Below are 62,374 nucleotides of genomic sequence, written 5' to 3'. Positions count from 1 at the left end.
AGACTTCCTTATTCACATTCACCACACCATTCATAACTTTATAGACCTCTATCATACCCCTAGCCCCTTAGTTATCTCTTTTTAAAGCTGAACAGTCTGTTTTTTTAATCTCTCCTCATACAGAAATTGTTCCATACCCTTAATGATGTCTTTTTGCTCTCTTGGTGACTTTTCCAATTCCAGTATCTTTTCTGAGATGGGGCAACCAGAACTGCACTCTGTTAGCTTTTTTGACTGACATTGCACATTGAGCAGATTGTGACATATTATACCTTGGGGGAGCGTCTTGTAACCCCCATATTCCTCATTTGTATATAACTGTGATATTGAATATAAAGCATGCCATGTGAGGTATCAGGGAAAAGGTTATGATTGGCTGAAAGTCACTGTTCTATCTAAATATGTATATCATTAGTGTATATGAAGTTATGAGAATGTGTGGTATGGTTGCCACGAAAATATGCTGTGGATTTGGGAAATACTCAGACACTAGCTCTCCAGAGACAATGACAAGGGAGGTAACCAACACCCAGAGGGGGTGCTGAATAGTAATCACCAGCCATTGTCCAGCAAGGGAGCTACAATGCAATGATTCACCTGCATAAGGCCACACCAGGGGAATTGCTCAGCCTTGCTTGGGGACTCAGCAATGCCCACCAGATATGCCTGGACTTGTGTTCTCAAAGCACATGGACTAAGGGTATAAAACAGAACACAGTGGCCACATGATGGGCCTTTCTCCTGTCCCCACCTATGCTGCAAGCAACAAGGACACTCAGAAGACTGAAGACTTTAACAGAGAATAAGATGGGTGAGAAACACCAATTCCCTATGCCCAGTGCAACCCCTGAACAATAACTAAAGAAAGAACTAAAGAGATAAGGTGGGTTCTGGTATTGAGAGAGACTAGCTTTCGCACTTACACAGAGCTCTTCACCGCCTGGGAGTCATATGGAAGGATAAAACCAAGTGTCCCCAACACAAGGCAAACAGAAGATACATCACAGAGCACAGATAAGAAAAGCAACTCTTTGATCAGAATAATATTCCAAATACAGTTATCAAAAAACGCCACACTTCCTCTCCCGATATACACTTCCAGGCAGGCTGGACTAGAGTCACGTTCAGAGAAACCAAAAATGATCTCATTAGCTCTTTCCTCTATCTTGTCTTTCCCTCAGTGAGGTATGAGGGTCTCTCCTTCATGAGATTTCCAAATAGTTTGTAAACTCCAGTTAGAGGGCGTGCGGAGAGCTGGGGTGGGAGAGCACCAGCTGCAGCCAAGTAGCCTATGGGCTTTTCCTTCTCTCACATAAGACCAGCCTTTTGTTCAATTTATCAAATGGATGAGTTGTGTAAATAGCCTGACTTTTTCCTTCCTTCCTTCCTCCTAGGCAGGAATTCTTAGGTTCACTGGGCCCAGTTTCATCTAAACTTAAAAGATCTCTGCTTTCGCAAGTGCGGCCAACTTTGTGAGGCCTGTTTACCCCCTTTTATTTTCTGTCACCCTCCAGATTATTTCTTTTACAATAAATTCTTAAAATAAATTCTTTTAGCTAGACAGCCCTTCCTCCAGGTTTGACATTTCTGGCAGGTTTTGCAGGGTGGAGCCACGTGCAATACCTGTCTGAAGGCCAAACCAATAAACTCTGCCTGTTCTAGCCTGGTGTGGAGTTTATACACTCTTGTGACATTTCAGAAAAATACACTTGGAGCTTTTCCCCACATTTCTTTTGTGGATTTTTCAATAAACACACATCCCCAAAACAGTGCAAGTGCTGAGCCAATATGTCATTTAATCACTCTAGTATCCTAGAATCTAGGAAGCAGAGTGGGAGGCAGGAACAACCTAGCATTCACCTGCTAGGGTTATAGACAGCAGTAAAGCATGTATTCTCTATTTAAAGATACAAGGTGGGTGAGGTAATATCTTTTACTGAATGAACTTATGTTTGTGAGAGAGACAAGCTTCCAAGATATACAGAGCTCTTCTTCGGGTCTCTGTGTAGCTCGAAAGCTTCTTTCTCTCACTAACAAATAAAAGATCCCATAAAAGATATTCCCTCACCCACCTTGTCTCTCTAATATCCTGGGACTGACACGGCTACAACTACGCTTCATATTCTCTATATAGTCATCTTCTCTCTGCTGTTAGAAGAGAAAATGTCAAAATCAATTAATCTAACAATTATTCAAGTGAACATATATAACTCAGATTCTGAAGTGTAAACAGTTTAGTGGAACTAGAATAGTCTTTGGCTTACCATGGCAAGGTGCTCTTATGAGTGCAGTTTACAGTGGGAAAGCTTTGACTCAGAGTGGAATTTCCACTACACCATAAAGCTGACGCATTGGAGAATCTAATGATTATTTTCATCCTTGATTGTTGGGATTAAGACAGAATTGTGGTCTTAATCAAACCTGTCTGGGAAAGAAAAGAGAAGCATTCTCCCCTTTAAAACATGTTCTATTAATAAAAAACAGATCTAACTGGGCATCTCAGGCATTTCTCCTCAGATCATGTGCTCAGGTTTATTTATGGATGAAGATTCACAGTAATTACAGTACCTTTTCAAAATCAAATTTCTCACCAATACACGTCTCATTCTGGAAAAAAAAAAAAAAGCAAGATTTGGAGGAATTCTAAAAATGAGAAGTAGCACAAGAATCAAATGCAATGATAAGTCAATTTTCTCGGCAGAGATCTGTGTTTGGCTAGGGTTCACCAGAAGTCAGTTATTTCTTTTAAATTATTGTCCAGTTGTTTACAAAGAGGTCAACAGTGGGAAGTCTCACCATTACATTAGCAAGGGGGAAAGGTATCAATTTTTGAATCAATGGAATAATTGCCCCCTTTCCCTGCGCATTGGATTTACTTTAATTACAGTTCAGAGACTGACTATATCTTAAATCTCAGTTCTGAAAATAGAAAAGGAGTACTTGTGGCACCTTAGAGACTAACCAATTTATTTGAGCATAAGCTTTCGTGAGCTACAGCTCGCTTCCCGATGAAGTGAGCTGTAGCTCACGAAAGCTTATGCTCAAATAAATCGGTTAGTCTCTAAGGCGCCACAAGTACTCCTTTTCTTTTTGCGAATACAGACTAACACGGCTGTTACTCTGAGTTCTAAAAATAGTTGCAATACATACCTTTAGTTTTGGCCACCAACAGATGGCAGCACTTGAGTATCAAAGTCCTCATCTGGGACCGGATCTTCAGTCCTTCCAAAACCAAAATTCTCCCTTTAGCTCAGGAACCTGATTGTGGAGTCTGCACACAGCAAAAAAACCTCCCTATTGAAGTCAAGTTTTGCCTGAATATGGATTGCAGAATTAGGTCTTTGAATTGGCTGGTTGTTGGCAATTGGTAATAACCAGACAACAATAACATTATAATACTAAGCATTTGCTGTTCTTTCATCTCAAAATACTGTACAAACATTAATTCCTCCTGAGGTAATTATTAATCAGAATATTTTACAGATGTGGAAACTGAGGCACAGAAAAGGCATAACTGGCAAGTGGTGTGTTCCAGGTGTGCCATTTTATGCAACTTACAAATATGTGGTATGGCTCATTAAGTAAATTGCACATTTACAAGTAATTTGTGTATGACCATAGCCCTGGCTTCATCTTAAAGTCAATGTACTCTCCCTCAAACAGTGGTAGGGGCAGGACGTGGAGCTGCACAAAATTTGTCAGCTGTGACAGGTGGGTGTATGCTGAAGGGAAGGTGGTGGGTGCTGTGTGGGGAGGAAGATGGGTTTGTGTGGAAGATGGGGGCGTCTGGGAACTGGCAGAGTGGAGATGGGGGGAGCAATGGGAGGAGTATCTAAGGGAAGTTGGATTTGTGGGGGTTTTCGGGGACAGCTGGATAACTTGGGGAGAAGCTTGGGCGAGCTCGTTTTCTGGGAGACGTCGAGGAGGAAAGGCTGGGGTCACGATATGCAGAAAACTGGACGTTTTGGCCAGGAAAGACTGTGGGGGAAGACGAGGCCGGCTGGGGTTGCCAGGGCTGGGAGGAAGAGCTGTGCGGGCTGACCGGATTCAAACGTTTGAGGGGCTCGCTCGCTCGCTCGCGGGGGGGGGGGGGAGAGGAGCCTAGGACCCCTTTTGCCCCTCCCCCGCCTCTGGGCTGCTTTCCCTGCGCGGGCCCAGCCGGGGGCACGATGAGACTGGCCACTTGGCTACTGGCCCCCCGCAGATGCTACAACAGGTGCTGGTAGCCGCATAGCCGGGGGGGGGGGGAGGTCGGAGGCGCCAGCAGCAAGCCCGGCCACCCAGGCGCTGACGTCCCACGAGCGCGAGGTTCCGAGAGACGCAGGCAAAGGCCGTTGGGGCGGGTCAGCCGCGGCTCCCGCGGGCCGTTGTCTAAGCGCCAACCCGGCCTCTGACCGACACCAACGACTCTGGGGCTGCAGAGAAGCCCCCGAGCGCCGCTGCTCTGCGGTGAGCAAGGTCTGGGGCCGCCTGCAGCGCAGGCGTGGAGAAGGGTCAGGGGCGACGAGCGCTGCCCGGAACTGCAGCGACCCCCTCCCGCCGCGGCCTAAACAGCGCGCAGAGCAGGCAGCGCCTGCGCAGTGTGAGTGGTGCAACGGCGCTGAGATCGCTGAGGTGGGGCTCGGCCATGCTCCCTGAGATGCGGTGTCAGTTGTGGCAGGCAGCACAAATCAATCGACGATCTCAGTCCACCGCCAGAGTGCCGCCTCGGAACCTGTTTCAGTATCGTAGCGCATGCGCCGTAGCGACGCGTCGCTCCTCTCACAGCCACTGTCACCAGGGAGGAGGGTACTGCCGCCGCGTCCTGCAGGCGTTGAGGGGCGGGCGGGCGCGCGCAGGTGTGTGTTGGGTACCGCGCGGGCGTTGAGGAGAGGGGCGCGCGCGCACGGGGTGCCTCGCAGGCCGCGGGGGGGGGAGTCAACATGTCCGGAATGGGGGCTGGTTCATGCGGCTCGGGCTCCGGGGCCTGTGGCGGGGGGGTTGCCGCCGCCGCCTCCTCCCCGGGCGGGGGGGTGTCGATGTTCCGCTGGCTGGAGGTGCTGGAGAAGGAGTTCGATAAGGCCTTCGTGGACGTGGACTTGCTGCTGGGGGAGATCGACCCCGACCAAGCGGACATCACCTACGAGGGGCGGCAGAAAATGACCAGCCTCAGCTCCTGCTTCGCCCAGCTCTGCCACAAGGCGCAGACTGTGTCCCAGATCAACCACAAGCTGGAGGTGAGGGGGGAAGGGTTAGGGACGTGAAAAGGACGGGGCATGAAGGGGATGGAGCTGCGGGGCCGGGGGTTGAGTTGTTAGGGGAGGTGAGAAGTAAAGGGGCTTGACAGACCGAGGGGGACTTTCCCCCCAGTGCTCTGATTGCTGCACTGGCCTCCCATTGGATAGACTGGGATTCAAGGTATCTGTTCTGCTGTTCAAAGTCCTCCCTGCTCTTGGGACACCTCTTGCTCGCCTCAGCTGGAGCTTGGCTTCCCATGACAGCTATGGGCTGCTAGTCTAATTAATCCATGGACTAGTACAAAAACACACGACTTCAGCGTAGTTTTCTTAGAATATTCTTTTCACAACTCAAAAACCAAAAAGCCACCTAACCAGATGAACACATTCAAGAATCTATAACCAAAAAAGCACTGTTACCTACAGAAGGAAGTGGGGAAGAGTATATTTTAAAAACTCGAGGCACTCAGATATTATGGTGATGTGCACTGTGTAAGAACCTGGATGGGTAGTTAGATTGACCACCAACTCTAGCTCTCTCATTCCTCTGAATGATTCATAAGTAACTTAAATTGCCTTTAATGTGATCACCCCCTTACGATTAAGCTACAGCGTGGCCTATTGCAGAAATAGTTGACTCTGGGAAGAAAGTACCTTGGCCTTGGTTTTAATCCCGTTTTTTCCTGGCAGCAAGACATGGGTGTGCAAAATATCCCTTGGGTATTAGTAATACAGTAGCCGAGATGGAAAATATTTCAAAGTAGAGTACAAATGAATTCAGTAGATAACTTTGCTCATTACAAACAAATGTGATGTTGTATCTCACAGGAGTGCTTTCCAGACTGATGTTTATGGTATTATTTATGTGTGTGTTGCTGTACATTCGATATGACAAGGTTCCTGCTTGACAAATTTAATGTATATAGTCATAATATGGTGGTTTACTGAGTAGTTACAATAGACTAAAATCAACATGGATAGCATGTTATGGAAGTACTATTCCATTTTATTGTACCCTGTGAAACAGGTGGGTTTTATGAGCTATTTGAAAGGGAAGGAAGATGCATGGCAAATATTGATTTGGAAAGTTGTTCCATGTATAATTACTGGGGAAAACAAGCATTAAATCTTGAATGAGGGAGAGAAAAAGGGAACATTTTGAGAGAGATGCTTCAATGGAGTATGTGGAGTGGGACTGAGACAGGCTATAAGAAGCAATGAAGACTGAAGGTGATATTGGAATTGTGGAGTGAGCAGAGACAATGCTCTTGATAGTGGGGGCACAATTTAAAGCAATGGTTTTCAAACTTCTTGAGCTGAGCCCCCCTCCCCCCAAACCAGACAAAAGGTGAGTCAAAGGGTGGAGGTAGTGCTCCCTCCTGAACGTGTGAGGCTGAGCTGCCAGGCAATGCTGCTTATCCTCCGCCTCCCACTCCCCCTGAATGTTCCTCCACGGCCCTCAGTTTGAAAACCTCTGATTTAATGGTTCTGGTGGTATATAGTGGGGTTCGTGGCGGGACATATAAACCCTGACAGAAATCTGGGTGTACACCGTGACCCTGAATGCCCGCCCCCCACATACACGCACCTCATCTCTGGGAGTGAGTGCTTGAAAAGTGAGGATAAGCTTTTTCATGTTAGTGAAATAATTTTCCATTGAGCAATTACTTTTAATACATATTTGATATATACAGGGGTTTTTTTGGTCTTTTAAAAATATCCATTTAAATGATTAACTTGTGCATTGTAGTTTTCATGATATCCGTTTTGAGAAACCTTAAGTTTTAGAGGCATATATTTGAAATGGAAACTGCTTATTTGAAGGCGCTTATGATACAGTTACAAGCTATGATGAGAATAAGTTCTTTGTCTTTATTACAGACCTTTAATCAAAAGAACTGGTGCTCAACATGAAAGATACAGTTACAAATTTTGAAACAACTCACCTGGGTCAATATTGGTACTTGGAACATGATCAGTAGACTCACTGCAGTTTAAAATTCATGTTCATAGAATCATAAAATATCAGGGTTGGAAGGGACCTCAGGAGGTCATCTAATCCAACCCCCTGCTCAAAGCAGGACCAATCCCCAATTAAATCATCCCAGCCAGGGCTTTGTCAAGCCTAACCTTAAAAACTTCTAAGGAAGGAGATTCTACCACCTCCTTAGGTAACGCATTCCAGTGTTTCACCACCCTCCTAGTGAAAAAGTTTTTCCTAATATCCAACCTAAACCTCCCCCACTGCAACTTGAGACCATTACTCCTTGTCCTGTCCTCTTCTACCACTGAGAATAGTCTAGAACCATCCTCTCTGGAACCACCTCTCAGGTAGTTGAAAGCAGCTATCAAATCCCCCCTCATTCTTCTCTTCTGCAGACTAAACAATCCCAGTTCCCTCAGCCTCTCCTCATAAGTCATGTGTTCCAGACCCCCAATCATTTTTGTTGCCCTTGGCTGGACTTTCTCCAATTTATCCACATCCTTCTTGTAGTGTGGGGCCCAAAACTGGACACAGTACTCCAGATGAGGCCTCACCAATGTCGAATAGAGGGGGACGATCACGTCCCTCGATCTGCTCGCTATGCCCCTACTTATACATCCCAAAATGCCATTGGCCTTCTTGGCAACAAGGGCACACTGCTGACTCATATCCAGCTTCTCGTCCACTGTCACCCCTAGGTCCTTTTCTGCAGAACTGCTGCCTAGCCATTCGGTCCCTCTCTTTTATATAGTAATTAAAATGACAACCATTACCTAGTAGCTGGCTACAAGGATTTAAAAGCACCTGCATATTTTAGTTTGAAGCCTTCATTAGGGTCATGAAACTGCAGCGAAACTCTGGTCAGGGTACCAACATTTACTCAGAGGGACAAGGTGGGTGAGATAATATCTTTTATTGGACCAACTTCTGTTGGTGAGAGAGACAAGCTTTTGAGCTTGTAGGCAGAGTTGTTTTGAAAGCTTGTCTCTCTCACCAACAGAAGTTGGTCCAATAAAAGATATTATCTCATCCACTGTCTTTCTCAAATACCCTGGGACCATTAATAGCTACAACAGCACTGCCTATAACATTTACTCAGGTCACTTGTTTCAACTGTCATCTTAATTTTTACGTAAGCTGTTAGTAGTACCAGAAAACAAATCATGAATTCTGTTTTTATCTGGATGAGTAAGATACGTTGACTTTAAGACATTGAAGTACTACTGATTATCTGAAACGAAGGTCCCCCAATTCGGTAGATACTTGTATGTGAGTTGTCTTATTGGATTTGATGAGACTGTTTGTTTATATTTTTGTCTGTGCCCATTCCCATAGTATCTGTGTAATGGTATATATGTGCAAAAGTGTTGGCAGGACTGTGGGCCAACTGTATAGAAAGGGTTGCTCTGTGAAGATAGAAGGTGCTAGTAGTGGTGCCAAAGTGCTACTTCTCTTCCTCCTCTCTATACTTTCCAAAGGGTTTTCAAAGCATTTCTGAATTTATTTATTTTTTAAAATTCTCTTGAAATGTCAGTATTTTAGCATTGCATCTTAAACACAGGTCAGTAGTTTACATACTATTTTGAAGAGTATAAGCAAATAAATAACTAATGCCTGTATCATGTTCTTTTGTTTTGTTTTTTTGTTTTAAATCAGAACTCCCCTGTAGAGCTGTAGTGGTCATGTTATTGCATTGCAGACAGGCAAATAGAGAAGTGCTGTTGAATTGAGTGTAAGATCTTGGTTTGTTCGGCAAATTAAATACACATTTTCTTGTCAAGGAAGTTGCCCTTGAGGGCCACAGTTTAGTGCCTTGTGGGCCATGGATTGGACACTCCTGCTCTAAGGAGTTTGGTACTTAAAAATGTTTGTATATTGTCAGCACTTAGATATTACTACAGTGAACGGCAGCAATATAAAACTTTAAGATAGTCAGTAATTTAAGGATAAAAAACATTCCAGGGATGCTGTAGTAAAATTGGTATTGCAGACCCAGGAAATTCAGGTTATGATTACATTTAAAAGAAATCCAAACGGAGATGCATAGTTAAGACACCCAGACAACCTTAACTCTTCCCTGTAGTGACAACATGCAATAGGTATACAGTTACGATTAGTCCATAATAGTGTCTGTAGTCCCACATTAGTTTAATCTGATTTGTAAAGGCATAGATTTGTTTTCATTGTTTTTCTTCATGTCAGTACAGGGTAGAGTTCAGGTTAAGCAGATTAAGTAAGCCTCCTATTGCTACAATCTTTCTGGAAGTCATCTTGGCTTCACTCTTATTGGGAAAAATGGACAATGGTGGTGGTTTTGAAAGAGGGCATCTTGACTGTGAATGCATGAGGCCTCAGGCCCATTGAGAACAATAGGAGATGACAGCCATTTTGAAATAGTTCAAGAAATTCCCTATAGTACATTATTTATCAGTCTCTTCTGAAAAAGAAATTGTTGTGAAAAATAGCGGGGGGAAATGACCATTACTTGTTAAAAAAAACAAAAACAAAAACCAATATTTTACTGTAGTCCATGTATGAAATTTCAGTGAATTTTAGCTTGTAGGATGTTTCAAATGTGTGTTATTCCACTGTTAAGATCATTCTGGATGAAAAGTGGTCTGAGATAGGGTGTTACCTTTATTAAAGGATCTTTGTTTAATTAGGCTAATGGATTTATTTATAAATTCTTAAAATGTATTCTGTACTCAGAGTAAATGTTGCGATTTTGGAGGTTACACTCTATTCTTTGTATGTAACAGTGTTTGAATACCTGCGCTTCCAGTACAAAACTGAACTCATCCTTAACTATGAGACTGTGACTTGCACTTCCATAAACTGTCTTTAAAGAGGCCACACCAAAACCTCTAAGGTGCCCTGACAATCAATTGTACTTAAAGTAACAGAGGCTGCAATTCAGCAAAAACACGTGTGTGTTTAACTTTAAACACACGAATATTGTAGCCTCCTATGCTTTCTTGTAGGCTTAAGTACTTTGCTGAATCAGGCCCATTATGATAACTGCTCAGCATCTTAAATACTCATATACAATTAACTTGTTAACTCAGCTGGCCAGGAGCATTAAATAATCATATATAGGTAACAGTAAGGTTTCTGTCTTACCAAAAAACCCCAAAACAAACATGCAGGTGGAACCCTGTATCCATACAGAGCCCCATTGGTTTCTGTACAAGTGTGAAGTCCAGATTAAGATTAAATTACAGGTTTGGGGTCTTACTCAGCTAACAGTAAATCAAAGAACCATGTCTGTAATGTTTATTTTTGTATTTTCAGTGCAACCTAATAAAGAGATCTAAAAATGTTGCCAGCATACATTCTTTTGAAATGTCGTTCTAAGTTTTCTCATTATTTAAAGAGACCATTTTAGATAAATCAGCGCTCAGCTTTACTCCTAGCTCTCTGTGTATGTTGGCATGGAAGTGTTGGTACTGAATGTGATCTGGTCTTTTGGAACATCCACTGGATCAGATTTGGTCCAGTTAACTTTATATCCAGGGATGTGACCTTATTTTTTTGTGATGTGGGAAGTGGAGGCGACGATATGCCTGTATTCTTAAATATCATTGATATAAATCCAGGTTCATAAGGGTCATCAGAAGTATGCATGTTTAAGTTTATAAGTTTCTCATCCATCTTCATGGCTTGTAGGAAGGGATTGGCTGCACTTAATCCATATTCTCGTGTTTCTGAAATCCTAGAATTTTGTCTAAGAAGTTTTGATTACCTGACTTGTGCTTCAGAAATCAGTGTGTGTAAAAGACAAGACAAAAAAAGAAAAGTTGAACTTCCAAAGAGTAAATGCTAGCATGCTAGTGTTTTGTTTTTAAATTGTATTCACCGAATTATAAAATTTGTATAGTTAATAACACTCTTAAAATAATGACATCAATAATAAGGAGCATAACGGTTTTTAGAAGGTATGGGTATTCTTGGTATACAATTAAAACATATATGCAACTTGAAAAAATACTCCTGTGATACAGACATAATATTGAAATTGCCAGCAAGAGTTACAGTAGATTAAAAAGGAATTCTGAACTGTATTTTTATAAATAAGTACAAATAATATGATAAGTCAAGTCCAGAGTAAAACTACAATTATGTACAAAACAATGATAGCAATCAGTACATAAAACAAAATAAAAACACAACGATAATAGCTCGCAGCAGGAACAGGTATTTCCATTCTAACAGTAGAGATGGAAATTATTTATTATAAATATGAATATTAAGTGATATCTCACTTATATCCAACCAAAACAACTCCTTGTGAAGTTTATATTTATTGTTAGCTTGTTAGCTATTAGTTTACTACAAGGGAAAAAGAGTGCAAACTTGCAAAAAGTCATGTGTCCAGAATGGGCTTCAGCACAACAGACAAAGCTGATGCTGTTTGTTGCTTTAGTCCTCCAACCAATGTTTCAGCATGTTTCATCCGGACTTTCAACTTGACCTGAGGAACAAGCAAATCAGTACTAGTTGTCACATACCATTTTTTATGGTGTATGGAAATATATTTAAATTGCGCCAAAGTGAGTCAGAAGTTAAGGGTGTGTTCACTACTATCTGCTAAATTTGTATGAAATACTTTTACTTAAATGTTATTAAAGTTAAGGGACAATTCAGTTCAACTTTCTTTGTTTTGTTTGGATTATAGCATTAATTTAGGTCCTTAATATTTAGCTGCGGTGGTCTAAAATATTTGTATTTAATACAACTGTTTGTATCAGCATAGCATGTTCTTTATGTTCTTCTCGGGGTTACAAGAATGGTGGAGCTCCTGTGTTAAACTTTAACTGAATGTTTTAACAGTTTGAAATCACTGAAACACCATAGTAAAATAAAGTTTGTCCTATTCTTTTATGTGGTTGTGATAATCAGGACACAAACGTTATTTATAAATGTCATATTGTGTAAATTGGAGCTTGAAAAAATCCTTTCACTCATTCACGTAAGAGCACAAGAATGGCCATACTGGGTCAGACCAAAGGTCCATCCAGCCCAGTATCCTGTCTACTGACAGTGACCAATGCCAGGTGCCCCAGAGGGAGTGAACCTAACAGGTAAAGATAGAGTGATCTCTCTCCTGCCATCCATCTCCACCCTCTGACAGACAGAGGCTAGGGACATGATTCCTTACCCATGCTGGCTAATAGCCATTAATGGACTTAACCTCCATGAATTTATCCAGTTCTCTTTTAAACCCTGTTATAGTCCTAGCCTTCACAGCCTCCCTGGGCAAGGAGTTCCACAGGTTGACTGTGCGCTGAGTGAAGAAGAACTTCCTTTTATTTGTTTTAAACCTGCTGCCCATTAATTTCATTTGGTGGCCCCTAGTTCTTATATTATGGGAACAAGTAAATAACTTTTCCTTATTCACTTTTTCCACACCACTCATAATTTTATATACCTGTGCAAAATGGAAAGCATTCTCTGGCAAGTTGGAGAGCTTAAGATTTCTTTTTAAAAATATTAAAGTTCTTACCGGTTATTGTTTTAAATGTGTAGTGTTTATGTTTCTGAGGCTACAGACAGCTTTTGTATGGCTCCTGCTGCATCTATCTTTGCTAGGAACAGAGTGCAATTAACAAAACTCTGGTCAGTTTTTTAGAACACATCATGTCATTTTGATCAGGGCTTTGGAGCTGTGCTCCAGCTCCGCTTCAGCTCCAGGCAAAAACCTGCAGTTCAACCTCTCTGGAACTGCTCCAAGCTCCGATCCAAAGCCCTGATTTTGATATTGTACTGCCTGAGAAGGTAGCAAACAGAGGTAGGTATTGGAGGTATTCACCAGGAAAGAGGACTCAAATAATTGAGGCTAAGGAAGGAATAGAGTATCTTCCATTGTCCCTTTTTTGTGGTGGCCTTGGGAGAAGGGTAGAGTAGTGGAGATCCCTCTTAGATCCTCAGGGGCTCTGGAGGAAGAATATAGAGACAAAAGAGTTCTCTCTCTTCCAGCAGGTAGAGGAAGGTGACTCCCTGAAATTTATCAGGTAACTATTAGCCAGCGGCTGATCTAAAGATGAAGCCTTCAAGCAGACCAGGTACACTAAAAATTCCAGCATCTTGGGCTATGCTTCTCATGAACACATTGCCGCAAGGTGTTGTTTAGTGGAGTCTGACCACACTTATTTCTTGTATCTGCCTTTGGCAGGTAAGTGTAGGCCTCAGACTAGTAGGAAGTATATTTTTTTCAAGTCAGGCTGTGCGTTGAATTTATTTTGCACTTGTGTATGTCTCCAAAGTTGAGCCCATACTAATAACCGTATTGTTTCTGAATTATAGTAGTTCCTTTGAAGAAAAAAATAGGTTAACCAGCACTCCTCCCTTCAGAAAAATCGCAACCATAACAAAATGTGTGACATAAACAAAAATGTAGAGATGTGGGGGCTATACAATTTGTATTGCCTTTTTGTTGTGCAAGCCCTGTATAATACTGAAACAGAAGGCACAGAACAGTTCCTCTATTGTAGTGTGCACTGGAATGGGGAAGGGAAGGATTCATTCCCTGGAGGAACTCTCCAGCTTACAACATTGCTACTTGATCTGCATAATGGGGTCAGGATTTGGGCCTTATGCAATTCATATCTCTTTTCAGAGTTTAAGACCAGAAGATATCACCAGATCATCTGTGCTGACCTCCTGTACATCAGATGCCATTACACAGCACCCAGCCACCCCTATGCCATGCCCAACAACCAAAATTAGATCGAAATAGTACAGTCCTCAGGAGCCTAAATTATTACACAGACCGAGAACAGAAAGGACTGAGGTGCACCAGTGCCTGAGGCTCTTGCACTAGCAAGGAGTTGAGTTAGTGAGATACATCCAGATGATCCTAGCAAGTGACCAATGCCCCCTGCTACAAAGGAAGACAAAAGTTCCCCAACATCCTGCCAATCTGACCTGTGGGAAAATTCCTTTGACCTAAATATGGCAATCCATTAAACCCTGAGCATATGAGCAAGGCCCATCAGTAAAGCACCTGAGAAAATTCTTAGTACCACCTCAGAGCACTAGCCTACTCCCTCCAGTGTCTCTTCTTCAGCCCAGGGCAATTTCTGATGCTTCAGAGGAGGAAGACTACAAAAAACCCAGAATACATCGTGTATGTGGGGGGGGTGGGGAGGAGGAGGGAATTCCTTCCCCGGTGTCTGTAGGTGATCAGCTGAAGCATGAGATTTTCAGAACATAAAATATGGTTATGCTTCTGATTTTTCAGTTTTAACCTATAAACACTGATAAAACCCACCCCAGTACAAAAATTTTGAAAAGGGGTTTATCCAGTACCGGAAACACCGGAAACACCTTGTATCTAAGGGCTTGTCTACACAGAGCAGTAATGCAGACGACAAGGGTGTGATTTCTAAAGCGCACTAACGTGTTGTACTTTAATTGGTCTGTTTAGACTCTGCTGGTGTGTACTAAAGGTTCCCTAATGCACTTTAATGTAGTTGTGTTTGAAACAGTACTACTGTAAAAGGAGTCTGTGTGGCACCTGTCTAGCTGGGTTGAGGCTCCTTGTGATGCCCAGTTACCACCACAGGGTTGGCTCAGTCCAGGCTCCAGACTCTTAGTCAGAGGTGGGCAAACTACGGCCCTTGGGCCACATCCAGCCCGCGGGACTGTCCTGCCCAATCCCTGAGCTCCTGGCCCAGGATGCTAGCCCCCGGCTCCTCCCCCACTGTTCCCCCTCTCCCGCAGCTTCAGCTCACTGCTCTGCCGGCGCAATGCTCTGGGTGGTGGAGCAGCGAGCTCCTGGGGCAGCGCAGCTGCAGAACCCGGCCTGACCTGATGCTCTGTGCTGCGCGGCGCAACTGCCTGTCTTGGTGCAGCTGCACCACCAGCCACCAGTGCTCCAGGCAGCGCAGTAAGGAGGCAGGGAGCGGGGGGGTTGGATAGAGGGCAGGGGAGTTCGGTGGAGGGGTGGTCAGGGTCCAGAGGTGTAGATAGGGGTCAGAGAGTGGAGAACAGGGGGTTGAATGGGGGCAGGGGTCCCAGGGGATCAGTCAGGAAGGAGGGGGGGCAGCGGGGGACAGTCAGGGGCAGGAGTTCCGGGGGAAGTCAGAGGACATGGAAAAGGGGTGGTTGGATGTGGCAGGGGATGGGGTGAGGGGGCGTCAGGAAGGAGGGGGGGGTTGGATGGTGCAGCAGGGGGCAGTCCAGGGGCGGTCAAGGAGAAGGGGTGGTTGGATGGGGCAGGGGTCCCGGGTGGGGGGGGGGCAGTCAAGGAGAAGGGGTGGTTGGATGGGGCAGCAGGGGGCAGTTAGGGGCAGGGGGTCTGTGGGCAGTCAGGGAACAGGGTGGGGGTTGGATGGGGCAGGGGTCCTGGGGGGCCTGTCAGGAGGCGAGAAGCGGGGGGGCATCAAATAGGGGGTGGGGCCCGGGCTGTGCCTGGCTGTTTGGGGAAGCACAGCCTCCTGTAACTGCCCCTCCATACAACTTCAGAAACCCGATGCGGCCCTCAGGCCAAAAAGTTTGCCCGCCCCTGCTCTTAGTCCTTGCAGTTGGCCACACCCTGGTGGGCCTGCTTACTTTGTTTACAGGTGTGGTGGGAAGGCAAAAGTTCAGAGAACAAGTCCCTCCCTGGGTAAGCAAAAAGGTCAGTGGCAGTACCTTACTTCAGGGGTGCCTGGGTAACAGCTTTACTGGACTCATAGCAAGGTAGCCAAGTCAGTCTCTCACTGTCAGGCTTGCCCCGGGGCTTCCCCTTTGCCGACTGTAGCTTCCTCCTTTTAAAGCCCTCCTCCCTACCAACCTACCTTAGCGCACAGAGCCTCCATAACCCTTTCCCTGTCTGCTCAGCATTTATACATCCCATCACAACTATGTTAAAGTGCACTAAGGAACATTATAAAGAGATTATTCATAGAAAGTCCTGAATATTACATAGAACTCAACAATTGCTAAAAATAAATTGTGATAAATGAAATAACCCCTGAAAAACAGAAGCTGTAGACACGGCTTTAAGATTTCTTTTTTCACACTCAGGAAGACAGTACTGTATATTAGTTTATACTTGGTTCATGTTTGGAGGGTGTATTTTCTAACTGCAAGACTAGAAATATTCTTAAATGAAAAATAAGTTTCTGCAGAAATTGGTGGATGAGTCCCCACCCTCCAGTTTCTGAGAAAAGTTTAATTCTTGCTGTTGAGATATGGAGTAGAGGATTTGTTAAGCCATGCTTATATTATAGAAACGCTAGTTTCAACAATTTCCATCCCAACATCAACCTCAGCTTGGACCAGTCCACACAAGAGATCCACTTCCTGGACACTACGGTGCTAATAAGCGATGGTCACATAAACCCTACCCTATACCGGAAACCTACTGACCGCTATTCCTACCTACATGCCTCCAGCTTTCACCCAGACCACACCACACGATCCATCGTCTACAGTCAAGCTCTACGATACAACCGCATTTGCTCCAACCCTTCAGACAGAGACAAACACCTACAACATCTCTATCAAGCATTCTTACAACTACAGTACCCACCTGCTGAAGTGAAGAAACAAATTGACAGAGACAGAAGAGTACCCAGAAGTCACCTACTACAGGACAGGCCCAACAAAGAAAATAACAGAACGCCACTAGCCATCGCCTTCAGCCCCCAACTAAAACCTCTCCAACGCATCATCAAGGATCTACAACCTATCCTGAAGGACGACCCATCACTCTCACGAATCTTGGGAGACAGGCCAGTCCGCGCCTACAGACAGCCCCCCAGCCTGAAGCAAATACTCACCAGCAACCACACAACAGAACCACTAACCCAGGAACCTATCCTTGCAACAAAGCCCGTTGCCAGCTGTGTCCACATATCTATTCAGGGGACACCATCATAGGGCCTAATCACATCAGCCACGCTATCAGAGGCTCGTTCACCTGCACATCTACCAATGTGATATATGCCATCATGTGCCAGCAATACCCCTCTGCCATGTACATTGGTCAAACCGGACAAAAGAATAAATGGACACAAATCAGATGTCAAGAATTATAACATTCATAAACCAGTCGGAGAACACTTCAGTCTCTCTGGTCACTCAATTTCAGACCTAAAAGTCGCAATATTAGAACAAAAAGACTTCAAAAACAGACTCCAGCAAGAGCCTGCTGAATTGGAATTAATTTGAAAACTGGATACAATTAACTTAGGCTTGAATAGAGACTGGGAGTGGATGTGTCATTACACAAAGTAAAACTATTTCCTCATGTTTATTTCCCCCACCCCCCACTGCTCCTCGGACGTTCCTGTTAACTGCTGGAAATGGCCACCCTGATTATCACTACAAAAGGTTTTCTCTTCTCCGCTCTCCTGCTGGTAATAGCTCATCTTAAGTGATCACTCTCCTTACAGTGTGTATGATAACATCCATTTTTTCATGTTCTGTGTGTATATAAATGTCCTCACTGTATTTTCCACTGAATGCATCCCATGAAGTGAGCTGTAGTTCATGAAAGCTTATGCTCAAATAAATTGGTTAGTCTCCAAGGTGCCACTAGTACTCCTTTTAGCTTTTAGTAAGATACAAGTAGTGTCAGCAGCCTGCAGGCCAGAAGACTAATAGCCAAAATCAGATGTGGAATTGTAAACTATGTATTAGTTAATGGAGACTTGATATAAGTTACATGAGGAGAGGCTACTGTTGTGAAAAAAAGTAACCCCCCACCCCTCCACTCACACACATAAAATCATAGAATATCAGGGTTGGAAGGGACCTCAGGATGTCATCTAGTCCAACCCCCTGCTCAAAGCAGGACCAATCCCCAATTAAATCATCCCAGCCAGGGCTTTGTCAAGCCTGACCTTAAAAACTTCTAAGGAAGGAGATTCTACCACCTCCCTAGGTAACGCATTCCAGTGTTTCACCACCCTCCTAGTGAAAAAGTTTTTCCTAATATCCAACCTAAACCTCCCCCACTGCAACTTGAGACCATTACTCCTTGTCCTGTCCTCTTCTACCACTGAGAATAGTCTAGAACCATCCTCTCTGGAACCACCTCTCAGGTAGTTGAAAGCAGCTATCAAATCGCCCCTCATTCTTCTCTTCTGCAGACTAAACAATCCCAGTTCCCTCAGCCTCTCCTCATAAGTCATGTGTTCCAGACCCCTAATCATTTTTGTTGCCGTTCGCTGGACTCTCTCCAATTTATCCACATCCTTCTTGTAGTGTGGGGCCCAAAACTGGACACAGTACTCCAGATGAGGCCTCACCAATGTCGAATAGAGGGGAACGATCACATCCCTCGATCTGCTCGCCGTGCCCCTACTTATACATCCCAAAATGCCATTGGCCTTCTTGGCAACAAGGGCACACTGCTGACGCATATCCAGCTTCTCGTCCACTGTCACCCCTAGGTCCTTTTCCGCAGAACTGCTGCCTAGCCATTCAGTCCCTAGTCTGTAGCTGTGCATTGGGTTCTTCCGTCCTAAGTGCAGGACCCTGCACTTATCCTTATTGAACCTCATCAGATTTCTTTTGGTCCAATCCTCCAATTTGTCTAGGTCCCTCTGTATCCTATCCCTGCCCTCCAGCGTATCTACCACTCCTCCCAGTTTAGTATCATCCGCAAATTTGCTGAGAGTGCAATCCATACCATCCTCCAGATCATTTATGAAGATATTGAACAAAACCGGCCCCAGGACCGACCCCTGGGGCACTCCACTTGACACCGGCTGCCAACTAGACGTGGAGCCATTGATCACTACCCGTTGAGCCCGACAATCTAGCCAACTTTCTACCCACCTTATAGTCCATTCATCCAGCCCATACTTCTTTAACTTGCTGACAAGAATACTGTGGGAGACCGTGTCAAAAGCTTTGCTAAAGTCAAGAAACAATACATCCACTGCTTTCCCTTCAACCACAGAACATCTTAAGTGTTTCACTACATTCCAACAGATGTGTGTCCTGATCGTGCAAAGAAGTCCACATATATGGACCCCTGTATCTGCATGAAGCATTTTTGAAGTAATGTACAGTGCCTTTTTTAACAGTGTCAAGCACGCTATTGGTGGTTAACTAATAAACTGAAAAAAAATTGTTTTTTGTCTGATCATGGTCTCTTTTATCCAATAAAAGTTTCTCCTTTTTTAATATATGTTTGTTTTGGTCATGTTCACAGTACTTCTATAATAAATTAAATGTCTTAACGTGAGTTACCCTTACAATGATACGAGAGCTCAGTGGTTACAAACTTCATAAAAGCATTAAGAAATGCATCTTAGTCACTTTGATATAGTTCGTGGTTATGTTCAGAAGTTTGGTGTGAGAATAGGAGTTAATGTATGGCATGAATTGTCAAGGTAGAACAAAGCCAACTTCCCTGTGTCCTTGGAAGCCTTCCAGTATTCCCTTCCCAACTTTCTGTGGGGTTCCATAGAGCTGTCCTGTGTTCCCTTCTCCCTCTACATCCTATCTCTGGGTAGTGTCATCTACCTGAATTCAACTACCATCTCTATGATGACAACACTCAGATCTACCTCTCTTTTCCAGACTTGTCTCCGCTTGGCCTGTGTCTGACTCTCCTCATGGATGTCTCGCCATCAACTGAAGTTTAGTGTGGTTAAAACAGAGCTCCTAATCTTCCCCAAAGCCCTCCTCATTTCCTCCTTTCTTGATCACTGTGGATAACATCACCATCCTGCCTGTCACTCAGGCCCATAACCTGCATGTCATATTTGACCTTTTTAGGTCCTCAAATCCAGGTTATATCTGAATCTTGCAGATTCTTTCTGCATAACTTCTATAAGATATGACCTTTCTTATGCATCCATACTGCTAAAACTCTTGTGCAAGCTCTCATCATCTTGTGTCTTGATTACTGCAACTTTCTTCTCTTTGGGCTTGACCAATGCAATCTTGCCCTTCTCATATCCATTCAGAATGGTGCTGCAAAGATCATTTCCCTAGCCTATTGCTTTAATTGTGATACCCCTTTGCATCTCTCCACTGGCTTCCTCTTCTCTGTTACATCAAAAATAAGCTGTTTATAAACACTTTCAAGGCCCATCACAGTCAATCCCCACCCTATCTATTATCTCATTTGGTATTGAGCTGTTGACTCCCACCTCCAATGTACATATGATGTCACCTCCATTGCTCACTTGTTAAGTTTTCAAACAGATACCTGTGTGCTTTCTCCCATGCTGCCCCTCACACTTGTGAGGCATTCCCCATAAACATCCTTAAAGCTATCTCTTTATCCGCCTTCAAATCCCTCCTTAAAACTCATTTGCTGGGATGCCTACAAAAAACTTGACGTCAGTTAGGCTGCTTGTGTACTGAGACCACTGTGTATCATGCTGACCAATATTGTTTCATTGTTTTCTTGTACTTCCCTGTCTGCATCCATCTGTTGTCTTTTATCTAATGCTAAGGCCAGATCTACACTGACAAGTTAGGTGACCCAGCTACATTGCTTAGGGGTGTGAAGAATCTACACTCCTGAGCTATGTAGCTAAACGAACGAAACTCCTGATATATACAGCGCTGGGTTGATGAAAGAATCCTGTCAGGGAGGTGGATTAACTACAGCAAGGGGAGAATCCCTCCTATTGCTATAGTGAGTGTTGACTCTGAAGCGCCACAGTGGCACAACTGCTTCTGTAGCAGTTTAAGTGTACACATAGTCCTAGAGCAGTGCTTTAACATGGCTTGTATAGTCATGGCAGAGTGCTGGGAGAGAGCTCTCCCAGCACTCTTTTAAAAAAACACCTCCACGAGGGGTGTAGCTGCCAGCACTGGTGCACTGTCTACACTGGTGCTTTACAACTCTGAAACTTGCTGCGCTCAGGGGCATGTTTTTTTTTTTTCACACCCCCGAGCAAGAAAGTTGTAGTGCTGTAAAGTGCCAGTGTAGACAAGACCTTAGATTGTAAGTTCTCTGTCTTGTGCTAGATGCTGTACAAAATACAATGGGGATTTGTCCGTAACTAGGGCTCCTATGTGCTATGGTAATACAAATAAGTAATAATTTTCAATCAAGCTTCATCGTTTTGACACTTACCTTGCTAGGAAAAAATGAATAAGTAGACTGGGTGCTCCTAAATTGATCTTCTGGGAGGTCTAAATATGAGGAGCTGACGCAGGATATCCAATAATAAATCGAAAAAGAACTGCATTGTTGACTGAATAATGCTAGCATTTTTATAAAGTCCCACCTCCGTTCCTGATAAAATGCTTATGGAACTATACAAGAACTTGAAATATAATCATCACAGAAATTAAAACAATTTAATTAGAACATTGGCAGTTTGACTATTTTTCCATGTCAGAGAATGCATTTATACTAAGGTGATTTGTTGATGTTATCTTATAAATGTTTGAAAGTAGTAAATAAAGAAACCCATTTAATAAAAAATAGAACAATTTCTGTCTAGAGAAGCAGGCTTTGAATTTTTCCAACAATATTTTTGAATCCTTTGCAAAATAGCTCAGAATGTATTTAAACAATAGAATTTTAACTCTGAGATTATTTTGTTCCCTGTGCACAACAGGCAAAATTGTCATGTTTAAAATTTTAAGAATATTTTCAATGGGAGAAATTTTCATTTATATCTTGTAGCTGTAAATGCCTTTTTAAGAAGTGCTACTTAATTTCTGGCAAATAGTAAAAGTATATCCCCTCTTTCCCCCCCCCCCCCAAAAAAAAAAAAAAAAAAGTAGACTTACCAGAAACTAACTAAAATTTTTCTTCTTCTGGGTCATTGCCTTATTGCAGAGTCAAGATCATTCCATTGTTGATGATAATGATGATGATGATGTGGACCTGCAGTTTAACTAAAAATAGGATACTTGCATTTCAGGGTTAAAAAGTAGCTTGATATAGGTCAAAGTGATGACAGTGATTAAAGCAGTAACTCATTCTGAAACAGAATGTTGCTCACAGATGCTTTAGAAAGCTGTAACCTTGCAGAAGTATAAGTTCTTTGGGATAACAGTTTTAAAGTGAATGTGTAAAGGATTATACTTGGGACAGTGAATCAAAGGAGATGAAGAAAAATGTGAATATATGTGGTAAAAAGTTGGAGCGCCTCACTTGATGGACCAAATGCACATTGGAAAAAGAGGCCCTTTTGTTGGTTATGTCTTCCTTTCTTCTTAGTCTATTCCATAGATAGTTATAACTTCACAATATTTTCTTTTAGAGGTCCCCATCAAACTGAAACACATACAATATTCATAGTTCAGAAATTTCCTTTTTCTGCTAATGGCAGATGTTCTTCCCTGAGCCCTTGAACTTCATTAAATCTCTGTCAACACTAATAACAGTATACTTAGCCCTTTCTACCCATGGATCTCAAAATACTTGTAGTATCATTTCCATTTTGAAGTTGGGGAAATCGAGGCACAGAGAGGTTAAAGGCCTCATGAATTGCCCACTGAAGTAAATGAGACATTTTGATTTATTTCAGTGAAGTTAGGGCCTGAGCCAAAATATCTTATCCAAGTTTACACAGTGAGTCAGTAGCAGAGCTGAGAATAGACCCCAAAAGTGATTTTTCCCCGTCTTCTTCTTTTCTTCAAAAGAGCTCAGCATTTGGCCTTACTTGGTCCCATTGAAGGCAGTGGTAAAACTACCATTGGTTTCACTGGAAACCAAGTTAGTCCAATACTGAGTGTCCAGTGCCCAATCCAATAGACCCCACTGTCTTTCTTCCGTGCTTTCTGTAATGGTGCTAAACATTGGTTGTGTCCTGTTTACAATAGCTGTCAGACTTTTTATTGCTCCAATTCAGCATGAACCACTGCTGATAAGTACTGGAAGAAGTGAGTCAATTTCGTAGTGTAAATAGTATTCAGAGTGGCACCTCCCATCACTTGCATGGCATGTTAGCCCTTAATAATATTGTTGCCATTTTAATTTTTATTGACTGCCTCTAGTATTGATGGATTGCAGCACTACACATGTTTGTTTCTCGGCTGGATCAGCAGTATTAGACCTCTAAATATTTCTTCCAGTTGGTTTAGTTCATTGTAATTAGTTCATGGTTGGTTTTTTTAACTAACAATTGTTGCTGGGACCTATGCTGCCTGACTACCTTGATAATAGCTTGCTATGATACATATATTATGTTGTCTTTAATAAAGTTAAAATAGTGGATAGTTTTAGTATCCTTTAAAAATGTTTGATTTTTCTGTCCTATAGGTTATATATTTTTAGGCAGTGTGTTTGTCAAGGGTGAAAATGATACCAAGTGAAAAATTGCTTAGCCATGCTTGTTTGCTTTAAGAGGTGTGCTCTCCATATTCCTGAGCTCCTATTGCTATGAAAGAGAAACAGATACCAGGCAAAATATTGCTAATAAATTGTCCTATAATTTTTTTAAGGCTGTGATATGCCTATTTTGTGCCACAGTGTACTTCATTGGTTTCCTTTATACATTCTTCAGTTTAGTTGGGATTACACAAGTTTACTTCATAGAGAGGAAACCACAACAGTTCCTACTGTGACAAGCTAAAAGAACTTTAACAAACAGAAGACAGGTTTATTCCTGTAAATACTGCAGTTAGAAAAGCAGGATATTTGTTAATACATCAAAATACAGGTACTTAATGCCTCTCATTAACTGCATTGTGCACCCAAGGAAGTTAATGAGATTTCTGATGCACAAAAATACACTATACTTGCAGTACATTTGCAATTTAAGGAAAATAAAGATTTGGAAGTGGAATTGCCAATCATTTAGAGCTCTTCCCTGTGGATGAATCAGCAGATTACATAAAGGATATGATATGATTAATAAATATATAAAGTAGCCCCTTCATTGTGACTCCAGGGCCAAACCTGCTGTTTTACCATTATAGCTGTTCAAATGGCTTCTCCCAAACTGTTTTGATCTTAAAACTAAACATTCTGTTTTTCAATGCTGCTTCTCCCGATTGGTTCCTCTGAAAATTCCATGACAGTCATGGGTGCCTCTCATAACATGATATGACACTTTTCCTTTGTCTTGTAATTTCTAATACATATTTTTAAAAAACGATATTAAAAGATTGGTAAGGTTGTGCATGTAAGCTTGACTCAGCCCCTTTGTGTATATGCATTCTGATACAGCCTTTAATTACAAGATCGTTGCAATTTCAGAGTAACTGCACTTGTATTCCCCCTCTGTGGTCCACCCAAGGCACCCACTTAAAAGTTTCTGGCTCCCCTGCTGTCATGTCTCGTTGGCGGAGACCCATGTCTCTCTCTCCCTCTTGACCAGGGTTTTTCTAGGCTGTACAGTTCCCTGCTTACACTGTGTTATTCCCAGCAAGCCAGATGGCCTAAACAGCCAGTGTCTGCACTGGGGGGCGATAAACTGTGTTATTGCCCACCGTAGTTTACTCACAACATTTTATAAGCAAGCACATTTACTCTTAAAGTAAAAGCATTACAGAGAAAACATATTAAAAAAATAAAAGAACCTACATGAATGATAATGAGCTTATCAGAGATCACCCCCAGCTCCAAAAAGGGATCTGGTAGGGATTCAGTCCTTCAGATCCCACATGGGTTTTTCTGTGGTTGCATATTCATAACAAGAACACATGAATAAGTCAGTTTCTTCTTTATATAGCTTCAATCTTTGATATTCAGATGCCAGGAACAGGTTCCCTCCTCAGGACGTAGCTTCAAAAGGTTGGGTTTGGAGGTAGGAATTTGAAATCACCTCTCTCTAGGTATTTAATAGGAAACCCACTTAACTTTGACTCAGAAGTTCCTTCTTGTTGGGCTCATTGTTTAAAATAGTCCTTTTGAAGCTTCCCAAGGTTTGTATTGACCATGTCTCCACCCCACCCCCTGAACCGCCCCAGAAGTTACCTCCAATCCTGCAGTAACACATAAACTTTGCATTCAATGCAATAGACTTCATAAGGTTTCTCAAAGATATTGTGAGAAACTGAACTATTTATCACAATGATCAAATGCTATTTTTCCACAGAACGCCATCCTCATCTTCACTTAATCAGTAGCTATTTAATATTTTTTTTTCTTCTCATTCAGTGTGTGGTCATGCATTATTTACTGCCCACCATTATTTACTACCCTTTATCCAAACTCTGCCCTAGATACAGAATTATTAATTTCTTCATGGGATTTTCTGTAGTAGTCTCATAATATTGTGGGAGTTGGCAATGCTATGGATAAAGGGCACTAGCTACTAGGACTAATATATAATGCAGGGATCGGCAACCTTTGGCACGCGGCGCATCAGGGAAATCTGCCAGCGGGCCGGACGATTTGTTTACCTGCAGCGTCCGCAAGTTCGGCCGATCACAGCTTCCACAGGCCGCGGTTCACTGTTCCAGGCCAATGGGGGCTGTGGGAAGCGGCGTGGGCTGAGGGATGTGCTGGCCACCACTTTCCCGTAGCCCCCATTGGCCTGGAACAGCGAACCATAGCCAGTGGGAGCTGCGATCAGCCGAACCTGCGGACGCTGCAGGTAAACAAACCGTCCCGGCCCACCAGCGGATTTCCCTGACTGGCCACATACCAAAGGTTGCTGATCCCTGATATAATGTTTAGTGGCAAAAAAACCCCTACATTAACCCAAAGTTAAGGTTGCTGGGTGATCTCCCTGCAGAAAGTTTAGGTGAGCAAAACCAGAAAATGCAGTTAAATTTGTCCATGTAATTAATTCTGCCCTCTTTCAGCAGTATCTCAATATGCCCCTTTACCGCACATACCTTTATTCTTCCAGCCCCACAGTTGCTGAAATGTACAAGCTCTTCATCTCTTTTTAAAATCCATTCACTCTCATCCCCAGGGTCGGGCATTGTGGGACAGTTTCTGCAGCCACAGTCAATGTCAGCAACTCAGTGTGTTACAGCGACACTGCATCGATTAACTACATCAACTTAAGCGCTACGCCTCTAGCGGAGGTGGAGTTAAGTCGGTGTAGTGGACAAGTTACATTGGTGGGAGCTACATTTCAGTGTAGATGCTTACAGAGTTAGGTCCGTGTAAGCTGTGTTACATTGTCCAAACTCTGTAGTGTAGACCAGGCCTACATATTGGAGGAAATAATTGGGCCTGCTTGGTAAAGGTGTGTTTTTGATTTGACGACATTCGTGAATTACTTTGAGCTGTGTGATAGACCTGTGATTATGATAAGATAAGATCTACGTTTTGCACCCTCTGTGTGTGAGCAAAGGAGAGAGGACACAATATGCAGCATTTTAATGCAGAATCGTGTAGGTTATGTCAGTAGCAGGGCACAGGGCTTTTATTACAAAGGCCACTGTAAGATGGAATATGAGAGGATTCTAGTGCTTTAAGTGAAAGTGTAGTTGTAGAAGGTGTCCTGGGAGTTGTGTAAAGTGTAAGAGTTGTAAATGGCTATGAAGTGGTTATTAAATTGTACACATGGTATTGTTTCTAGGGAGTTGGCTAAGTTGACCCCAAATGTGGGTCACTAACCCTATCCGGCACCCTCCTGATGCACACTAAATTTCAAAGGGATCTGACTTACCATGTTGATTTTAGCTTAGAAAGGTCAACCTTTAAATAGAAGTTGTCGACACAACTTAACTGTAGTGGTGCAGCCACTTCACTATAATAAACTGCCATCATTCCTTGTTGGAGTGGAAATATCTTACAGTATTGGAAATCAGTTTATCTATTGGATATATTATTTTGATTCTTAGAATTGAGTAGGCTGCCTGATCTGAAAAAGGTGACATATCAGTGAAATTATTTAGATGAGTTTAGAGATTTGTGGTCAGCTTTCTTAAAAGCGTATGATTGTATGACGGACTAAAGGTTTAAGATTTTTTTATTTTCAGTACAGTATTTGTGATATGCCACCAGTTATATTACCTTCTGTGTGTCACCCTTGGGTCTGAATACTTATGTTTGTGATACTGTAAAATATGAGATGGAATTATGAATTTATCATGTGTATGTGAATAGGTTACTTCCTTCTCTCTTCATTTTATCTCATGTGTGTATTAGAGCAGCTCCATTTATTTATTTGTTTTTATACTTTAAAAAATAGATTGTGTGTTTGGCATATGTGAATGAGTTTGCTCTCAGTATGGTTCCCAAAGGACTTATGTCCACATCACAGAACCAATAGCCACAATTCTTACTGATTGGCAATCTGAACAGAGAAGCCAAGGATTTAATAGATTGTATGAACTAACCTCGTGCTGTTAGAATTGTATTTTATAGATCAAGTGCAGCATTTGTGGCTGGACAGTGGTGGAGCAATATATGAAGTTTTTACTATTTATGATTTACCTGTTTTTGAATAAATAGGACTTCAGTCTTAGAGTTAAAATGCAAAAGAATATTTTAAACATACATTTTATTACGTTAGTAGTTAGGATACATTAAAAAGGAGTATGGTGTAGGCAAATGTCACTGAGGTAAAGCCCAACCCTGCTTCTCTAGGTCTATGGCAAAATTGTGAGGGTAGCTATATTGGGCTCTTTGATGTTAAGACCTTAAAAAAGAAATCTGCTTAGTAGTACATCACCTTGAGTATTGATGGTGTCTTTTAAACATCTTGTTCAACTATTATTTTTTCTGTTTGAGAGTAGAGTATTTACAACAGAGACATCAATAATGCCTTTATTAGAGAGAGTGATATGGTTTTGCAAATAAATCACAAACTTTTTATTTAGAAAAGGATTTTAAAAACCACTTGATTGTAGAAGTAGATTTCTTTTGTAGAAGCCTATTCATCCTAAAACAAGTTTTTAAAAATTACTCGGGTTTTCTTGGCATTTAGGGCAAATTCTGGCTTGCCCTGTCAACAGATATTTTCTGTTGAAGGTAGGGAGGCTATGATTCGTCCTATAATTCGAAATTTTCAGTATCAGAAGAAATCTGTGTAGTCTTACTAAGATCTCTGTGGATATGTGCTTTTAATTCATGGGAGTCTATATAGGAATTTATGCAGAGGCTTCATTTTCTTTGTTGTTAACCTGTAATGGATTATGAAGGAAGTTCCATTCACTCTTCAGAAGAGTGGTTGTGTTTGTGTGCTGGGAGTTAGAGAAGAAAATATGTTGTAAATGAAGGAATCCTTAGAGGGGTATGAGAGACTCATGGAAAGAATCCAATTCCATCTTTATTTTACCTGTACATCTGAAACCTTTATAGTGTAGAATGTGACTCCATTTTATAATAATGAGAAACAAAATTTTAATAATTGCACTCATTGTTGGACTTCTGATATCTTCCAGGCGCAGCTGGTGGATCTGAAATCTGAACTGACAGAAACTCAGGCTGAGAAAGTAGTATTGGAAAAAGAGGTGCATGATCAGCTTTTGCAACTCCATGCCGTTCAACTTCAGTTGCATGCCAAAACTGGCCAGAGTGTTGATTCTGGGGCAATTAAAGCAAAATTGGTGAGTATCATAGATTAAAGGAAAAAGTTCAAACTACACTTTTTTATTGACTGTGTAAGTGGTGAAATGTTAATGTTGCTGGCACAAACTTACTTGAACACCAGTTTAAAAATAAACAAGTATATGTTACCTAATTTTCTAATACTATTTCTTTTGGAGACTGCTAAAATGATGAGTTAGTAACCTACTATAGCTGGAAAAGTACAGTAGAGAGAAACAGAGGAGTCCCAAACAGATGTCTATCAACATTCAGGGTTGTAGGCTGTTTGCTTTGAAATACGTATGTAATAATTTCAAAGAAATTGTATTAAAGTTCTGTAGTGGGAAAAAATTAAGATTGTGCTTTTTTGTTTTTGTAATATAATTAAGCTCTGAGAGTTGGTGTTTTAACTTTTGAAATATTGGAAATATTAATTTTTTGTGAAGGTTTTCTGTGGAGAATGAAGAGAAGTTGATAGGCAGTTTTCTTAATTGAAGAGTTTTCCTGGGGTAGAAAAGATCTTTGAACGTCTAATGTGAAAAATAAGCATATCTTACAAAAAATAACCAGGGCTTCTTTTTGCATTGTGAAAAAGAGGAGACACCCATTCCTCTCCCTCCCTCTCCACTCCACTCTAGGGTAGTGGGATTTTTTTTTTTTGTGGTGTGGGTAACTACTAGAGATAAGACTGAAACTTTTTCAGTGGTTACTTTAGATAAGCTATTACCAGCAGGACAGTGGGGTGGGAGGAGGTATTGTTTCATATTCTCTGTGTATATATAAAGTCTGCTGCAGTTTCCACGGTATGCATCTGATGAAGTGAGCTGTAGCTCACGAAAGCTCATGCTCAAATAAATTGGTTAGTCTCTAAGGTGCCACAAGTACTCCTTTTCTTTTTGCGAATACAGACTAACACGGCTATTACTCTGAAACCTCCTTTTTTCGTATTTCCAAACTGGGCCACCTCCCATCTCAGTCTTATTGTTTAATTCAACAGATCATCAGGAAAGACTCCATTCACCACTGGTGATTTGTAAAACACATTTTGAGGAACTATTTGACAAATGCCACCAAACAGCCATTTTTTTTTTTCTGTTAGCGTTCTCTGGATTTTAACTGGTGATCTAAACAAGAAACATTCTTTCTCATTACTAATCACAGCTAGCATGGTTTCAGGGTACAGCATGAACAGAATTTTAATAAATAAAATAAAAATCATTCTGTATAGGCTATCTGAGTTGCAGGACTCTGACTTGGTTTCTGAACATTGTTTTCACACTTTATAATTCTTACAACTCTTAAGCCATGTTTGTCTATGACCATGTTGAAGATTGTTTCTCTACCAAGTTCAAGTTGTGAAGCCTCAACGTACATGGAAAGTTTTCCTGTTACCTTAATGTGTATTAAAATACAGAAATCCCGAAGACAGAGTAAAGCAAACTCAAAAGATACGCCTAGATTTTTAATGAGTACAGTTTCAATGTAGATAAATCCCTAAACAATATGGGGAAAGTTTACTCCTTAGTTTTAACTTTGAAGACAGACATTTTTGTGGCTTTAGCACAGAACTATAATATTTTTCCATTTGGTTCAGGTAGTTTTTTTTTTTTAAATAGACAAGCTTCAGGATTTATCTATGTTGAAATTGTACTCATTAAAAATCTAGGCTGACATTTTGTCTTTAATTCAGTATGGTGCCTTGCCTCTTCCCCTTTCTTATAAACCACAAGGCTTATCTTTTGAATTTGCTTTACTCTGTCTTCTGGGATTTCATAGAATTTTAGTGGAGAGAAACTGTCCTTTAAACTGTTTTAGATATAGAAACTACAAAGGCTGAAGAGCTTGAGCAAGCAAAATTGGAGCTACTTAGATGACAACAAAAATTGAAAATCTGAGTTTTAAGCTAAAAAGAGCTTTAGTGGTGACCTTCTATCAGTCTGAATCTGCCCAGGGGAGGTATTTTGAAGGGAGACCGTGTCAACGTGTTACTGAAAAATATAATGCTGCATATGTTAACCTCCCTCCCTCTCTGCCCAGTATACAACTTCTCTTACTAGAGCATGTGGGAAGGTTGATATGCAGTTTACTATTAATGCATATTTGACAAACTCCAAGTTATGCAAAACATTGGTGAATTAAAACATATTTAAACTTTCAAGAAAAAAGAAAAGAAGTACTTGTAGCACCTTAGAGACTAACCAATTTATTTGAGCATAAGCTTTCGTGAGCTACAGCTCACTTCATCAGATGCATACTGTGGAAACTGCAGAAGACATATACACAGAGACCATGAAACAATACCTCCTCCCACCCCACTAAAAGTTAAGAATTTTAATGATTTATTCCTTACAATGCATACTTTGATGCAGAAATTGGTACAACATAGGCTTTTTTGTTTAATACCATACTTATTTTTGTGTCCTTTATTAATAAACCTAGTACATTTCATTAATAGTGTTCTGACAGAATAAGACTGATATTTGCATTTATTTTATGGCATTTTCTAGAAGTTCACTTTGCCAGTGTTTGTCAGTTTTTCTGATTATGGAACTGTTTTCTTCTTTCTTAAGTCTATCCTTTCTGTGGATGAGTTGGTAAGTATGCTAGTTGCCTTCATCTGTATTTAAGTGCTTTTGTTTTGTGTGGCAGTATACATATTGGCCTCTGAGACTAGAAAAACAGATCTGGCTGGCTTTCTTCCCCGCTGGTTGGCCACATATCTGATATTGTTGACAATTTTTAGTTTTGGTGCCTGTTATCCCAAGCCTGTGCATGTCTGTATTTGTTTATATTTCTGGTTTCTGCAACTGTTTTGGGATGATATGATCTGGTAACTTATGAAATTCTGAAGGTTGTCTGATCTTGCTACACAGAAACAAAATCTGAAACTGTTTAAGTATTTATTTAAAAATAACAATATTCAGCATGTTATGAGCAATAATTTTTGTACATTATCAATTTTCTCTGGTAAGATGTCAGTTTTCATACATTCCCCCCTCTCCTCAATTCCCTTTTTGTGAGTGTGTTGTTTTTAATGTAACTTTCCTATTTATTAACAGTCCTATGGTCCCTAGATATGTAAGCTTAGTAGTACTTATATGGAGGTGTTTGGTAGTGATTCAGACTTGAGACTTTCACCTCTTAAACTTTGCAAGTGATAGACTTAAAGATTTTTAAATAATGTCACTATTTTCATAGAATTATGGACCATATAGCTACTATTAAAAATTTGTTTTTATCTATTGAAAAATCATTAAGTAATTGAGATCTGTTATTCTTGAGTAAAACTTTGTATTTTAATGTTGTCTGTATTAAGCATAATTTTTCTGCTTTAAGGAATGTTAGTCATGATATAAAAACTAGAAAGCAATATCTGCTTATATAGGCATAATATAACTGATTTGGGAAAAGGCTGAGGTATTCTTACATATTAGGACACTAGCCTGTCATGCCATCTTAACTCAGTACATTTTATGTTAAGAATTAGCCATTTTCTAATGATTTGCTGTAATGTGTGGTTAGATTTTTTTTTTTTTTTAACAGCAGTAAGGAAATATCATTCACTGTTGTAATGGTAAATGTTGTTTTATGCAGTGTGTGAACTTTTAGTGCCAACAATTGTAAGCGTATATTCTTACACGCCACTTAAAGAATGGACAGTGTTAGAATGCGACTTAAAGAATGGATAGTGGATAGCACTGTGTATGTTTAAGGTTCAGTTCCAACTTTCATTTTAACCCCACCTGTTTCAATTGCGTATAACTTTGTCTCACTAACTGGTCCTGGAATGTAATTTTCCAGCCTTTGACAGAGGCCAGAGGAGAAATTTTGGGGTGGAAAATTTGAGCAAATTTTTTTGCTTATGTTTGAGTTCCATTATTCCTTGTTTCTTCTGGAAAGAAATATTTCACAAGGATATCTGAACAATGGCTCAAGTTAGAAACATCAGACTTGATTTGTTTTGTAAATTTAATTAGAATATAAGGAATAAGCCACATTTGAAGAAAATCAGTGGTATAGCTTTACACTTATGATCGTTTAAAGTGGATCACTTCACACATGAACAGTAGAATTCTGCTATTTGGTTTTTTAGTTGATCTAAAAATTCTAGATCACTTTAGAAAGTTAGCTTGTGGTAGGTGAGACTCAAAAGGTTGGAATTAGGAGCTTCTTTCAAGAGCTGTCAAACCAAAATCTCTGGATCAAGGAAATTACACATTCTGGAAGCTCTTAATCTTTTCTCAGCTAAAACCAAACCAAAAAGACCCCAGGAAACTCTATGCAAAAAAATACCGTTGGTATAAGTTAGGGTTCAGAAACTAAACAAAAACGTCAGGTAATGCAGAGCTCTGTGCAGTATTGTAGCTGAGTCAGTCCCAGGATACTGGAGAGACAAGATGGGTGAGGTAATATCTTTTATTGGACCAACTTCTGTGGGTGAGAAAGAGAAGCTTTTGAAATAATGCAGAGTGAAGATTGAATGTTCAACCTTTAATCTCTTCCTTCATGCATAAGCCTTAAACTGTGGCCTCTTTCTGACATTTTATATGTACGGGATATCCTACAAATTGAGAATAAATTGTATAATCAGTGGACATATACTAGCTCAGATCTTTGGGAGTGTTGGTGTGCCTTTGTGCCATCTTGGTAGTGCATAGGAACCCTAAAGCCAGCCTGATGGCTACATGAAGATCATGCTTGCATATTACACTCCCCTGTGGTAGAGTTGCCTGTGATGGGTTGGGTCACAGAAACCCCTTTGGGGCTGCCAACTGATGTGCCAAGACTACTGATGCCCCTGCTTTCCCTGCCAATTTGGGACTCCAGAACCCTGCCTGGTTGTGCCAGACATGCTTTCTGGCTACAAACACAGACCCAGGTCTGAACCATGTCCCACCAAACTGCAGGCTTAACTGAAAGCAGCTTAATCATAGAATATCAGTGTCGGAAGGGACCTCAGGAGGTCATCTAGTCCTACCTCCTGCTCAAAGGAGGACCAATCCCCAACTAAATCATGCCAGCCAGGGCTTTGCCATGCCTGACCTTAAAAACTTCCAAGGAAGGCGATTCCACCACCTCCCTAGGTAACGCATTCCAGTGTTTCACCACCCTCCTAGTGAAAAAGTTTTTCCTAATATCCACTCCTCCCCCACTGCAACTTGAGACCATTACTCCTTGTTCTGTCATCTGCTATCACTGAGAACAGTCTAGATCCGTCTTCTTTGGAACTAGATCCATCTTCTTTGGAACCCCCTTTCAGGTAGTTGAAAGCAGCTATCAAAATCCCCCCTCATTCTTCTCTTCCGGAGACTAAACAATCCCAGTTCCCTCAGCCTCTCCTCATAAGTCGTGTTCCAGTCCCTAAATCATTTTTGTTGCCCTCCGCTGGACGTTTTCCAATTTTTCCACATCCTTCTTGTAGTGTGGGGCCCAAAACTGGACACAGTACTCCAGATGAGGCCTCACCAGTGTCCGAATAGAGGGGAACGATCACGTCCCTCGATCTGCTGTCAATGCCCCTACTTATACATCCCAAAATGCCATTGGCCTTCTTGGCAACAACAGCACACTGTTGACTCCTATCCAACTTCTCGTCCACTGTAACCCCTAGGTCCTTTTCTGCAGAACTGCTGCTGAGCCATTCGGTCCCTAGTCTGTAGCGGTGCATGGGATTCTTCCGTCCTAAGTGCAGGACTCTGCACTTGTCCTTGTTGAACCTCATCAGATTTCTTTTGGCCCAATCCTCCAATTTGTCTAGGTCCCTCTGATTCCTATCCCTACCCTCCAGCGTATCTACCTCTCCTCTCAGTTTAGTGTCATCTACAAACTTGCTGAGGGTGCAATCCACACCATCCTCCAGGTCATTTATGAGGTTATTGAACAAAACCGGCCCGAGGACCGACCCTTGGGGCACTCCACTTGATACCGGCTGCCAACTAGACATGGAGCCATTGATCACTACCCGTTGAGCCCGACAATCTAGCCAGTTTTCTATCCACCTTATAGTCCATTCATCCAGCTCATACTTCTTTAACTTGCTGGCAAGAATACTGTGGGAGATGATGTCAAAAGCTTTGCTAAAGTCAAGGAACAACACCTCCACTGCTTTCCCCTCATCCACAGAGCCAGTTATCTCATCATAGAAGGCAATTAGATTAGTCTGGCATGACTTGCCCTTGGTGAATCCATGCTGACTGTTCCGGATCACTTTCCTCTCCTCTAAGTGCTTCAGAATTGATTCCTTGAGGACCTGCTCCATGATTTTTCCAGGGACTGAGGTGAGGCTGACTGGCCTGTGGTTCCCAGGATCCTCCTCCTTCCTTTTTTTAAAGATGGGCACTACATTAGCCTTTTTCCAGTCGTCCGGGACTTCCCCCAATCGCCATGAGTTTTCAAAGATAATGGCCAGTGGCTCTGCAATCACATCTGCCAACTCCTTTAGCAGTCTCGGATGCAACGCATCCAGCCCCATGGACTTGTGCACGTCCAGCTTTTCTAAATAGTCCTGAAACACTTCCTTCTCCACAGAGGGCTGGTCACCTCCTCCCCATGCTGTGCTGCCCAGTGCAGTAGTCTGGGAGCTGACCTTGTTCATGTTCTTGTCTCTAACACTGAGATGCCCAGCTCCCAGTGGGGTCAAAATCCCAAATAAATCCATTTTACCCTGTATAGAGCTTATGCAGGGTAAACTCATAAATTGTTCACCCTCTATAACACTGATAGAGAGATATGCACAGATTTTTGCCTGCCCCACCCCCCGGGTATTAATAAATACTTTGGCTTAATTAATCAATAAAAAGTGATTTTATTAAATACAAAAAGTAGGATTTAAGTGGTTCCAAGTAATAACAGACAGAACAAAGTGACTTATCAAGTAAAATAAAATATAGTAAGACATGCAAATCTAAACCTAATACAATAAGAAAACTGAATACAGATAAAATCTCACCCTCAGAGATGTTTCAATAAGCTTCTATCACAGACTGGACGCCTTCCTAGTCTGGGCACAATCCTTTCCCCTGGTACAGCCCTTGTTCCAGCTCAGGTGGTAGCTAGGGGATTTCTCATGATTGCCTCCCCCTTTGTTCTGTTTCACCTCCTTATATAGCTTTGCACAAGGCAGGAATTCTTTGTCTCTCTGGGTCCCCACCCCCTCCCTTCTAAATGGAAAAGCACCAGGTTTAAGATGGATTTCAGTACCAGGTGACATGGTCACATGTCCTGTGAGAGCCCAAGCCTTCATTCCTCCCAGGCTGACTCACAGGAAGGCCTGCAAGCAAACAGAGCTATCCACAGTCAGTTGTTCTGGTTGATGGGAGCCATCAAGATTCCAAACCACCATTAATGGCCCACACTTTGCATAATTACAATAGGCCCTCAGAGTTATATTTTATATTTTTAGTTTGATACAAGAATGATACATACATACAAATAGGATGACCACACTCAGTAGATTATAAGTTTTATAATGATACTTACAAGAGACCTTTTGCATGAAGCATATTCCAGTTACATTATATTCACACTCATTAGCATTTTTCATAAAATCATATGGAGTGCAGTGTCACATTGCCATAATACAACAAGGGCATGCCCTATAAGGGATGTGGGTAGGGCATCCCTGCACCCTGGTAATTCCTGTAATTGCCCAATGGCCATGGGGAGGAAGTGAATTAGACTAGCCCACAGGCCAATATATGATCTTTGGAATGGGAAGGCTAGCAAGTATTATGCCTCACATTTAGAGAATAGATCTGTCAATGGTTATTAGCCAGGATGGTCAGGGACACAGCCCCAGCCTCCAACTGTCAGAAGCTGGGACTGGAAACAGGAATGGATCATTTGAAATTCCCTTGTTCTGTTCGTTCCCTCTGAAGCACCTGGCACTGGCCACTGTCAGAGACAGGATACTGGGCTAGATGGACCATTGGTCTGACCCAGTATGGCCATTCTTATTCCCTAACTTATCTGTTTTAAATGCAGAACCCGTATTATACCAAAAGTACACATAGTGCATACGGTATCTTCAATTCTTTGGTGAAGCTGGGGAGGGTGTATGCTACAACTCAGGATGGGGAGACATAAAGGAAATTTTAAGCCAAAATTGTTGTCACTGTATTCTACGCCTCTTCTCCCCTCCAGTCCTTCTGACCCTGGGCTGACTGTGACTGTGTGCCAGGTTGATCTAATTTGCACCTGGGAATCAACCCAGCATATACCCAGCTGGATCAGGAAGGTCATGATACAAAGGTCACAAAGGTGACTTAAAACTACCTTTCTGCCTCCCCATCCTGAGCTGTGCCATGCATTTCTCAGTCATATTTAAGGATTGGGGCCAATATATGTACTATGCTGTACTAATGTGTAATACAGTCTCTTTATTCAACTACATAACATGCCAATTTAGGAGATGAGAAATATACTAATCTTCATCTTATGGGAAGTTCACCATTCTGACAATTGTCTATGGCCATACCACTATGACAATAGCTGTGGCTGGAAGCTGGTTGGGCCAAACCCGTCTAACTTCCTAGATGAGATTAGTTTCATAGGACAATGCAGGGTTAGTAGGCAGCAGGTGTGTTACAAATTGTTATGAACTATAAAATGGGGGTGTCAGTTCAGTCCATGGTTTTTAGCGTCCAGCAGAGTTATAAAATTATTTTGTTTTCAGATATTTAAAATACAACTTGACATTAGCATCAATTACACTGGGTTGTAATTATCTGATGATACACTCTATTGATACCAGGATGGGATAGTAGGTAACAACTAGGGTGGTGCAGTTGTTTGGATTTTTCTTCCCCATACAGGAATGCGCATGGGGTATCATCAGACATTTACAACCAATATTTGATGGGGACCACATGCTGAAAGAAATCTTCCCTGAACCCTCTTCAATCAATCTCCCAACCTCATCATCAGAAGCAAGCTCCCCACAGACTAGAACACACCAACTCAAAGCTGCACCAGATTCTGCCAAAACAATAGATGCAAAACCTGAAGATGTATCTTCAGTGCTATGATGATCAATACCTTCTACAACAGTGGTTCTCAGACTAGGGGCGCTGCTTGTTCAGGGAAGGCCCCTGGCGGGCCGGGCCAGTTTGTTTACTTGCCATGTCCGCAGGTTTGGCCGATCGCAGCTCCCACTGGTCACGGTTCACCGCTCTAGGTCAATGGGCTGCAGGAAGCGGCACGGGCTGAGGGATGTGCTGGCCGCCCTTCCCACAGCCCCCATTGGCCTGGAGCAGCGAACCATGGCCAGTGGGAGTTGCGATCGGCCGAACCTGCGGACGCTGCAGGTAAACAAACCGGCCCGGCCCACCAGGGGCTTTCCCTGAACAAGTGGCGCCCCTAGTCTGAGACCCACTGCTCTACAACACACCTTTCAAGATCCAAGGGTCCTATAAATGCGTATCACGATCTGTGTACCTCATCCAGAGCATCAAATGCCCCAGCACCGCCTCTACAGGTAACACCAAACAAGCACTAAGCTCTCAAATGAACTCACACTGAAAAATGATAAAAGACAAAAACAACCTGTTACACATTGGCAAATACTTTTCACGAAGAGATCACTCACCTACCACTCCAATACGGGGTATGTTCAGATAATTACAACCCAGTGTAATTGATGCTAATATCAAGTTGAATTTTAAGTATCTGACAACAAAATATGTACGTTTTAGTGAAATTTATATAGGTATTGCAGTAAAAAATTACCAAAGGAAATAGTAGTAAATGTAGTGGACCCTAACCTTTTACTGTTCTACTTTTCTGCTGTGATTTTTTTCATTATTTGTAAGTAATCATAAAGTTCCTTCATCTTGAAGTGATTCTCTAAAATAATAGCAATCAGAGTTGAGCAAATTACAGCCCATATCTGTGCTCTGGGTCTCGGGAAAGGTAATTATATATTTTCTCTGCATTCAGATTGCGTATTGTACAGTAATTTGAGTTTTCATAATTGTTTTAATCATGAGGAATGGAGAAATACAGGATAAGAAGATACTCTTTTAAGTTTAAAAATGGAGCAGCCTCATATTAAATAAATGTCTGTCGTACTAAATAATGTAGATCTCCTCATATCTGGAAAACTCAGTCTTTTTGCTGAATTCTGTGCATAAAGTTGCACATTTAGGCACCAATCCTGCAAGATGCTCCACAAGTGAGGACCCTTGCATGGACCTTTTTGGTTTCATTAGGGCTTTGCATGATGAGCGATCCTTTTGTGTTGAGCAGTTTTCAGGATAAGGGCCTGTGGTCTTAAAGGAACACTGTCAACTTGAAGTCTAGTCACTTTTTAAAAGTAGTTTCAGGTACAACGTTTGTCCGTGAGTCCCCCGGAAAGAAGTTGTTTTAGAATGCTATTTCTATCTCTTGCTGGGTGAAAGATCTGTATTAACAGCAGTCGAAACTGACAACATGCCCATGCGTAGGAAACAGTGACACCAAGTATACACGGAATGCTGTCAAATGTCCAAAGTAAATAAACTGAGAAAAATATTTGTCTTTAATGTTTCAGTAAAGTTTAGGTGTCACTTATAACAATAGTGGGGGGGGGTGATTTTTATTTTTTAATTCCATATGTTTGGTGCCCATTATATGCTTAGGTGTTTTCTAGACAGACAGACATACCCTGAATCAAGAAATTCACAATCTAAGGACAGACAGAGGTTAGGGGAATGACAAACCTTTAAAGTTCTTTTTACTCAATGGACAAACAAGTTATTTTTAATTTTATGCTGTTGCTGTTTTTATTAACAGGCTTGTGTAAGCTATAGACACCCATAGGCACATTTATGATATTTTGGAAGAGCCATTGAGGAGGTTTACCCCAAATCCAATCTTAATTGACTGATTGTGAATGAAAATGGTATCACTACCAACAGTTTCTTTTGCTGTAAGAATATGTAGAACTCTATACATAATTTTCAGCTGTTGGTAATTTTCTTTCAAGAGAAATAAGTGATCTATGTGAGGCTGGCACTTGTGGATCAGTTTGGACATGCAATCTTTCTGTCTGATTTCAAGTCCAGGCTCTCTCTCTTCCTGTTCTCCCAATTTCCCACACTTGGGGCTGGTCTACACTAACGCTGTAAGTCAATCTAAGTTACACTACTTCGGTTATGTAACTGAAGTCGACGTAACTTAGGACTTAGTGTGGTGTCTATGAACCGACTCCCATCGAGATAGCTTACACCTTTCGGGAAGGTGGAGTACAGATGTCAACAGGAGAGCATTCTCCCATCAACTTAGCGTGTCTTCATCAGTCCTGCTAAAACGACACTGCCGCATCAATTGCAGCAGTGCCAATTTAACCAGATGTAGACATGGCCTTATCCATGTTGACTTCAACTTCCATTTTGATGATCTGTTTGACCCCTTGGCTACGTGTTTCCTTTCCTTTGAACCTTCATTTGACCTGCAGTCCTGGTTCAACTCTCCCACTCACCAAAAGAGCTGTTCGCTTGACTTAGTTTTCATTAAGCACTGTGCTCTCTCCCAAATTTCCCCTCTCTGACCATCACGTGGTGTCTTTAAGCATCACCCATCAGCCCTTCTCTTCACCTTCTGTCACTCAGTCTTTCCATGCTTCCAGTTCATCAGCACTGACATCTTGTTCGCTCTCCTCCATTTCTTCCACTGATATGGTTGTTGCCCCTGTCTCCCATACAAGGTTCACCCTTCTGCCCCCTTCCCTGGATCACCCTCAGTATCTGTTTCTTCCTTTCCTGCTCTTGCACAGTGGAGCAACTTTGATGGAAATTCCATGACCAATCTGACTTCTTCCACTACTGATTTGTTCTTTTCTCCTTCAGTTTTGCCATCTTCCTTGCTAAACAGCTTGAGTTCTCAAACTTATTGAATCACATACCTGCAACCCCATCTGCCTTTCTGCCACCTTTGACTCACTCCTTAAACTCTTCCCTCCCCCTGCCTCCGCAAGATCTTGCCTGTTTCATCCAAGAGAAAATTTGACAAAATATGATATGACACTCTCCCTCCCGTCAACTTGCCTTCCCTTCCTACAACTCTTGCCTCCTTCCCCTCATCATAGAGACAGAATTTTCTTATCTGCTCTCTTCTTCTAACCTTTCTACTTGCCCCATCACGTCCCATCTCATGATCTCCTCTCCCTTACTCTTCAACTTAACCTCTGCTTGTCTCTGGCTCTTTCCCCTTACAATACAAATATGCTGTAGTTTCTCCCACCCTTGAGCACACTTTCTTTTCCAACTACTACCAAATTTCCCTTCTCCCTTTATCACTACGCTTATTGAGCTTATAGTCTACAATCTGTCTGGGGTCTCTCTTTGTCAATTCCATCCTAGACCCTATCCAGTCCAGCTCTGCCTCTTGCATACCACTGTATCCACACTCAAGAAAGTCTCTAATACTACAGCTCAAAACTAGTACTCTGTCTTCATCCTTCTTGACCTGTTAGCGGCCTCTGACACAGATGACCATGTTGTTCTTGAAATCTTGTCCTCTCTTGGCTTCTGTGGCTCTGTCCTCTTCTGGTTCTCCTCTTACCTCTCTAATTGCTCCTTCAGTATGTCCGTGGGAGAATCCTCCTTATCCACTCACTAACTTTTTGTAGGGTTTGACAAGGTTCTGTCCTTGGACCCTTCTCTTCTCCCTCTACACCTTATCTCTGGGTAATCTCATCTGCAAACACAAATTCACTACCATCTCTATGCTACTACTTAACTATGGTTTGTCTCTACCCCAGACTGTCTCCTTATGACAAAGCTAAAATTGTGGCCTGTCTCTCTGACATCTCCTCATGTATGTCTCCCCTTCAGCTCAAGCTCAACATGACTAAAACAGAGATGCTAATCTCCACCCACCCTGCTATCTCTTCTCTTGAGCACTCTGGACTACATCAACAACCTGCCTGTCATTCAGGCCCATAACCTGGGTGTCATCTTTGAGTTGGACCTCTCTAAGACCTCACATTCAGGCTATATCTAAACCTTGCCAATTCTTTTTGCATAACACTTTAAGATCCGACCTTTTGTATCAATCAACACAGTTAAAACTCTTTCCAAAGTTCTCACCATCTCTTGTCTCAATTACTGCAAAATCCTTTTCTCTGGTCTTGACCAATACAATCTTGCCCCACTCATCCATTGCAAATATCATTTTCTTAGGCCATTGCTTTGACCGTGTTACTTTCCTCTTTGCATCCCTCCACTGGCTGTCCTTCTCTATCGCATCAAACATAAGCTGCTTGTACTCACTTTCAAAGCCCTTCACAGTCAATCCCCACCCTACCTATCATCTTTCATTAGGTATTGAGTTGTTGACATCTACCTCTGATTGGCCCATGATGCCAGCCTCCATCACCCACTTATTAAATTTTCAAACAAGCACTGTGTGCTTTCTTGCATACTGCCCCACAAGCTTGGGAAGCGCTCCCCATAAACATCCTCAAAGTTCCCTTGCCATGATGCCTACAAAAAACTGGACAACAGTTAGGCAGTGGTCTGTACACCAGCAGTCCTGTCACCCTGACCAATATTGTCTCCTTGTTTCCTTGTATTTCCCCATCTGCCTAAATCTGTTGTCTCTTGTCTTCTACTTAGATTGTAAACTCCTTGGGGCAGGGACTGTACTTTAGTTCTGTGTTTGTCGAGTGCTAGCACAGTAGGGTCCCAATCTATGGCTATGGCTCCTGTGTACTATGGCAATATAAATAACAAATAGTAGTAAAATAATATGTAGCATATTACTGCCATTGGAAATTAAACTTCAAATAATTTCCAAAGCTAGGCAGGTCTTAACCCTAGCAAGGCATTACAACCAGTTTTTTTCAGAGATACTGTCACATAGATATCGTCACCCATGTGCATTTGGCATATATTTTAAAGGTCTTGCTTGACTGCCTCTTAAATTTACCACACATTTGATAGCATACAGATAATTTGATGATAAGACTTAATTTGTTAATGAAGTGGTAACTAATTTTATTTTTAATTTTTTGTTTTAAATTGATGACTATATTACATAATGTTTTGTCTAGACGTCTTTAGTATTGGTGGTGTTTAGGGGAGAGATTTTCAAAGGCACAAATAGGAATTAGGTGCCTGGCTTCTACTTACTTTCATAGAATCATAGAATATCAGGGTTGGGAGGGACATCAGAAGGTCATCTAGTCCAACCCCCTGCTTAAATCAGGATTAATCCCCAGTTTTTGCCCCAGATCCGTAAATGGCCCCCTCAAGGATTGAACTCACGACCCTGGGTTTAGCAGGCCCATGCTCAAACCACTGAGCTATCCCTGCCCTCCTCCCCCCGCCAGAGTTGAGCACATAATTGCCATTTATGCCTTTTGAAACCTTCCTCTATGTCTTTTATTTAAAGGAAAAGAATCCTATGATGTAAGGAAAGTTAATCCCGATGGAAGACAATTTTATGGCTCTTTTGTAAGAGTCTTTATAATAAAGGAACTATAGCTTCAATACCACAATACTTTCTAGAGGGAGTAATGCATTATGTAATGCTGCAGTTATTGCATGTTTACTTGCAGAAATGTTAAATTAGCACTGTTCCTGAAATAACTTAAGTAAAAACAACCAATTTTTTTCTTTTTCTTTTTCTTTTTTTTTAGGAGAGAGAGCTCGAAGCCAACAAGAAAGAAAAGGTGAAAGAAGCTCAACTTGAAGCCGAGGTGAAGTTACTGAGGAAGGAAAACGAGGCACTGCGTCGACACATAGCTGTGCTTCAGGCAGAGGTTTATGGGGCAAGACTGGCAGCCAAATACTTAGATAAAGAACTAGCTGGAAGGTTTGTACAAGTAATTTCAGGTCCACACCATGATAATTTTGCTATTTTGGGCAGTTACCATCTTTTTGTTCTGTTCATACAGTGCCTAGTACAATGGGGTCCATGAGTTGGAATCCTAGGGATACAATAATACAAATAATAAAAAATAATTGTATATGAGAGTCAGAATTATGGAAGGATTAGGATATGTTTAACCTTAGGTCCTCTGTTCCTCCTGCTATTGAAAATAAACCAGACTTTCACTATGTCCATTGCTAACTATAACCAGCAGCTTGGAAGCATCTTTTAGGAATATGCATACTTCTGCCTCAGCCTTGAGCTGACTATTTCAGGTCAGGTTCCTGCCCCATGTAAGAAAAGCAAATGTCTGTTCTTCAGGGAGAGATAAAAGAAACCCTTCCATCTCATAGAATAAAAATTTGTTTTCCTTAGCTCCATGAATGTCCTAAGGTGACTACCTCAATAATAGCCTAATTCTAAAGGTATGTTTAAAGAACCAATATTTATTCCAAAATAAAAAGGGAAATTAAATGTAAAATCACAGCTTATTTATATTGTGGTAAACGTAAAGGCTCCACTCAGGGACAGGACCCCATTTTGTTTACCTCTGTGTAAGCATATAGAAAGACACTGTCTCTAGTTCAAAGAGCTTAAAATCTAAAAAGACAAAAATCCAGTGAAAGGTGTGGGAAGGGGATTGAACAGATGATCAATAGTGAGAGTGATGATAGGGACATGTTGTTAGTTCCTTTTATCTTTCAAAATGTTTAAAACTATCCCTAACTGCCCCATACAAAGCAATCGTTAGTTCTTTTTTTTGCATTTTTTACCCCTTGTCTATTTTTTATTTTCCCAGTTCTTTGATTTTAAAAGGATATTAAATTATCCTCTAGCCAGAGTACCCCTCTGGTATGATTTCACCACTGTCCATCCACTGAGACAGTACTCTAAGGCTGCCTTCTGAAACAATTTGGGCCTCTTGGATTGCAGGGGGACCCCAGGCAATTTCTTTCTCTGCCGTTACTACAGTTCCAGCTGTTGCCAGACAATGTTTCTTGCCCAATACCCACGGAAATGGTTGGAGGTTTCTATCCCAAATGGTTGCCTCCAGTGGGGGTTTGGGCCTCTGAGGCAGGGTCCAGAGTTGGAGGGGTTGAGGGAAAGAGAGGATTTCACTAGACAGGGAAAATCTTGCAGTTACAGTTAATTTAAGCAAAACCCCTCACCTTACAAGCCATATGCACCTGCTTCAAGGAGCTGTGCTGTATACTGTAAGGTAGGTATGTACAGCAATCTACAGTCCTGAAACTTTCAGTGAGTGCTGTGTGTGTACATGCTCAGCATTGTTGCAGTTGTGCTGGTTCAAGCACATGGGTGCAAGTTACAACACTGCAGTTCACTAAAGCAGGTAAATTGAGAGTATTGGAATACCTCAATTTTCAGTTGTGATGTATTGTACACACTTTTTTTCTTCTTCCTCTTTTTGTAGGGTCCAGCAGATTCAGTTACTAGGTCGAGATATGAAGGGTCCTGCTCATGATAAACTTTGGAACCAGCTAGAAGCAGAAATACACCTGCATCGTCACAAAACTGTTATTAGAGCATGTCGGGGTCGTAATGACCTGAAACGACCAATGCAAGCACCACCAGGGCATGTAAGATGAACTCTGATATTTCTTATCTTAATGAGCCTGCCTTCCCGTATTTTCTCCACCAGTCCTTCACAGCTTTCCAGGGGGAACTAATATATATAATCCTCCCTTCTTCTTCGAGTGATTGCTCATATGTATTCCACAGTAGGTGTGCGTGCTCGCCACGTGCAGTGGTGCCGGAAGTTTTTCCCTTAGCAGTACCTGTATGGGGGGAGCACCGCCTCTATATAGTGTTATAAGGGGAGCTGCGCACTCCCCCCACCTTCAGTTCCTTCTTGCCGCCAGTGAAGGTGCGTTTGCTCCAGCTCTGCTACAGCCTTTCCTGTTGATCTTAGTGGTACCTTTAGCTAGTGTTAGTAGCTCGTAGAAAGTAGTTTTCAGTTGTTAGAGTGGGCTCAGGGCATGCCTTGTGCCCAAGGCTTCAAGTTGTGCGACTCCTGTCGCCATTCCATGCCAGGGAGTGATCCACATGCCGAGTGTCTCCGCTGCTTGGGCGAAACTCAGGTGAGTGAACGCTGCAAGATCTGCCGGTCCTTCAAGCCGCGAACTAAGAAGGAGAGGGACATCAGGCATCGTGCTCTCCTTATGGAATCAGCGCTGGGCCCAATTCTGGCACACCGAGCAGACTTGGTGCCTGGCACCACATCATTGGTGCGCAGCAAAGCCCCCTCCACCAGCCGGCACCGCTCCCCCTCCAAGAAGCAGGGGAAGGGCTCCACCTCGCAGCGGCGCTGAGAGAAGGAAAGGGGAGACGCTGGTCCCCTGTTGGGCAGCCCTCGGTCCTCGTCCCATCCCCTCCCTCCCCGGGCCCAAAACCTCCGACTCGTGCTGAGCGGATGCTCTACAGGCCACATGAGACATTCTGAGCTTGCCGGTACCCTGTGGGTGCTCATCAGACCTCCCCGGCATGGCACAGCTTCCACTCTGAGGACCACTCCCTGCCTTGTTTGACACGCAGTGACCAGTCAACTTGCAGCTCGTGTCTACCACCCTCGACACCAGCCAGACTACCTGGTTTGACACCATCCAGGCAGGAGTCTTTCCACGCCGTGCGGTAGCGGGCATTGGCACCGAGACAAGTGAGTATCGGAGCAGCACTTCCAGCGGGCCCTCAACATAGACACGGCCTCTCTATCCCGCAGGAAGATTTCAAGGTGCATCAAGACCTGCTAAAGTGGGTGGCGTCCAGCCTCCAGCTGCAGGGCCCTTCCAACTCCCTCTTTAATGTACGATCTTCCTCAATGCCGGGCCGCGTGGCTCTTCCCCTCCACCGAGGAGTAACCAACATCTCCAACACCTTGTGGCAAACTCCCGCCTCCTTGGCCCCAATTTCCAAGAAGGCTGAGAGGAAGTACTTCATGCCAGCCAAGAACCACGAGTACCTCTATTCTCACCCAGCACCTAACTCTCTGGTGGTGTAATCGGTGAACCACCGGGAGCGACAGGGCCAGCCCGCACCCACCCCCCAAGAACAAAGATGCCAGGAGACTGGACGCCTTTGGTAGGAAATTTTATTCCTTGTCAAGTTTCAAGCTCAGGGTGGCCAATCATCAGGCCTTGCTGAGCTGATATGACTTTAATCTATGGGAGTCCCTGCCAAAGTTCGAACCACTCCTCCTGGAGCGGGACAGAAAGGACTTTAAGGTTCTAGTGGATGAGGGGGCGATGGCGGCTAAAGCGGCCCTTCAGGAAACGTCAGACATGGCTGATATAGCAGCTCGCTTGATGGGTTCCGCGATCTCTATGCACATGGCTTCATGGCTCCTCCTGTCCAGGCTATCGGCGGAGGCCCAGTCCCTCATGCAGGACCTGCCGTTTGACAAGAAAGCCCTGTTCGCAGAGCAGATGGACGTCAGGCTGCATGGGATGAAGGACTCCCGTGCTACTTCGCAGACCTTGGGCCTCTATGTCCCTCCGGCTAAGGACAAGGCCAAACCACAAACGTCAGCTCAACCTGCGCGGAGCAGATACGAGCCCCTGTACAAGAGGCCGAGAGACCAAAAGCGCTGGCCTCAGCAACAGTCCCGCTCTGCCCCACAGCCCGGGCCCTCTAAGGGCAAGAGGCAGGGAAAGAGGCAGTTTTGACTATTTGCAGGGGGGCACCAGGGCAATTGCCAGGGAAAACCCCGTATTAATAAAGTTCGTGTTCTGCAACCAATTGTGTGCCTTCCAGGTGGCATGGTCCCGTATAACATTGGACCAGTGGGTCCTCAAAGCCATTTCCAAGGGCTACACGTTGCAGTTCAGTTCACCCCTGCCCTACCACCCCCCGTCCCTGGTGGGCCCAGGGGACCCGAAGCATGCCTACCTCCTAGGGCAGGAGGTGGAGCGACTACTACACCTGGGGGCGGTGGAAAGAGTAACAATAGAATTCCGGTGCAGGGGCTTCTGTGCTCGATATTTCCTGATCCCAAAGGCGAAAGGGGGTCTCAGGCCCATCCTGGACCTGCGGGATCTCAACCGGTTTGTGGTCCACTCCAAGTTCCGCATGGTGTCCCTGGCCTCTATTATCCTCTCCCTGGACCTGGGAGATTGGTAAGCGGCCCTGGACCTTCAGGACGCGTATTTCCACATCCATACTTTCGAGGGGCACAGGCGCTTCCTCCATTTCCTGGTGGGGCTAGACCACTATCAGTTTACGGTCCTCCCGTTTGGCCTATCCACAGTGCCCAGGGTTTTTATGAAGTGCATGGTGGTGGTAGCGGCCCACCTGAGATGGGAGAGCATGCAGATCTTTCCATACTTGGACAATTGGCTTCTAAAGGGCAACTCTTGGTCTCAGGTAAGGGTCCATGTGGAACTGCTCCTGTCCACATGCGCCGATCTCGGCCTAGTGGTGAACGAGACCAAATCAACGTTAGTTCCGGTGCAGCGCATAGAGTTCATAGGGGCACTACTGGACTCTGTAAGGGCCACAGCCTCTCTGCCACTGAGCAGGTTCGAGACCCTCAAAGATCTCATCGCCTCGGTCACGGCCTTTCCGGTGACAACGACAAGAGTGTGCCTTCAGATCCTGGGGCACGTTGCGGCATGCACGTATGTGATCCGCTATGCCAGGCTCTGAATGAGGCCCCTCCAGCTCTGGCTAGCCTCCCAGTTCTCCCAGGCCTGGGACGGGCTGGACAAGGTTCTCACGGTACCGTCCCTGGTAGTTGCCTCCCTACAATGGTGGTCTTACCCGAGCAACATGCTGCGAGGGGTTCTTTTTCGGGAAGTGACTCCATCATAAGACCTGGTGTCCAATGCATGGGACTTGGGCTGGGAAGTTCACAGGGGGAACATGCAAATCCAAGGGATGTGGTCAACCTCAGACCTGTCCCTCCATATAAATGTCAGGGAGCTCAGGGCGATACGGTTGGCGTGTGTTGCTTTCAACATGCACCTTTGCCGCAAGGTGGTCAGACAGCACCGCTGCAATGTACTACATCAACAGGCAAGGTGGGACATGTTCCTCGGCCCTCTGCCGGGAAGCCCATAGCCTGTGGGAGTTCTGTATAGCCCACGATATCTCCTTGAGGGCTTTCCACCTACCAGGCATCCGCAGTACACAAGCTGATCGCCTCAGCAGGTTTTTCTCCCCCCCAGCACAAGTGATTGCTCCACTCAGAGGTCACTCACGGGCTCTTCCGAGAGTGGGCGGTTCCCCATGTAGACCTGTTCGCAACCCGCCAGAACCGGTGTTACCCCCGGTTCTGCTCTGGAGGGGGGGGTGCGATCTTGGATGCCTTCCTCCTGCAGTGGTTGGGTCAGCTTTTCTGTGCTTTCCCACCATTTCCCCACATCGGCAAAATGCTGCAAAAAAGTAAAAAAAGACAAAGCATATATCCTTATCGCCGCAGCATGGGCCGCCAACACTGGTATGGGACCCTCCTGGACCTGTTGGCGGCCCCTCCGAGGAGGTTGCTGCTTCGCCCGGACCTCCTCTCCCAGGACGGGGGCTGACTCCTCCATCTCGGTCTGGCCGCTCTCCACCTGACAGCGTGGCTGCTCAGTGGCTAGACGAGGAGGAGAGGAGGTGTTCAGAGGAAGTCAGGTGGGTCCTCATAGAGAGTAGGAAGCCGTCACACGCTGGATGTACCTGGCGAAGTGGTCCGGATTTTCCAGGTGGGAGGAGGGGCAGGGAGTCTCCCCATCGTTGGCACCGCTCCAGCTTATCCTTGACTACCTCCTGTCCCTTAGGACCCAAGGGCTGGCACCCACCTCTGTCAGGGTACACTTGGCGACCATATCGGCCTTCCACCCGCCAGTACAAGGGCACTCAGTCTTCTCCCATACTGTGACCGCCCGCTTCCTGAGAGGCCTTGACTGCTCATTCCCGTATGCCAGATCCCCTGTACCGCAATGGGACCTAAATCTGGTGTTGTCCCGCCTCATGGGACCTCCCTTTGAACCCCTGGCCACGTGTTCCTCATCTCACCTCTCATGGAAGGTAGCCTTCCATGTAGCAATCACGTCGGCCCGACGTGTCTCAGAGCTCAGGGCCTTGACCTCGGAAGCCCCATATACAGTCTTCCATAGGGATAAAGTCCAGCTTCGCCCACTTCTGGCATTCCTCCCCCAAGGTGGTCTCCACCGTCCATATGGAACAGGACATAGTTCTTTCCGTGCTCTGTCCCAAGCCTCATTCCTCCAACCGAGGAACACCGCCTTCACGCGCTCGATGTGTGTAGGGCGCTGGCCTTCTATCTGGATCAGACCAATCATTGGGGAAATCTTTGCAACTTTTTGTTGCGTCGGCCAAGTGTGTGAAGGCGCAACCAATTTCCACCCAGCGCCTTTCTCTCTGGATCACCTCGTGCATACACGCATGCTATGATCTTGCAGGGGTTTCCCCGCCTCTGATCGTTTAGGGCACACTCAACGAGGGCATAGGCCTCGTCGGCTGCGTGTGTAGCCCATGTCCCAATCCAAGACATCTGTAGGGCTGCCACTTGCCAGTTGACATGTTTACTTCGCATTATGCGATTGTCTCCCAAGCTAGGGATGAAGCCAGGTTCGGCAGGGCAGTGCTGCGTCCTGGGAACTCATGAACTCCTACCCACCTCCAACAGATATAGCTTGGAATCACCTACTGTGGAATAAACATGAGCAATCACTCGAAGAAGAAAAGACAGTTACCTGTTCCGTAACTGGTGTTCTTCGAGATGTGTTGCTCATGTCTATTCCACATCCCGCCCTCCTTCCCCTCTGTTGGAGTTGTCCGGCAAGAAGGAACCGAGGGTAGGGGGAGTACGCAGCTCCCCTTATAGCGCGAAATAGAGGCGCCACTCCAGGGGTTGCAGCGGTGCTCCCTCCGTACGGGTACTGCTAAGGGAAAAACTGCCAGTACCGATGCACGTGGTGAACACGCACACCAACTCTGGAATAGACATGATCGACAAATCTCGAAGAACACCAGTTACGGAACAGGTAACTGTCTTTTTTCATGCATGTTCTGATGTAGTTTGTATTCCCTTGTATGTGGTGATATAATCCGGAATCATTATGGTGTTACATATATTACAGTGGATAAAAGTGTGGTTCTATCTTGTGCACCCGCAGCTTCCATTGATTTCCCTGGCAGTGATGGGTGCTCAGCCCTTCTGAAAACCAGACTACTTCTGTTTAGGTGCCAACTTATGGATTTAGGAGCCTAACTTCAGGCACATAGGTTTCAAAATGTTGGGCTTAATCGTGTTGATTGTCAAAACATCTTTATTTTAGGGGCTGTGAAGCTATTAAAAATATTAATCGTGCGATTAATAACAGAATACCGTTTATTTAAATATTTTTGGTTGTTTTCTACATTTTCAAATATATTGATTTCAATTACAACACAATACAAAGTGTACAATGCTCACTTTTTATATTCTTTTTATTACAAATATTTGCGTTGTAAAAATGATAAACAAAAGAAATAGTATTTTTCAGTTCACCTCATAAAAATACTGTAGTGCAATCTCTTTATCAAGAAAGTGAAATTTACAAATGTAGAATTATGTACAAAAAATAACTGCATTCAAAAATGTAACACTGTAAAACTTTAGAGCCTACAAGTCCACTCAGTTCTACTTCAGCCAATCGCTCAGGCAAACAAGTTTGTTTACATTTGCAGGAGATAACGCTGCCCAATTCTTAGCAACTGCTCCTCCAAGAGATACATCATCTCCTTCAATTGGGGGCAGTGGAAATCGTGCCCGAACAACACAGAGGGAAATGTTTCTATTCCCATTACTTCTTAACAGAAAAGAAAACCGGGGGATGGCGACCAATCCTTGACCTCAGGCAGCAAAACAAATTTATCAAAAAGCAAAAGTTCAAAATGGTTACCCTCACCATCATAATCCCAGCGCCGGAGCAGGGCGATTGGTTTTCAGCCCTCGACCTACAGGACGCCTATTTTCATGTGACTATTCACCCAGCCCACAGACGTTTTCTTCATTTTACCCTCAGTTCGACACATTTTCAATGCAGAGTGTTGCCCTTTGGCCTGTCTACTGCCCTATCTAGCAGTTTTCTCCAAACTCCTAGCGGGGGTCACTGCCCACCTCAGGAAACGGGGTTATAATATTTCCTTACCTCGACGATTGTCTCCTCAAAGCCTCAACGCTCGACGAAGCTCTTCGATCCACACAACTTACCGTCGCTTGCTTCCTTTCCCTTGGCCTACAAATACACAAAAACAAGTCCACCTTATCTCCTACCCAACAACTGGAGTTCATAGGAGCACACCTCGATTCCCAAACAGGAATAGCGTCTCTCCTGCTCGATCGTTTCAACACCATAAAACTCCTGGTTACAAAACTTTGCAACAGTCCCCAGGTCACTGCACGAGACCACCTGCAACTATTAGGCCACATGGCCTCGTGTATTTTTGTGGTCAAAATGCACGCCTATACATGAGGTGCTTCCAAGCTTGATTGCCCACGGTTTACAGACCGAACGTACACCCTCTAAACAAGCCTCTAACCATACCCTTCAGAGTCAAAGACTCCCTCTGATGGTGGACAGTTCCTTCCAACCTCTGCTCAGGAGTCCCTTTTCTCCAGGGTGCTCCATCACTCATAATGACTACCGATGCATCCGTCACAGGATGGGGAGCACACATGTCCCACCACACAGCCCAGAGGCGATGGTCTTCAACCGAAGCCTCCCCACACATAAACGTCCTAGAACTGCAAACCATACTCAATGTCTGCTGTCACTTCCTCCTATTCATTTGGAACCATTTTGGATAATGACAGACAACACTGCATGCATGTTCTATCTCAACAGGCCGGGAGGGGCTCGATCTCACTCGCTTTGCACACAAGCCATGAAACTCTGGAACTGGTGCCTCACGAACAACATCCAGATATCAGCCGCCTATCCTCACGGGGCCCTGAATACCACCGCAGACGAATTAAGCAGACATTTTCCCTGGGATCATGAATGGGAGCTAAACAACATGATCATATGTAATATATTCCACGTTCGGGGTTATCCAACCCTGGACCTCTTTGCGACTGTGAAGAACAAGAAATGTCCTGAATTTTGCTCCAGAGTGGGGCTGGGCAAACATTCCCTAGGAGAATGTTCCTCATCTCATGGGCTCAACACTTAATGTATGCTTTTCCCCCAATACCGGTTTTCCACAGAGTTCTGACAAAGATACGAACAGATTGTGCCACAGTAATTTTGATTGCCCTGTCGTGGCCCAGACAATCATAGTATTTGTTCCTCACCAGAATGTGATTTCGTTGCCTCTCATTCCGAACCTCCTATCACAGCAACACGGCTGATTTCTTCACCCCATCCTATCCATACTTCACCTCAAAGCTTGGTTCCTCCATGGTTCTCGCAAAGAAAACTAGCATGCTCTGAACAGGTTCAAAGGGTACTCTTACGTAGCAGAACACAATCTACTTGCACCACATATCTCCAAAAGTGGAAACGATTCACACATTGGTGCTCGAACAACCAAATTCTTCCCACTTCCGCGCCTCTTCTGGCCATACTTGATTACCTATTAGACCTTAAACAGTCTGGCCTTTTTTCAGCTCCATCAAAGTCCACTTAGCTGCTATTACAACTTTTCACGACAAGATCGACGGTACTTTTGTTTTTGCTCATCCAATAACCAAGCGCTTTCTGAAAGGGCTCCAATCCCTATACCCGGACATTAAACCTCCTATTCCTCAGTGGGACCTTCACTTTAGTATTAACATGTTTAACGCAACAACCTTTCGAATCCCTAGCCACTTGCTCCCTCTCTATGAAAACAGCATTCTTAGTGGCAGTCATCTCCTACAGACAAGCAGGAGAAATAGCAGCTCTCATGGCAGACCCACCCTACGCAGTATTTTTTAATTTTAATTTTAAGGTTACCCTCTGATTACACCCCAAATTTCTTCCAAAGGTACATTCGTCATTCCACATCAACGAACCTATACACCTACCAACCTTCTTTCCTAAACCGCATGCAAACTCCTTTGAATCCACAATGCATACATTGGATGTACACAGGGTTTTGACCTTTTATTTGGATAGAACCAGATCCTTTAGGAACACTTTCAGACTCTTTGTCTCCATTGCAGAACGATCCAAGGGGACACCTGTTTCCACCCAGAGACTTTCCAACTGGATCTCTGCTTGTATCCGTCTGTGCTATCAATTAAAGCAGTGGTTCTCAAACTAGGGGCGCTGCTTGTTCAGGGAAAGCCCCTGGTGGGCCAGGCCGGTTTGTTTACCTGCCGTGTCCACAGGTTTGGCCGATCGCAGCTCCCACTGGCCGCGGTTCGCCATTCCAGGCCAATGGGGGCTGCAGAAAGTGGTGTGGGCCGAGGGATGTGCTGGCCGCCCTTCCCGCAGCCCCCATTGGCCTGGAGCAGCGAACCATGGCCAGTGGGAGCCTCGATCGGCTAAACCTGCGGACGCGGCAGGTAAACAAACCAGCCCAGCCCGCCGGGGGCTTTCCCTGAACAAGCGGCACCTCTAGTTTGAGAACCACTGAATTAAAGGAGACAATTCCTCCAGCCTGCATCAGGACTCACTCCACTAGATCTGTATCTACCTCTGTGGCTTTTCTACGCAGAGTTCCTCTGGCTGACCTCTTTAAAGCTGCCACTCGGTCCTCCGAATACACATTTGTTAAGCATTATGCCCTTACTGATACATGATTGGGCAGAGCTGTATTATCTACCGCATTCCTACCAGATCTGAAGTCCCTACCTCCTTGAGATACACTACTTTTAAGTCACCTGGAGTGGAGAACCCACAAGGACCTTTCGAAGAAGGGGAGGTTACTCACCTTTGCAGTAACTGACATTCTTTGAGATGAGTGTCCCTGTTGATGCTCCACTACCCACCCTCCTCCCTTCTACTTCGGAGTTGGGGTAGCCTCCGTTGTAGAGAAGGAACTGAGGAGACCGGTCGCACACATGTACTATTCAAGCACACTCACCGCGTGAGGCAGGCTCTGCGCATGTACAACTGGTACAAGTACTGCTGTCAAAATCTCCAAGCGAAGGTGCAGGGATGCACCAACACCTGGAGTGGGGCACCCACACGGACACTCATCTCGAAGAACGTCCATTACTGCACAAGTGAGAAACCTCCTCTTCTCACTTTTTGGTGACATTGTAAATAAGTGGGCAGCATTATCTCCTGTAAATGTAAACAAACTTGTTTGTCTTAGCGATTGGCTGAATGACAAGTAGGACTGAGTGGACTTGTAGGCTTTAAAGTTTAGCATTGTAACAAAAAATATCTACATTTGTAAGTTGCACTTTCACGATAAAGAGATTGCAGAATAGTACTTGTATGAGGTGAACTGAAAAATACGGTTTCTTTTGTTTATCATTTTTACAGTGCAAATATTTGTAATAAAAATAATAATATAAAATGAGTAGTGTACGCTTTGTATTCTGTGTTGTAACTGAAATCAATATATTTGAAAATGTAGAAAAAACAGCCAAAATATTTAATAAATTTCAATTGGTATTCTGTTGTTTAACAATGCGATTAAAACTGTTATTAATTGCGATAGATTTTTTAAATTGTGATTAATTTTTTGAGTTAATCACGTGAGTTAACTGTGATTAATCAACAGCCCCATCTTTATAAAAAATCTGAATAACAAACTTAGAGTTCGGGGTGAACTCAAATTCATGGTCAAAATTTTCAAAAGTGGCTAGTGATTTTGGGTGCCCCAACTGGATACACCTTAAAGAATCCTGGTTTTTATAGAAAATGCTCATTGAAATAAAGCCTTTTAAAAGCATCTCAACTAAGTCACCTAAAACACTCATTACTTCTAAAAATATTGGGCCCTTTAGATTTTCTGTGCAGTTGCTTCTTTCTTTTTTTTTTTTTTTTTATAATGTGTGATAGCAACAACAAATTTTACAAAATATAACAGAAAAAGAAATGTCTTGATATATTCTGCTTTGGTGAGATTTTGAGATGGACTTTTGTTGTTGTTTCTTATATCCTGCTGGAAAAAATGATCAGAAATGCTTGGGATTGTATACTGAATGTATTAACTAGATCACTGTAATAATTAAGGGACGGTTTCATAAGTTTTTTAATTTCACCTGTTAGCAAAATATAGTTTCTAATATTGAGTGGTAGACCCAACTAGCTTTCCAAATGTGACTTTTATGTGGTCTGCCTCTTCTTTCTGGGGCTGAATTTTGTCTCATCCATCTCTTGCTACTACAGGAATGCTACCTCCAATCAGGAGTGTAAGATGAGTGGTCTCTCTTGTTTCCATCATCAATTCTTCTTCACAGTTTGTCTGGCAAAGAATATTCTACGTTTTGGTTGGCTTGTATTAATGTAACTTACCTGCTGCTGTTTATATTCTCCTTCTGCATGTGAAAAAACAGCCATAAAAGTACCTTTTAGTTCATATGTTTATATTTATTCTTTTTTGTGTTAAACTAGGAACCAGACTCCTTAAAGAAGAGTCAAGGCGTTGGTCCAATCAGAAAAGTTCTCCTTGTTAAAGAAGACCATGAAGGACTAGGCATTTCAATCACAGTAATAAATACTTAAACCTATTTTCTACCTTTTGTCCTCATTTACAGTTAACTTTTAGTTCATTGCTATAGCTGAGGGAGAATAGTTTAGGTGATACTGTAGCATGCAGTGATGCCAATTTTTCACGTTTGGACAGATTGGAGTATTATAAGTTAAGTAGTAATCTACTGGAAAAAACACTTAAATAGAACTGTTTTTATGCACTTTTGTCTATGAACAACAAAAAGTAGTTTGTACTATCACCATTCGGGTATTATTCAGTGTAAGAATTGCTGTTGGAAATGTACAGAAATATTAACTTGAAATGTGAAGATGTTAAACATAGCAGGATTATTTTTATAAAATATAAGGAACAATGAGTCTACTGCTTTTAATGCCATCATCATCTCACGTGCATTAGGCTGCATGTATAAAATAATGCAAAACATTTTGAGTTCTAGAATGTGCAAGATAGCTGAAAAACATCTGAAACTTCTAATTTTTTTTTTAAACTTCTCACTTCAGAAACATGCATTTAAAAAACCCAATAATATTGAATATCTGGGCCTAGGCTTTATATGCAGGTTAGTTAGTGGCAAATTCTGACAACCAATTAATATAATCTTGGCAAGCAAAGAGGAAAGTGAGGGTTTATAATAGAACTGCCTCACAGAATCTTGGCATAGGCCAGCTTCTTCAAATTTTGGTGTCGACTCCATACATCCAAATAATAGTGGGCTCATTTTCAAAGGCTAACTTAGTGAGTGCAGTGGGTGCCCAGTATCTTTGAAAGTCAGGTCACTTGGATTTAGATATCTAACTTTTAATCAAGTGAGCTTGAAAATTCTGGCCATAGTGCCTATATTTTATTGCATCCTGCAAGTAGCTGCTAAGTAAGTGGCACAGTGTCTGATATATAAAAACATGTTTTTACTTTTACAATCTTGTTTCATCAATTTGTATATCTGATTTAAATATTTTGTTTTCTGTTAATAATCAGAATTACCACCATTCACTCTTCGAGTATATAGCTTCAATTTGTTCACTTGTCTGGGGGAGAAGAGGGGAAATTAAAGGAATCATTAAATTAATTATTTTCACCAAAGGTATACTATCTAATTTTCTATTGTAAAAACTGAAACAAAAACTTAGAAGCTATCAGGACATTGCTTTCCTGTTAACAGACATTTAAATAAACCCATCTTTTTCTTTTTTGTGGTGATAGGGTGGGAAGGAGCACGGCGTTCCAATACTAATCTCTGAAATCCATCCTGGTCAACCTGCTGACCGATGTGGAGGTCTGCATGTTGGAGATGCCATTCTGGCAGTAAATGGAGTGAATCTGAGAGATGCCAAGCATAAAGAAGCAGTAACTATTCTTTCCCAGCAGGTAATTTATATTATCTATCATTATGTGCTTATGTCTTCTTTCTTCTTACTTATTCGGTTGCTTGGCATTTTAAAATTTTCTTTCAACCCCAGCACTTGTGTTTAGATAGTGTTTCCTGCAGCTGTTGTTCACCTTATGTTTTGATGCTCTTAGATATTGTTTTGATGCAGTTAGATAGGCTGGGTCAGTACTTAGATTGGAGCCTTCCATCTAAATGTGTAAAGAAGCATCATTGATTATTCTTCTCTCAGTCAGTACTAAACTGTTGAAACTATATTTTGTCCAAAACCTGAAATATTTCTTTTATTGGAAATGTTGCCATGATGTCTCATGAAAATTGTTGGTTAGTCACCTCATGTCCCCGTTCTCTGTGGGCTGGACTACATCTCCCTTGATGCACCATGGCCTCCCTTGGTGCACTTGCCTTTCTTCTCCAAATAATTAATAGATCTACTTAAATTCTTGGTAAACTCGTTCTTCACTAAAGCATAAGTTTTGCAAATTTGGGGATCATACACTATTATTCATGCATAGCAGAAATGTTTATTCACTACTTTAGTGCAGATTTCAATGCCATTTGAACTATAGAGCTATGCACTTTGATGAGTATGTGGTTAATTCATATATTTTCCCAAAGCATTTCAGATAGTCAACAAAATATACTTGTTAGTAGTCTAGTTTAACCCTATCCATTTTGTGAAATAAGTAACATGATCATCTTTATTGTATTCTAGAGAGGGGAGATTGAATTTGAAGTGGTGTATGTTGCGCCAGAGGTAGACTCAGATGACGAAAATGTAGAATATGAGGATGAAAGTGGACATCGCTATCGCTTATATCTTGATGAATTGGAGGAAGGTGGAAATTCAGATACTAATAGGAAAAATGCAAGTGCAGATGTCAAACCATCAGAAGGTAAAACTTCTTTTGCCTAAATGTTAAAGGTTGAAACTTCATTATACAAACCTGTTTGAGTGGAATTAAGAATTTTTAATGAATTTCGTATGCCATCATGCAGCCAACTCACCTGGCTTTGTTAGGTCCCTCTGAAGTTCCTCATTCAGTCACCTTGGCTAGCCTGGATAAATTTGTATTATCTGCAGATTTTCACTTCCTCTTAACCATGTTCCCATGAGAAAATAGACTGTTCCTACTTTTTGTTTTCTGACTCTTGGCCAGTCCTAATGCATTGACAATTGGTTCTTCTTTTTCCGCTGTTTTGTAGATGTGTTCAAATATTTCTTCTAGATTAGAGAAGCATGATTTTCCTTTACAGAAGCAGTGCAGATTTTCCTATCATATTATGTTTATCTGGAAGTCTTTATAGTTCTATTTTTTAGTTATTTTAATGAGTTTTCCAGTTTCTGAAGTAAAGCTCATTGGTTTAATTCCTCGGATTACCTCAGCACCTGTTAAAAAATAATTATTTTTAATTTGCAGTGTTTGATAAGAAACCAAGTGTTGATGGACATGAAAATGGAGACCTAGGAAATTCAGTTCAAACTCCCTTAGAAGAGACTGCACCCAAACTAGCTGATTCTGCTGAGTCCTTGTCCTAAAGAAATCGACTGGCCTGATCACTTCTTCAGGAAAGATTGATAATCAGTATAGACTGTTCCAAATTTTATATACAATAGTAGGTTGTAAAAGGACTATTAAAAATCAAAGGAAACCTGTATTACTGTTGCCTGGAAAAAATGGTGGTTACCTCAGGGCTTCTTTGTGAGCAATTCATAATGTGTAAAACTCTGTTCCTCTGTGACACACATTAGTTAACATATTACATGTAAAATGGATTTTCCTTGAACTGTAAGCACCAAAGCATGTGGTTTCCAGAAGATAATCTTAAATGCATTCAACTTTGGATCCTATTGATGTCCTTGAAGGGTGTAGAATTAAATTGTAGCCAGCTTTATTTTTTTCCTTTGTCACTGAGTAAAAGCAAAGAATGAACAGCACTTTGATCCAAACTAACCTTTAACAGTTAAAAAGGGGAGAAGTGAATATTTACCACTGCATCCCTGAATTTTCCATTTAGGTTTTTTGAGCTGCAATTAAAAAAGGCGGTGAGGGGGAAGGGGACAAAAAAATGCCATGACTCAGATTTTCACACATTATAGCAAAAAGCAAATGTTTTAGTTTAAGAAAACAAAAGTGGAAAGAACAACTGTTGAGTGTTGTAAATTCTGATCTCCCAATACGCAATCATTTTACATGAGAGGAGATTTAATTTCTTTAAACAATTTATTGTCAATCAATGCTTCACTTAAAATATTCTCCAAAAGTATTTAAGCAGACTACTGTTCTATTTGTTTTTTAAATGCAAAATTAGTGTAAAACTGGCTTAATGCTTGTTCAGAATTATGTCTGCCCTTGTGCATTGTATCTGAGCATCATACAGTCAGTATTCGTTACTGAATGGATACTGTTAGAACTGATATAAAGTAGTTTTATACATTGAGTTGTTCATCATGGGCTTGATCCTATGAGACGCTGAGTACTTTTGGATGGGTACTGAACATGCTCGATTCCCACTGAAATCATCTTTAAATCAAAGGGAGTTGAAGACACGCCATATCTTGCAGCAGGTGCTCGGGGCCATGAAGTATCTGGTCCTAAATGTGTTATAGTATGACAGTCCTGTTAACCTATTGCATTTTAATTGTTACTGTTTAAATGAAATACTGTTGCCTTCCAAGAGCAGTTATATCCTAAAATAGGTAATTGATGTACATCTAAAGGCCCAAGGCATGTTTGGAAAACAGTAAAGTTAATGGTGGTTTTCTTGGCTAGTTTCTCATACTGTATCTATAAAAATTTTAGTGAAACACAATATGCTCCATACGCAAACTATAAAAAGTGTAATAGCTTTTATTAACGCAGGATAAAGCACGAAATGCTTGCTCTCCTGTTTACTGCTATGCAGACTGTTAAACTGTAATGTGAAAAGATGAGATTTTATATTTTGAGAGTGAAACTAATGTGAAATAACAGCTTTGCAAATGTTACTGTATTGATGTACATAAATAGAGAAAAAATCTCTAAGGCCTTTAGAGGAATATCAATTAATCTAATGTTTAATGTTCAAAACTTTTTATGTAGAACACAGTTACTGATCCCTCTTAGGAACACTATATATATATGTTTATAGAGATATCTTTAAAATGTATATACTTTAATTCAAAGATTTTGCTATTTATAAAACCTTTAACCGTTGCTCTTTTCATGAATTTTTGTGCATGGTTCCATTCATTCAAAAAGCTGTTTCATTTACAGACAGGTTTTTTTGTGGTAAAGCATATTAAAATACTCTATAATATTGCCTCTAAGCATATGTTGTTAATTAAAAAATAGAGCTGAATGCATAAGAAACATATCACCAGTTGCTTATGAAGGCATCTTTCTGCGCATCTGAAGCTCCATGTATCATATGAATTGTTCAGGTGCATTTTAGCAAATGAATTCATTGCTGTAATGTTGCATCCAGACATTCATTGTGTCACATCTACTGTCATTCGGTGTACTCTGAATCTGAGTGTAGCGTGGAGTATTTCTCTGTCAGAGAAGGGAGTTCAGTTTTCATTTTTCTTGAATTCCCTCTCTGTTTGAAGATGTTAGACATGTCTAGGGAAGCTGTGTAGGGATATTTATCTGTGGGAAAGAGAAAGTCCCTTCACCCCCTTGAAGCACCTAGAATCTTCCATTTCAAATACTTTTGGCCATGTCCAGTTTGAGGTTGGACAGGGCTGCTGAATTCATTTTCCTTCCATCATCACTCTATTTGCCTGCTGCTTTGATCATCCTGTAGGTGAGATCAGTAATAGAAGTGGGGTACTGGCTGGGAAGATGACCAGCACTGACAAATTAATGCCAAAATTTCCCCGCACGTCAGTTTTTCTGACCTTTGTTTGGGAAGCTCTGAGTCGGACAATGTTGCTAGGACTTTCTATGAAAGGATAGTGTGGTTGTACTCCATACTTCCTGCTATAACAATGCAGATTTATTGTTGCTATAATGAAACTATTAGAAGTTCTTTTTTAAGGTGACAGTAGTTTAACAAGTTGCCATATCTGAATGCAATCTATAAATACATGTTACTCTGTTTTGCCAATAACTGGAACACTCAAACCCACTGGTTCCCAAGGGTTGATTGAGTTTGACATGAAGAGTTTCCAAGGAAAGTAAGATTTTCATTTTTTATTTTAAAAAAAGTATAGAACATTGTTTACTTGTATATATTTTACTTCCGCTAATAAAACAAAGCTCTTAAGAGAATAGACTGCAGCTTTGTGTGGATAATTCCTTGGCCATATTTTTAAAATCTTCAGTGGAATAGCTATCTCTTGGCTTTTTTAAAGGTGGATGGAGTTTGAAGGGATGTGGGACCACTGCTTACTAAGAAACAAACTTGATGGCAGTAAATTAACTTGTGTCATAAATTGTTTCATATTTCCATGGTAGAATTGTATTTACTACAGTGGAGAGGGTTTGTATGTATCTCAAACTTACCACAGATGTGTTGATAATGGATATGGTGAGCAATATTCAGATGTTATTTATTGTATAATCTGCCCAAACACCCTTCCATCTTGGGTTGGTCTCATATCTGTGGAAGGTGTAACATTGTGCAACAATTGTATTATACCTAGTTAAGCTGAGTTTCATATTTTTTTATTAGCCTGTAAATAAAGATGGGATCTTATGCATTACAACGGTTTCTGTTCCTAATTTACAATTAACATTTCTGGTTTTCTTTGTTTTATAAATAAAACGTGAATAGGCAGCAAACACCATACGTGATCTGCTTCTGCTAAATTTATTGTTGTACTCTGTATTTGGATGTATCAAGCACAAAAGACACTGACAAAAATCAAACTCCTTAACTTAAACATTAAAGCTAATCCAATCTTGGTCAGTGAGATGTAACAGCAAATTAAAGAAAATAAAAAGGGAGATGGAGGTGTAGGAGACCTCTCAAAAATAATTAAATTTGGGAGCTGTTTC

At 42.4% G+C, this 62,374-nt stretch overlaps 1 protein-coding gene across 1 annotated transcript; it reads left to right on the top strand.

Annotated features, from left to right (window-relative positions):
* Positions 1 to 4,734: 4,734 nt before the first annotated feature.
* On the top strand, positions 4,735 to 62,161 carry GOPC (golgi associated PDZ and coiled-coil motif containing). Its single transcript, XM_077812991.1, is given in 10 exon segments — positions 4,735 to 4,821; positions 4,823 to 4,905; positions 4,907 to 5,216; positions 28,408 to 28,572; positions 43,173 to 43,348; positions 44,838 to 45,003; positions 55,906 to 56,001; positions 57,206 to 57,370; positions 58,105 to 58,285; positions 58,811 to 62,161. Coding segments are annotated over 10 exon segments (1,548 nt in total). The 3' UTR covers positions 58,930 to 62,161.
* Positions 62,162 to 62,374: the final 213 nt, after the last annotated feature.

This window comes from Eretmochelys imbricata, chromosome 3 (assembly GCF_965152235.1).
Source record: "Eretmochelys imbricata isolate rEreImb1 chromosome 3, rEreImb1.hap1, whole genome shotgun sequence".
NCBI classification, from domain to species: domain Eukaryota; kingdom Metazoa; phylum Chordata; order Testudines; family Cheloniidae; genus Eretmochelys; species Eretmochelys imbricata.
The sequence above is the reverse complement of the archived record's forward strand: the minus strand, read 5'-3'. Positions and strand labels throughout refer to the sequence as shown.